Here is a 72,089-nt window from a genome sequence, read left to right on the forward strand (position 1 = left end):
AAGGTATTATGAGGGGATAACACAGGTCCTATGCCTCCCAAATACACAGGGTAATCTTTTATATTTTATAAAATAAGATTAAAATTCATTGTGACAAGTGAAATATGTGCAGTTTCTGTCAACCTCCAAAATATACAGGGTAATCTGGAGAGGGCTTGAAGTTACTGAGCTTCTACAGTACAAAGACAAGCACATCCTTCTTCCCCCTTCAGACTGATTCTTTCTGGCACCCAAAAGGTGAGGAGGGGAATCCAGCCGTATTCCCACCGCCGCTCCCTGCACGCGCGCGCACACACACCCCATGCCCCAAACTCAGCATCTCCTCCAGGGGCTGGCCGTCAGCCCGAGAACGGGACCCTCCGTGCCTGTGGGCGGGGCCCGCCTTGGCGGACTGGGCGGCGTCCGCGTCGCTCATCGCCCCAGGACTCGGGCTGGCGTGGAGACAGAGCTGCAGCGCTTCTTCACGGAGCGCCTGGAGCAGCTTTGAGGCAGAGCGGCGGGCGCTGCGAGAGTCCCAGCAGTTGAGGTGAGGCAGGGAGGGAGCGAAGGCGCGCAACACTGGACGAGGCTCGCGACGCCCCTAAGGTGCCTGTTCTCAGCTTGTCACCAGCCGCCTGCCTTACGGTTACTGCGCTACTGTTCAGGACTCCGGGAAGGCGGCGGCGGAGGGAGGGAGGAGGCGAGAGGCTCTGTCCCGCTTGGCGCTGTGCTCTTTCTCTCAACTTTCCTCGCCCAACTGCGCTGCTGACTAGTTCTGCTTCTTCCCTAGGAGATGGATCTCCTTCTTCTCGTGCTTTCGTTCCCTTTGGTGGCCGGGTTAGACTTCAGCTACCACCACACTGCGGAGCTGGAAGCTTTTCTGAGGGACGTGCGCAGGAATCACTCTTCCATCACTTACTTGTATAGCATCGGCAAGTCCGTGGAAGGTAGGGTTGGTCCTCGTGTGCTTTGCTGTGTGTAGACTTCCTCCGGGGAAGTCCTGTCGTAGGGGTAGGTGTGAATGTCCTGCAGCCAAAATAAAAAGTTGTCTTGTAGCACCTTGAAGATTAACATTTTATTCTGCCACGTGCTTTCGTGGACTAGAGTCCCTTCTTTGGATGCAGTGAGCGGTACCCCATTATGAGGACATTATATGTTTAACTTACCCCATTTTGTTAGTGTTTACAGACTCTTGTTTATTTTGGGGAACTATTGACAGCAAAAAATTGGTCCAAAGCACATAAAATGGAATTGCAACTGCAACCAATGGGATTTCCAGTGCAGTCCTGCACAGTTACTCCATCCCAAGCCAAGTGAAATGAATAAATTGGAATGATGCTGTACAGGATTGTCACCTTCAGGTAATGACCCCAGTTCAGAGGAATCTAATCATGCCACAACCTGGATGAAATCATTAACTTCAACAAAACTGAGGCACATGGTTTCTTCTGTTTCAAAGCTACCTGAGATGAGGAGAGGAGTGCAGACTTGTATCAACAGAGTATAATCCCATTTATTTAAATGAGCCTGATAACATCTAAAACATTTTGAGACAGGTTGGTGGTGCTTCATTTTTAATTGCTGTTTTTTAACGATTAACTAACATGAAAATGAGTTTTACAGTTGATTCGTAATACTCTGAAAAAGTCCTTTATATGAGTTTATTTCATTATAAAAAGTGACATAGAGTTCAGGGAGAGCCGAATATCTTTTCCTTAGGCTAGCACACAAGGGGAATAACATTTTCTGAATGCTCAAAATGCATCTTTAAAAATCAGGAATCCACATATTGTTATTGTATCTCTCCAGTTTAGAGGTCTGTTGAAGGTGATTTTGAGGGTGATGGCAACTGGTGACTGGTGCTTGTGATGTTATTGGTGGCATGTGGTGGCTTCCTTCCTTATGCCATCTTAATAATTCTGGAGGAGGAGAGCTTCCAATTTATTCAGAGATGTGGTAGAAGGAATTTACACACACACCACTCCCACCACCACACAAAATGAAACAGCATCTGGGGGGATGCAGTGTGTTGCCTTGATTAAGGAAAGAATAAACTGCTCCACCCCCCAGGTTCTCCAGTCTAACAGCTGTTAGCAGCTGTTTTTCAAAGAAAAAGAAATCAGCTGTAGTGTAACCTGAGATTTATTTAAATGTAGAAAACTATAAATTATAGTCAATGGGAGGTTTCCTTGCAATGTTCAAATTAGAATGAATTTTAAATACTTGAAGCATCCAGTTTGTTTATACCACAGCAAATAGTTAGAAGTTATGCCACCATTTCATGCTTCAAGGTAACTAATCTAATAGCTTCCTCATAAACTGAGTTTTGGTACAGCAAGCTGCTATAAACTGGAGCTGTTTGGGGACTGTATTAAGACCTGCAGGAGGGAAGGCGGCATCGAGTAGCCCAATCTTGTCAGATCTCACACTAAGCAGGGTTGATACTTGAATAGAAGACTGTGGAGGAAGGCAATGACAAACCACCTCTCTTCTCCCTTGCCTAACCCCTTCCTGGGTCCTCAGAAGTCTGTTGCAGCTTGCAGCATGTATGTACTCATATGTTAAGACCCGCACAGATTTATTCCCTGTTATGTTCTATCCAGTATGGAAATGAAATTAAGGCTAAACATCTTTTTCCTTGCTTAATAAATGATGCAGTTTTTCTAAGAAGACTGTGTAAAATTTCATTTTTGAGAACTGCATCATTTGTGTGTGCAATTCTGTTTAATCTGGTTCTGCTGAAGCACAGTTTAACTTCACATAAGAAGGCATGTCAAAGCAAAAAACTAACTACAAAGGCTTTCTCATTGAAACTAATTAACCTACAAATAATACTACATGATTTGGTGTCAAGAACTAATTCAGTATACATTTTTACCCTTGGGTCAGTTTGAAGACCTGCATCATGCCCAGGAAATCAAAAGTACCACTCTAATTCTGTGAAGTAAATTAACGGTAACAGCAATTTGCTTATGTATGGATGGAAATATTTGTTTATGCAAGTCAGCTGATGCATGTCAGCTATTACAAGTCAAGAGAGTAGACAAAACTGTAACAGGCAGTCCCAGGTGGTCGGCTGTGGTACTGCAGTTGCACCACCCCACCACTCCTACAGAGGATTCCAGATGGCATAGGGAGGGTTGCAAAGCGAGAAAGCCTCCCTGTTACCAAGAAGCCCCCATGGGGCTCAATAGATGTATGCCACTTTTTTGGTGGCTTAAGTCTCATGTCCCAGCTGCTGACATAAGGTGGCTAATGACCAGGATGCTCCCAGCCTGCCCCCGTCACACTGGTGGCGGCAGGGGCACTGGGACACTGGTGCCACATCCAAGCATTCAGGCATGGTAGAATCGCCCTTCCACCAAGTGTCCCGAGAAAGGCAAATCCACCGGCTCAGCCGTGCGCTGCTTCCACCAGTGGGTTCACACACACCCTCCCCTTCGAATGGAGCCAATAGTCTTGTATCATCAAACATTTCCAGAATGCTATTGTCAGTCACAACTGAAACTGAACAACAAGATGCAAAAATATGTTCTCTGTTTTTTTTTTCTCCCATACAATCTATCTACACCCTCTGGGTATGACTCTATAAAATTGTTCCAGTGCTGTTGAATTGACTACCTGATTCCTAGTTTGGCCCCACTGCCAGTCAACCAACAGTCTTGCTAAATGACAGGCAAACTGATGATAGCTTTCATCATCCTTACTTCTCCTACATTTTCTCCAACATCTCCTCCTCCTTCTTGAAAGTGATTAGATGCTGGAGCAACACTCTTAGGAGCTCATGTGACTGCCTGATTTCCTCTTCAGAGGCAGGACTGTCACATGATCTTTTTCAAAATCTCACTGACACAGGTGAGACCTTTTTCGGGTCTCTACCTTGTCAATGAGGCAAGCTTACAGTTTATTACATAACAGTAATTTTAACAGGCAATATAAATGGTTTACAGGAATAGAATAAGAAAATAGTTAATGGTAGGTGGATTCCGCACGGTAGAAATATAATGGGATGATGAAGGGAAATATCCCAGTTTGGGGAAATACTTCACACAGGTCCCTCTCCTAAAGTGGAATTGGCCGGTTAGATTTCCTTCAACCAAGGTTTTTCAAAAATCGCTAAACTAGCAATCTTTTTACCAGAACCCGGGTTGAACCTGCTCCTGAGCAAACAGCACGGGTGGCAAATGTTTTATTTTTCTCATCTGCCTCCTGTTTTTCCCACCTTATCACATTTCTGTTTCGCTTCTGCTAATTTCCCAAATGTTCCCCAAGCACACCTTCTGCCCATGGCAGTGGTTGTGAGTGCCATTTCACCCATATTTGTACAGGAACACATTCATAACAAATGTTTCCTTTAAAAAACCTGTTTGGTGCTCAAAATAAGTAACTACGCAGATGCATACTTTTGAATGTGGATGGGACATATTGCTTTGCTCTCATTTTGGACACATTTTATTATTTTGTATATCACAACATGGGGGGTGTGTGTGTGTGAGTTGCATTCTTCATGTTTACCCGTGTCATGGTTTCACTTTTTTCCCCCACTGGAGAAATGAGAGCAGGAGGTCCTGCTTGGGCTCCTGGGGTTGTTGTAGATTCTCCATCAATTGAAAGTGTTCCCTTAGCAGAGGGCGGGAACAGGTGGAAGGGGGACGGTGGTGATGGGACAGCCGATCAGAATGCAGGAAAAACATGATGTTTGAGCCTGTGTAGCTACGTCTGCATTGTAAAAATATATATAGCGGGTTCATGCGAAGGGGCAGAAAGAAAATGGATTAGTTCCCCGCCCCCCGACCTCAACTCAATTCCTTCATGGAAAACAGACACCACAGAAAACAGACATCTCCACACAAAAGGCCTTAGTTTCCCTAGAGTCCATACAATAGCCAAACACTCCTCCACAGCTGAAATATGTTGTTCCTTGTCTAGGAGCGTCCTGCTCAGTAATAACACTGGGTGTGTCAGTCCATGAGGGCTACACTGACTCAGTACTGTCCAGACTCACTTTAGAAGCATCTGTGGTTACAATGAATGGTTTTGAAAAGTCACGTGCCAGTACCACAATTTCAGTTGTTATTACCTCTTTTAACCTTTGGAATGCTGTTTGGGATTTTGCTGTCCTGTTCACACTATCTGACAGCCTGTTTTGTCATGCCAGACAATGGAGCTAAGGTGTCACTAAAATATTAACTACCTTTAGAAGGTGTCTCTGGCATTTCTGAGCCCAAACAGGAGGACCGTCAATTCAAACAAACTGGCCTTGGTGGTAAAGGCAGTTTTGGATAAGTCCTCTGGCATCATTTCCACCTGCCAGTAACCTTTGGTAAGGTCTAGGTAGAGTATTGTTCTGCTTCCAGGGCGTCTACCAATTCATCCACTCGGGGCATAGGATAGGTGTCTGCCCTTGTGACTTTGTATAACTTCCTATAGTCAATGCAGAATCTGATGGTAAGTCAGCCTTCTGAACTAGGACTACTGGGGCAGACATGGCTTGCTGATGATACTACAACCCCAAGTCCACCATTTCTATTATTTCTTTTTCAATACAGATGGGGAATTAGTCCCCGCTACCCTATATATGGGGTTGTGGTCATTGGGGCTGTGTTGCTTATATTGATCTTAAACTGAATTAACTGAGTCCTCCCAGGTTTGGAGGAAAACATGTCAGCAGTGGTGTAGTGCCAAGGGGACAGGGGGTGCACGACGCATCGGGCATGCGCCAGTGTGGGGGCGTGGCGGGGGCGCAGGTTGCATGCATGCTGTGGGCGCAGTTCCCCCTTGCTCCGGCCCTGCATGTCAGTGTTGTCAACCAAGGCAACTTCAGACGTAACAGCTGTTTATCAGTGAGATGTCTACATTCTCAACTCCATCCCTAAGTGAGGTTCCCCCCATTCCCTCCAGAGCATGTCCTGCTTTACTGTCTTTACAGGCCAGAAGCACCATTTGACATTTTTGAAGTAGGGTTTTAACATATCAACGTGGCAGTGACGTAAGTATAGATTTTTTTATGGGGGGTTCAGGGGCGAGGCCATGCCCCCCACCCCTGGGGACGTGGCCATGCCTCCCCAAGCCCTGCCCCTGGCCTCAGTGCTTATAAAAGCAGCTCTCTGAGGCCAGGGACAGCAGACTCCCCTGCCCCGCCTGCCCCCACCCCCACCAGCTGGGCTCCCAGATGGCAGCTGGCAGTCCCTTCTGCCCTTCCCTCCGGGCAGAGGCGTAGCTAGGGGAAGTGGAGCCCGGTGCAACATCTGGGTTTTTCAGGGGGCATGGGTGGCCGCTGTGATGCTGGAATCCACCCCCAAAACAGCATCACTTTCAATGGGGTTTAGACTAGGGAGCCCAGATTCTCCTTTTAAATCCCCCTTAAAATAAGAATCTGGGGTCCCCAGTTAAAACAACATTGAAAGTGATGCTGTTGTGGGGTGGATTATTCCCAACCCTGAAACAGCATCACTTTCCATGTTTAAACTGGGGACCTCAGATTCTCCCTTTAAATCCATGCCGAACGGAATGGATTTAAAAGGAGAATCTGGGGGAAATTTGGGGGGTGCCTGCTGTCAGGTTTGCAGTTTTTAACCTTTGGGAGTCCATGACTTTGGACCCCCTGAACCAAACCTCACCAAATCTGGGTCATATCATCAGGAGAGTCTCCCAACAAATCCCTGAAATTTTGGTGCTGCTAGCCTAAAAAGTGCACCCCCTGCAGGCCAAAAAACCCACTTAAAATATTTTAAAAAACACAAATGGGGGCCAGAGCTTCAGACATTTAATGCGGGGTTTGAACCTGAGGACCCCCCCCCCCACCTACGTCCTTGGGGAAAACTATACTGTCTTCATGTGGAAAACTCCAGAAAAGACAGGCTCTTTTCCTTTGCCAAACTACACCGAGAATTTTTAAACCCCTTGTTTCGTCAGTGCTAACACAATACTCTACATGCTTAAACTGCTAATTTTAAAACAGTTGAGATTGTGCCTACATTAGTCTTTTACACACATTTTCATAAGTGAATCCGCAAATGATATCTGAATTTCCTGAGAAGTCAAATGAAGGAAATCTACATTCAATAAAACATATATTTGATTTTAAAACCACTTCTCTTATGCCTCCTCTCTCATTTGCAATGTTCAGAATTTTCCCATTGAGGTTGGAAACATCCTAAGAATGAAAAGTTGTGAAAGTTCCTTTAGTTTATGTCAGGAACAGACCAGAGACAAAAGTGAACACATGTGAAGAACTAATTGGTTACAGGCACATCTTCTACGTACATTTTACCCCAGCATGAGTTGCCATGAAGAACATGAAGTAGACTGGAAATACTGTGCAGTACCATCTAATGTGCTCCATATGATAACACAGTCCATAGATTAGGTACTTCATTTTATATTTATTTAAAATATTTATATGTCTGCCTTTCTCCTGAGCATGTTGAGGATCAAGTTGGGTTACAGTTGTGCAGAACTAAAGATGTGTTCAAAGACAGCTTCTGCTTGCTCTGACTTTTACTCCTAGACAGAGTCAAAATCTTGCTCAAGAGTAAAAACAGTGCCAGGTCTAAATTGGTCTATTGAGATTTCACTGTAGCGGACAGTGTTCCATGAACAGAAGTGAGAATTCTCAAACCAATGGATCCTGCTTGCTTTCAAACAAAGTAGTAATTATAGGGATAGTATGACATGATTCTCCCGTGTTATTTTTTTAATACGAATATACTGTTTTTAGAATTACATAATTTTCACAGCCAGGTTTAAAGAAAAACCTGGTTTATTTTATAAGGAATCAATTTAATTTGTGGCACTTTAATGATGGTATATAAAAACATTCACAATTACTGTAAAGTGCCTATAAATTACTTTAGAGTGCCTATGAATAGATAATTTATAAATATTATTAAAGCATAACACAGATCTTTGTATAGTAAAGAGAAAGAAAAGTTGCACTGGAGTATGTTCGTTAACATAAATACAAAATTAAAAATTGTAGTATGCGTAATCTAGAATTAATTTGTCAGAAAAGCTTTGCACAGGACAACTTTGTAAGAAGCTGCCAGTACTTTAAAGAGAAAACAAGATCTCTTATTTCCCCTTTAAGAAGTTTTTTAAAAAGAGCAGCTTTTTACTATTTTGCAGTGGCGTACCCAGGCAAACTGGAGCCCTGGGCAAAATCTGTATCAATGTATAAGAGCAGCTGTCTGCATTTACTATTTTGCAGTGGCGTACCATGAACAGGAATGGGGGAGGGGGCGCCGCCACAGGAGGGGGGGCGAAAAAGCCAGAGTGCGCACCGGGCGCACTCTGGCCCAGCTGCGCCTCTGCCAAAATTAGATATCTAAATGCATATCCCAGCTAGATGTAGAATTGCATGTACAATCTGATGTTGCACATTATACTTTATGTGAATAGCCATTTTAAAAGAAACTAGAGTTCTGAATATGGACTATAGTGGGGCACAGAAATGGCGTTTGGAGATAGTGGAACCTTCAGTTTAGTATGCTCTTCCATTGCAGTGACTCAGGAGAGGAACCCACAAGAAGATTTAGTATGAGGAGAGCTGGAAACCTTCTGGCTCAGATCCTAGCTAGTGCCTTGGAGAGAGAATCCCAGCTTGTCTTTAGAACAGAAACTCAGAGATTTCACACACACTCTCTCTCTCTCTCTCTCACACACACACAGGCACACTACATTACTTTGTGACAGTGGTGGAAAGTGCTGTGAAGTAACAGCTGACTTATGGCAACCCTATAGTGTTTGAGGCAAGAGACGTTCAAAGATGAACGTCATTGCCTTCCTCCACATGGGTTGAGAGAGTTCTGAAAGAAATATGCCTATCCCAAGATCACCCAGCAAGCTTCATGTGGATTAATGGGGAACTGAACCCAGTTCTCCAGATTGGAGTCCACACTGGCTCTCACATTACTTGGTACTGGACAATATAGTGTCTGTACTTGTGCACTTGCACAAATCTGTCCTTAGGAATATCTGTCTATCTACATTGTGTGTTGCTGTGGATTACTGTACCAAATCGGGAAATACTAAGGCTGAAGTTCTCTGCATGAAAGTAATTCCTTTGCAACTCGGTAGGATAGTGAACATGCAGACAATCAAGCTGAAGTCTTAATTGCTCTCTAGAATAATTGTGCTAGAATAAAAGGGAAGGCTATTTGGAGATACATTTCAAGAAACAGCAATTTTTGCATTTCTCATTCCTTAAATGAACTGAAACAACAGGTTATAAATCATGGAAGTGTGTTTATCTGGAAAAATTACTATACAGTCCTCTTGGCTCTTATAACTACCTAGTATATGTACTTTTCGATAAACTGCCCATCAACTATGATGGCTCAGGAATAGGTTATTGTGGCCCCTTGTCCCCTGTTATCTTTATTTCTTTCACTGGAGGTGACAGCTTGTGCCTAGTTTGAACATATTAAGATTTCACTGGTTTAAGTAATGACAATAAACCCAAAACCAAGACAAATTAATAAAAGATAATCCACTACTCTTTCTTGGTAATGAATTATCAGTGTCCTTTCTGGTTTTCAAGGTAGTTTTACATATAAAAACAATTCAACCTTATCCCTACGGTCACCCTTACATGCCTGTTTCCTTAGCACAACAAGTTCCTGAGACATTTTGTTTGTTCTGGATAAATTTTACATAAATACTGAAACAAGTAACAACCTGAAAACTGCTATAAAGGGCTCTAGAGTCTCCAGCTTTGTAGACAGTTTTTGTAGACAGTTGTTTCCTTTGAGACTTAAATAGCTGAAAGTTAAGACGAATTCTATCTCTACCAGTACAGCAGTGAAACACTTGCTTTGGACAAACAACTATCTATAGTTATTTTCAGTTTAGAACTGTCTAGAACTGGATTAACATATTGCTGTATCTGTGCTTTCATTTCATCAGTAATGAAAGTAAAGTTTGTCCTGCTGTCTGAAAGGGCCTCGTGTTTCAAGTGTTCCATCCCTTGTAGCCTCTCCGTGAACTTCAGCAGCTGGACTTATAAATCGTGTGTGTGTGTGTGTGTGTGTGTGTGTGTGTGTGTGTGTGTGTGTGTGTGTGTGTGTGTAACTGGTAAAGCAACTACACAGTGGTGCATTCAAGAAGGTCCTGTATCCTAGCAGGATGCCGTCAATCATAAGCATTCAGATTTGAATAAGTGGCTGATATACGGTAATAGAAAAAGGTTTAAAATTATTTTGCTTCAATCACACAATTGGATTTTAAACCAGATTTTGGGAATCCAGCAGACGATTTTAAGTATGCCGATAGTGAAGAGAACAGAAAAGTGACATCTGCCACATAAGCACAAGAGGGATTTAAGGAACACAAAGTAGAGCTGGAAGTCGATGTGGGGGAGGCAACATCTCAGCCTCTGATTTCTCCTCTCCCTTTGCTGCTTCCTTTCCCTCTTCCACTGCTGCTGTTTGATCACTCCACCCATTGCTCCCAGCCCCTTGCTGCCACCTCGACTCAGCTGCTGGGGGTGTCTGAGGTGCTACAACCCACCTCTATCAGCTGGTTCATAGTGATCACTGGAGGATTGGATAAGAGTGTGCACAAGATGTGCTTTCTGTCCCAGTAGGCTGGGAGGGGAAAGTATGTCCTGCATACCCTGTGCTCTTAAGGTACTACAAATGAGCTGTTGGGGTATTTAAAACTTCTTTTGCATTCTTTTTGCATTCTTTTATAAGTTTTCTGATTTTTCTGTAGATTTGCGGGGTGGGGGGGGTGTTAGAAAATTTTCCCCAATTGTACATGGTCTCATTATGCAGATTTTTTAATTGAGGCTTTGGGACTTTGTTCAAAATTAGATATAAGTATAATATGTACTCCAAAAGTTTACACAGTAAGATGTTGAATCTATCTAAAAAAAATAAATTTCTGGATCCTAGTAACACAGAATTGGATGACTTTTCTGTTGGAAATGTTCCCCAAGTCTGGAAGGTCATGGATAACTTTAAAACTGTCTTTTGGCTGGTGGTTCAATGTTTTGTTTCGTTATGATTAAGTTTGAACATACAGTTGAAAGATCTAATCTTTTGCTTAATTGTTTTGCTGTATCACAAATACTTTTGTCTCTATCATGTACTACTTGCTAGGCTTGTATTATATTCTATCAGACCCATGCATGCTGCAATAAAGGATTCGATAAAGCTAGTTCTCTGTTGCAATTCAGTCCTAATGCAAGCAGATGGAGGGATTATTCTAATAACCTGTAGTCCCTTGGCATAGCAAATTTTTGTTCTTCTTAGCATAAGGAGGAGAAGAAAGGGTCATTTTTATCCACTCATTTTATCAAGCACAAGAACAAAATGTAATAACTTGATATGCTAGGCTAGGAAACAATGGATGCCCTGGTATTTGATCAGTTACATTTTTCCTGTTTAAATTCTTGAACCACAGCTGAATGTTTTAACCAGCCAAACCTTGTGAATATTAAATTATGCATTCCTCCACACTGTGAACTTTACTTCTTTTCCACTTGCTATTTATTTTCCACTTGCTTTTTCACTTGCTATTTATTTTCCACTTGCTACAAAGGGCATCTTCAGAAGAAGCTGCGTTTGGGGCCATTGCCTGCTGTGCCTGTCCCTGGTAGGAAAACCTTGATGCAACTTCAGTGATGGCTGCTGCTCTACTAGGGCTGAGTTAGGGCAAGGAATAGAAGTACCATGATGTTCCACCTGATCCTATGTACTGGCAAGCTCCTAGGACTGTGGCTCATAATTTGGCATATATTTTATTATAAGTGTTTAATATACATTTATATTCAGTAATAATTTTTGTTCGTGTTTAGATTGAAGATGAGCAAAATCATGATCTCCTGGTAGATCCCAGTTTGGAACACTGAAGACTTCCTAAAACTTGTACTGTTGGCTTTCACATCAGGAATCAACTGTGCATTCATGGTCTGGTAGTTTTTGCTTCTAACACATCTTACTGCGACATGCCTCTGAAGATGCCAGCTGCAGACACAAGCAAAATGTTGGGAGCAAAAACTACTGGACCACAGCCACTAAGCCCATAAAACCCACAACAGCCAATTTCCTGAAGCTTCTTGCTTAGAATCATCACAGAGATCTCATTGCCTAGAGTTTGGATACATCTCTCAACATGTTCTTATTTTTGCCACACCACTTGTGATCGGGCGCATGCCATTTCATTACATGGGTCGGTTTGTTCTTTGGAATCTGTGATGTGAATTTATGGTTGTACAGGTAGTCAGTCCTGCTAATGTGATGCAGCAGGCAACAGTGAGCAGCTCCCCCTACCGCAGGACCCACAGCTCTTCCCACAGCGTTGTCCTGGGGAGGAGCCTGTTTGTAACTGGTTTTTCCTGTTGGACCCCAGAACTCTGGCAAATTTGATCTCTCAGACATGAAGCCTGCCACGTTCCAGTGTACAGCTGATGGTTATTAGGCACTACCATTGTGCTGCCATGTTTGGACATAAGCTATTTAGAATTTTTAAAAATTCTATTTTTATTTGTTGAACATTTGGAAAAAGCCATGCTTGATCATTTTTGCCTTGGGTATTAGCTGATATGAATTGTTTTACTTGATATGGATTGTTGCAAAACAAATACTAAATTAAAACATAGTTGACCTCAGGCTGAGTTAAGGTGAGGCAGCTGCCTCAAGAGGGGAATTTGTGGAGGCATAATGGGAATGAGGCTGTGGTGTAATTCACCAAGAAGTTTCCTTTGCATCTGCCCCACTGAAATAAAAGAGAACCTCTTTCTAGAGAGTTAAACAACTTTTAGTTGAAAAATGTACCCAATTTTATATATGTGCGTGTATAAAGAGTTCCATTTGAACTGAAGTTTCCATTTCGGTCAGCAAACATATTAGACTGGCTCTAACGAAGTCACCATTACGTTTTCTGTTGTTTTTCAGGTTAAATGTTTATCCCAGCTGGTGTTAAATAAATTTGATTTTACAGTTATTCTTAGTGACTCCAAATGTCTGACCAACGATTCTTGTCTTGCCTTATGCATAGATACTTGTACCATATGAAGTACTTTGCTGTTCTTTAGTAAGACCCTATTTGTCTCCTTTATCTGTTAGTATGTAGCCAGTTTCCCATTAACATATGCTCTTCAAATTGTCTGCCGTAGGAGGAGTGAAATGAATTTAGCTTTAACACTGGGTACATTTTTAAAATGTTTTGTTCTTTTTTTTAAAAAAAAAAGATTATACTGTGAATTTTTATTTTTAGTAACTTTGGAAAAAAGTTAGTCTGTCATCCTATACACATTTACCCATGTTTAACCCTAATGGATTTCAGAGGGACTTGCTTGTAGCATAACTGCAAGGTAGTTTGCAGCCCTGTTGCTTATTGCTGAGGAAATGTGATTGATCCACTGTCTGGTTGGCTGTTATAACTGAAACCTGGATATGGTTGCAAAAGTATCTCAGGCATGGGAATTAATTAAACCAAATAAGAACTAGAGTTTGATCCAATCCTTCATTGTTTATTTTGTATTATTTCACCAATGTATATCAAAATTTCTTTTCCACTTAAAGGTAGACACCTGTGGGTCCTTGCTCTGGGAAGGTTCCCAACCCAACATAAGATTGGCATACCAGAGTTCAAGTATGTTGCTAATATGCATGGGGATGAGGTACGTCTACTACTTCAATTGTTGTGGTTTCCTTTACAGCTTTATTTACCAATCACCTTGGAAGCGACCCAGTTTATGTTATCTATGGAATATGTCACTCAAACAACACTAAGGCTTACCAAATATAGAAGTGGCTTAATATATATTTTTAAATCTCAATAGGCATGCATAATTGTCATCTCTTCAGGGTTGTTATGGGGCAAAAGAATTGTACTAAGGTTGTGATCAAAAAATCTTCTACATTATATTCCTAGAATATAACTTTTAGGATTATTTAACATACATTAGGCCTTTTTATTTCAGTTGCTATCAGCTAAAGAGGGCAATAATAAAGTTGTGCATTATCACCTGAAGAATGCCCTAGGGTTTCTATCATACTGGGAATTAATCACAGCAAATTGCATGCTTCAAGAACTCTAAAGTGAGAGAGCAACAAATTGTCCAGACTAGTGTGCCAGAGCACCTTCATCTTGGTTGCCATAACTGAAACATGGGTATGGTTGCAACAGGCTTCAGTTCCTTATAATGAGAATAATTTATTTGTGTAGCCAGTATGTGGTAGGACTGTAGTAATACCAATTCTTTTTCTCTGTGCTTACAGGTATGTCTAAACTGGAGTGGCGTGGGACTTTTCTTTTCTTTTCTCACTCTTATTGCTTCTCTTTTATTTTCAGATGTATTACTATTTTTAAATTTTTCAAATTTTCTTTAGAAACAAATGTATCAACACATTTTAGGTAGATGTTTAGTGTATTCAATTGTATATATTATGTTGTGTTATGTTATATTATATTATGTTATTATTCAGACTAGCTACATGAATGCAGATTCCCAGCATAAGACAAACATATTTTCTACCTTTTGTCAAGTTTTTTTTTAAAAATTAAGTTGTTTCTTATATGATACAGAGATTTTACAGGTGAAAAAATTTCCTCATTGAACCTGTTTTTGGCTTTCTGGCCCCGAATAGATTTTGGGTGACAGGGAGGGTTTTTTTGCAGGCATCTTTTGGGAAGAGGGGAAGAGTTTTTAAGTGTGAGAAAGAAAATACCTGCTCCCATCATCTGGTTTGGCAGTTGGTCCAGCTTTCCAAGAAAGCCATTTTATTTATGACACCCACTGGACTTCATCAGAATTTTAGAAGTGCTCACATGCTCAACAAATTTGCTATAATATCAGTGCAGATTTATTCACTCATCTGAATGCCATCTAATTGGGTTTTTCCTGCCTTCACAAAGGCAGCAGAAATAATCTAATAATAACATGTCTGAATAATATTATGCATATAGATTTTTAGAAGTCTTTCATAGCAAATTCATTTGCAAAGGTAAGCATAAATATCCTAACAAAATGTAGCTGTCTGGAATAGTATTACCAGGAAGATTTCTTATTGCAAAGACTTGCAAAAAATAGGAAAGAAGGAGGAGTAGCATTATACGTAAAATTTTATTACAGCTGTGAGCAGGTCCATGACTTAAATCCTGCAAGCCAAGTGAGAGCATTTCGGTAAAAATTAAGAGGGAGAGAGAAACAGCACTGATCTCATTGTGGGGGTCTATTATAGACCCCCATGCCAGTCTGAAGAGATGGATGAGCCATTCTTGGAACAGATGACCAAACTTGCACAAAGAAGAGAAATAGTAATAATGGGAGATTTCAATTATCCGGATATTTGTTGGGAGTCAAAGTCTTCCATGACAATCAGATCCAACAAATTTCTCACTTGCCTTGCAGACAATTTCATGGTCAAGAAGGTGGAAGAAGCAACAACGGGAATGGCTATTTTAGATCTGCTCCTAACTAATAATGATGACCTGCTAAGTGGACTGGAAGTAGTAGGATCCTTAGGTGGGAGTGATCATGTTCTCCTGGAGTTTCTTATACAGTGAAAGGGGATGCTAAACATAGTCATACATTCATTCTAGATTTTAAGAAAGCAGATTTCAGTAAGCTTAAGAATCTGCTGGGTGTGATTCTGTGGTCAAAAATACTAAAAGAGAAAGGAGTGCATGATGGCTGGGAGTTTCTTAAAAGTGAGATCTTGAGGGCACTATTTCAAACAGTTCCAACGAGGAGGAAAAATGGGAGATGTCCAAGGAAACCAGGATGGCTGTCTAAAGAACTTTCAACTGAGATTTAAAGATTTAAGATTTTAAAAGGACATGTACAAGGAATGGAAAAGGGTAGAAATCACAAAAGAAAAATTCAAATAAATAGCCAAGATATATAGGGAGAAAGTCAGAAAAGCTAAAGCTCACAATGAGCTCAGGCTTGCAAAAGATGTTAAAAACAATAAAAAGGGCTTTTTTGGTAATGTCCATAGCAAAAGGGAAAAATATAAGGTCACTGCGTGAAGAAGATGGTGAAATTCTAACAGGGAACAGAGAAAAGACAGAACTACTCAACACCTTCTTTGCTGCAGTCTTTTCACAAAAAGGAAACAGTGCTCATCCAGGGGAAAAAGAAACAGAAATTAATCTGCTTTATTCCAAAGCTATACACATTTGGAATTATTCTGACATTTTAATTTTGAAGAGAAATATCACTTTGGTCACTAATAGCATTGGCTATAATGCGAGTGGGGGAAGGGGGGCAACGCGGGGGGGGGGCGCTGCAGGGAGGCATGGGGGGCAGAAAATTGGAATGCGCACCAGGCGCAGTTTGGCCCAGCTACGCCTTTGGTTTGTTGGAATGCCACCAGTCTCTTCATTCAGGGACTGTATCCAAGGTTAGTTGGAAGAATATGAGCTATCAGTGTGAGCAGCTAGAGATGCTTCCTGTCACGCTAGCTGGAAACGATATGCTGAGATTTCTAAAAAATATAAATTGTAAATGGTGATGCTGCATATTAGCTGGTACAAGGTAACATTCTAGGAATCATTACAAATGTCAAAAATGCTTGTGTAATTTTGGTCTTAGTTTTTAAAAGCTTTTTTTAGTACTGAGTCCAGAATTTCATGTTCATTTGCAGGATTTTAAATTATTTATTTCTCTTTTTTATTATTCCAGTCTTAGGAGAAGGGCAGATAAATATGTATAGATAGTATTTTGAGAGAAGTCTCACAGTGTTCTGAAATCAACTGTTCAGATTCTGGGCAACTGAGAAATAGCAGTCATACCTGTCATTAACTTTAATATACTGTTTCAATATAATTTCTTCTAGATTCCCTGTAGGAGTGTGTTGTTTGGGTTGTATTTGCATGGATGTCACAATCACGTGTTCACCAGACTGCATTATGTTCAGCATATGTGAACTAACTGGCCCATGGGATCCCTTTTCATTCTGCAATTCTGCCTCTAAGTTGTTTCTTGTCTCTTCCTTTGCCATGAATGCTAAAGTTTCCAGTTCCACCCCTATCAATAGGAACACCAGAAAAAGAGAGCTGTCCTTTGTTCCCCTTCATGTCCCTACCAGATCAGTGTATGTGCATGCAAGTGTGCACGTAGCAGGGAAGTCTAACCTTGGAGTATCCTCTCTTCTACGTCTTTACTCTTAGTTGCTTGAATACAGACCTGACATTAGTTTGGTTAAACATATTCACTTGATTTCTTAATTATATTATTTTACTTCTAGCTTGTTTTTCAAAACTCAGTTTAATTGAGCACATGGGTGATGAATATATTATGGAGAGAGGGAAAATGGATTAGCTGTGTATGCATCACATACTTTGTAAGCAACATTTCTTTTAGAGAGGTAAATCAGCTAGTTAAATTATTTTTTTTTCCTCTGGATTTTCCTATGCTATGACACCATTATGTAATCATTTGTTTATATGGTGTCATATTTACTCTGTAAAAGGGATACTTGAACTAAGGTACCACATCTGTTCTCCTGATCAGTGGAAAACTCTCTTTTAGCATCACAGTAATCAGAATCATCTGGATACCAGAAGTAAACATAATTTGGCTAATTTTTCCACCATTCTAAAGAATGCTTTTTGGAGAGAGAAAACCTGCAGTGTTTATATAATTGGCAGTGGGATGGAGGATGAATGTGCAAAAATGTTTTTTGCTTATACAATGAGCTCTTTATCCATCCTAGAGTTGTTCTCAAGTTTCAACCTAAATTCAAATTACTTGGCTAAAGTCAAGCATTTTGTAGGTGAAAACAGAAAATTAATAGCGCAATAGTGATGCTGAAACAAATAGGCAGAACACTTTACACACAGAGTTCATTCACACACAGTTATGGACAGAAATGCTTTTCATACCTTGGGGCATTGGGTCCCTTTGGTACTGTGACAAGTACAGAGAAATGGAAGGGAATGGAGATTAATTAGATGCCCATTAGGGAAAAAAGAGAGAATTTTGAAAGGTGAACCAGCACTAATGAATTCACTAAATATGGAGTTCCTTCCAGATGATGGGCCTCTATCCAGTATTAGCCATGATCTTGCAAGTGACTACAGCAAGCACAGACTAAGCTGCCCCAATGTCTACTATGCACAGATTGCTCTTGTATTTTTTAAAAAAGCTTTCCATACCAAGCAATAGAACTTTGTGTACACGTGTGTACTGCAACTGTTTTCTGCAAATTCCTAAATCTGTGCAGCTGCATTTTTGCAATGAGCTTCCTTCACTGTAGGGAGAGATGCTACCCACTTGTATGTTCTTTGGCACACTTAAGGATTATCTTCTTTTAAATGGACCCTCACAACAGTAGGAGTTCCACCTGCCAACAAATGTACATGGAACTCTGAGTGTTGACATGGCTTCGAGATACTCTCTAGCTAAGGTTAGAAAAAGGAATTAAAAATTTTGGAAATGCAGAATACTAGATTGTGAAGCAGAAGTGACAATTTGATACCGTTATCTGGGAAAAGCTATTATAGGATTCTAGCAGTTTGAGGATTACTGAAATAAGGGACATTAGAAGTGATGCAAATGCTAGCAGCTATAGCAACCCAGCATGGGGACAGGGTGGAAGCTCCTGAGTATGGAATATAGACTGCAGGGGACTCTAGAATATTTTCAGTGGCTGGCCCAGGAAAAGGGGAGCATTTACACAGACAGGTGGCATAATCAACAAGGTACTGCTACAGTGGAACAGGAGGACTGGATTGTAAAGAAAAGACTGTAAAAGAAAGACCAAATGTGTAAATATTATACACACTGACCAGCAAACTCTAGTCTACTGAAACACATCTTAGTACTCTGTCTCTTGAGAGTAGCAAGGCTATACCACTGCACTGAGCTATGGTTGACTGGCAGGCTCTACCTTGCTGACCAAGGAGCATTCTTGACAGCACCTAACAGGGACAAAGTGATCGCAGCTTTTTTAATGTACTGTGACACATTCCAGGAAAACAAATTGCAAACCAATTTGGATATATTTGCCTTTCAGCTGTGAGGGAGGCAATTAAGACCATTATTAAATTTGTAATGCTTAAATAAATATAATTAAAGTATTTTCAAACGTCTAGAATGATCCATCATATTATTTTTGACTTTGCTGTTGTGATGCCTGTGTAAATCTAAAATCTAGCCCTAAGTAAATTGAAGTAGATCCATATAAGTAGTTAATTCTGTTCTGCATATTTTCAATTTTAAAAGGAAAGGAGAGGAAGATATATTGGTATGCATCTATAAAACTAGCAGAGTAGGATTTTCCCACTTCTTCCTCTGCTGAAGCCCCCTAAAAACTCTGCAGATTTGTTCCTGTGGATCAGCAGGAATAGCATAGCTGGCAAAATGAGGCTCTGCAGCGGGAGGGACAAATCAGCAGAAGTCACCACCCTGTTCTGCAACAGAAATGTTGTTCTGTCCAAAGGACTACTTGGTTCTTTTGAACATGCCATTTCAGTTAGGACTTGAGAATGTTTCTGTCCCAAGCTAGACACCTACTCCATGGCAGAGCAATACCCACTGCCAGAGCATTCCATGCTATCTACATAGCATTGCCAGGAACAAAGAGAAGAAACAATACAGAGCCTATAGCAATACAGTGGCACCTCGGAAATCGGTGCCTTCGACAGTAGTCAATTTCAGAAATCGACGATTGCCAGGCACCGATTTCCACCCTTGAAAATTGTCGGCAGCCTCAATTTTTGGCGGCCCCCGAGGGTACGCAAACGGCGTTGTGCGTGCGCAAATGGCGTACCTCGAAATACGCAATTTTTGAAAATCGCTGATAATCTCCGGACGGATTATCGGTGATTTTCGAGGTACCACTGTAGATGACTGACACAGTTTTATTGCCATACAATATACAGCATGTTTTGTACATTTACTTTCATGTTGATTGCAGTGTACCACACACAGTATAATGCTAATGATACCCAGGCTTATCTTTCTGTTCCTGCCTTCTTTTTCTTTGGTTCTTAATATTTTTTCCAGCACTCTTGCTGGTACTTAAGCTTGGAATTCAGATCGTTAACTCACTGTACAGAAGAGAATTTACCAATTTTTCCCCCAAACATTCACTTTAACCTTTTTGTTTCTCAGTCGGCAGCATCACTCTAGGGTTTCCAGCAAGTTGAGACCTTGGCATTGTCTTTGACCTTGTCCATGGTACACACTCCTGCTGTCCTGCACTCTCTGTTATCTGTTGACCACTAAAATCCATATTCAGAATCTCATTATTTCCCATTTTTATTACTGTGAAGTTCTGATCAACAGTCTTCTTGTCTCTTTGCTTAAATATTGCTCTAGTCTCAGTCCTTTTGCATATTTTTTCTATATAGTTTAATTATGTTACACTCTTGTCACTTGCTCCCTTTATTGTTCCATATTAAGTTTAAATGCTTTTCCTCTAACTGTTTATGCCTCTTAATGGTTTTATCCTTTCCTTGGACCACATTAGAAATCTGTGTTTGAAATTCCTACTTTTTGAAACTTTTAAAAGTAACAGTTCTGAGGCCCCCAATTTGGAATATGTCTGAAAGACTAGGTGAGAGATTCTTTATTACCAACAGACACACCAGTTCCTGATGTGAATTGGCCCCTATGGGTGTCATTTGGCCCTCAAGAGCTATGCCATATCGTTTATGTCTAAATAGGAATATTACCTGTTCTTCAGCTGAAGTGGAATGTGGCAGTGACAGTGATACAAAACAAATTAACTTAGCATTATTGTGAAGGAAATAATAACCTCCAACAATTATGTGACTAGACCCAAGCTGTAGGGCAATGCTGACATTTATAAGTGGGTAAGGCAGCTTGATGTCAATCTCCACCCTAAGGTGGAGAATTTACAAGATCAGTTTATGACATGGCTTGGACATCAATAAAATATAAGTAAGCATATCCTGAAGTATATGTAGTTTTATGCTCCTTCTGAGAACCTTTATTAGTTTGGCTGACATGTTCAGTGGACACCATATCACAGCACAATCACCAGTGGCGGAAGTAAAAAGAAAAACATTGCAGTGGTAGTTAGAGATGGTTTCAGCTGCACCCTGAAACAGGCCTTTTCTACATGTTCCTTTCCTTTATCTTGAACTGCTTGGTTCTCTGGTGTGTATTTTTAAAACTTCCATACATGTTTTATTTCCTATAGTGGTCCATTCAATATAGCAGAAGATTAAATCCAGATTATTTCCCTGCTGATTTAAGCAGTAGTTTTTTTTACTCTTGATCAAATCAGGTGTGATATCAAATTGACATTAGAGGGAGCAAAACACATGAGGAACTTTTAAAAATCCATCAAGGAAACAGGAACTTTCCACAAGCCACCAAACGAATTCCACTACTCTAGTGCATTAATGATTTTGGTGGCTTCATCACACTTTCACCACAGTTTTTCCCCCTTTCCTGATAGGGTTTTACAGCTTTGCTGATAGGCAAACCATTCAAATTTTTACTCCCTATCTTGAATATGCCACCAGAAAGTGGGAAGAAACCATGGCTCTGTAGTGGAAATCTGATTGGCATGCAGAAGGTTTCAGGTTCAATCCTCAGCATCTGCAGCTAAAGGGTCAGATAGCAGTGCTTTGAAAAACCCGAAACTCTGGAGAGCTACTGCCACTCTGAATAGACAATATGGACCAAGAGTCCGATTCAGTAGAAGACAGGTTCATGTGTCCATGTATATTCAAATGATGTCTGATCAGCAAGAAGGTCCATGAACTACTGTAAGATCAGTCCCACCTTAATTTCAGATTTCATGAGGATAAGGTGATCCTGTGCCATTCAGTAATTTTCTGCCTTATGTCATGTCTGACTTTCATAGTCAGAATTTGGTTCTTCTTCCCAACTCCAGCTTCTGAAACAAAGAGGGCCTTAAATTCTTCAGCTGTTAAAAGAGTCTTTTTGTATTTGGGCAGAACTTCTCCTTTCAAACTTCACACTAGCCTCTTTCTGTGTAACTCAAAACCAAAGAAGGGTCAGAGAGCGTTCTCACAATAAGCACTGGATTATAGACACTATCAAGCTCTATTATAAACTGGCTCACAAGTGTCTTTCTGGGACACTCTGAGCTCATTTCACCAGAGCTATTGCAATGTATCATCTTTTTCACCCTTTAGGGACAGTGTGCCCTAGATATCAGAACCAGAATGGGTGTATCCTTTGAGAGCTATGTTCAAGTCTCTTTTCTCCTAAAAGCACCTTTATTCCATCTCCAGATAGATCAGCTAGCTGCTATCGATGTGCTGCACAGAAATGATGAAGTAGGATGGGTTACATAACCTGTGACTGTTGTTCTTTGAGTACTCATCTAAGTATGCATACAACCAACCTTTCACACAACAGGTGCCTGCTGTGGCATGCTCTTATATTTTGAAGGAACTGTGTGGAAAGGCACAATTCCTTCCTTATGGGCATGCACAGCCAAGGCTTCATTGCACCTAAACATTTCTGGGAGTCAACTAAATGCTGTCATTGTTTTAAACTTATTTTAAAATGCTCATAGTGTGGAGCTGTTCCCCTATCCCTGAATCCCATGCCTTTTCAAATGCCAAGAGAGCCTCCTGCAGGTGTTTTGGCTCTTGAAAAGGTATTGGGGAGCAGGAGGGGGGGGGAAGGGAGATCTCTGCTCTGCAGGCCACAGCAGGATTGGTACCTTGAGGAATTTAAATAGTATCAGTGATGGCCATGAGTTCTCCTTATGATAGGCTCGAAGTTGTGGCTCTTTAAAGGTGCAAAGCCAATCAATTGTGTGAATGCACAAGTGATAATTCAGAAAACAAAAGTTATAGGTAAGCAATCTGTTTTAACTGTGTCTAATTTTGTATTTAGAAGAACAATATACTTTTCCAGTCCTCTCAGTAAATCTCCTTTGATTGTTATTCTGAAACCCAAATCATGTCTGGTGGCAGCTGAAGGCAGAATTGGTAGAATGCCTGCAGAATTCCAGTCACACAGATTTTGGTTCTGAATGGTACAAAGTCCAGACAGCTGTGTGGAGCACAGTGCAGCAAAATAGTAGATGCAATATACAACTACCATTATACAACATGTCTACTTTAGAGAAAAACTCAGATATTTTAAGAATTCATTGTGAAGTGATCACTAACATTTTTACCTCATAAGTAGACAAAGCAATATTCTTACTGATAGTTGCAAAAATCTCATGCATTGACACAGAACTCCTGTTGAAAGTTACTGCTAACTAAAACAGCTAGTTCACGCTGTGAATGCTGTGTCTGCACAATGTATTTAGGTCATCTGCTATAGTTGTGCACACCCATTATCATGTGAATGTAATATAAACCAATATGACCACGAATATATGGAGTATTAATGGCACACACTCCGTCCCCCGCAGCACAGCATTTTTTTCCAAAAAGAACAACAAAAAACACTGCTTTGTATTTGTGTTTACAGACAGAGCTGTTAACTTTCCTTGTCATTGGTACATTTATGACAGTGAACACTTTGACTGGAGCTGACTTTCACTGTGAATCAACCCTGCCAAATACCCACACAAGTTTAGCTTGAAGCCTGGTCTTTGACCAGGATGGTTTTAAGTGATTCTAAGCCAGTGGTTCTCAACCATCCTAATGCTGTGACCCTTTAATACAATTCCTCATGTTGTGGTGACCCCCAACCATAAAATTGGTATATATAAAATATTAAAAGACTGTTTTTCAATGGTCTTAGGCAGGGGTAGGGAACCTGCGGCTCTCCAGATGTTCAGGAACTACAATTCCCATCAGCCCCTACCAGAATGGCCAATTGGCCATGCTGATAGAGGCTGATGGGAATTGTAGTTCCTGAACATCTGGAGAGCCGCAGGTTCCCTACCCCTGGTCTTAGGCGACCCCTGTGAAAAGGTCATTCAACCCCAAAGGGGTCACGACCCACATGTTGAGAACCGCTGTTCTAAGCCATTGGACAAAAGTCCAAGATGGAGCTCCAAAATCAGTGCCACACCATTGCTGGACCCCCACAGTAAGGACCACCTGAGAGATGGGTGGGAGCCACTACTACAACCAGAAGCCAGGTGCCTGAGCCCCAGAGTCATGGCAAGTGCTGCAGGAGACTGCTCTTCTTCTTTTCCCCCTTCTCTGGGGCAAATGGGGTGGGCTGTGTACAGTTGGACCTCAAAGAGAGGAACCGGGATAGCTGCCCTTATTGCCAATTAATTAAGACTGCCCATGTCTCTGTCCATCATATTTTTTTCTCAACCAGATTAGTAACAGAGTTCATATTTGCTCACTTTTTGTTTTGAGAGCATAAAACTTTGTAGTATATGTGTAATGCATAATCTCTGCACCTCAGGTCAGCTGCAATCTATACTCCTTATTGTCAGCTGCATTTAAAAACACAACTCTTTGCCTCTTAATATAGGCAGTCGGGAGGGAGATTCTGCTTCATTTGATAGAATTCCTGGTGACCAGTTATCAGCATGACCCAGTCATTACAAAACTGATTGACAGCACTCGGATACACATCATGCCTTCAATGAACCCTGATGGATTTGAAGAGGCAAGTCCTAGCTGTTACCCCTTAAAAGGCAGGTAAGAATGGTTAAGGTCAAATGAAAAATTTGGAAAAGTGTCTTATGAGTGCTTTTAATAGACTTTTGAGCCCTGTTATATCACATGCATACAGATGAACTAGTATTTAGTTATGCTGGTTCCTTCTGTTCCTGGAACCTCAGAAAAATCTTGAAATGTCACCTTTTCACAAATGTTATGTATAGTTAATAATCAAGCTTCAGTTTTAAATCAATTTAATTGAATGTAAATGTCTCAGAGAAGTTAATATCTCAATCCAAGGAGAGTAGAACAGTGGCTGGGGATGGTGCTGCTGCACTGCCTCCAAAGAAGCAATTGGTGGTGCGGGCAGAGGTGGGATGCAGCCTATGTGCACCTATTCGGTAGAACTGGTTACTGAAATTTTCTCAGTTCAGAGAACCGGTTATTAATGATTAACTCCACTAGGGACAAGGAGGTAATCTCTGTCCCTGGGTACAACAAATCTAGTCAAGCGGGGGATGCAAAATCGCCCCCCAGGGCCCCCCTGCCCCCCATGTTACCCCCATGTGTGTATGAACTGTATGAAATAATACAATATATAGTAATTCTATTTTTGTTGTTGTTCATTGGTATAAAGGTTGGGAAAGTATTATAGGTAAAGATTTTTCATTGTCTTTTTTCCCTTTGAAATTTATATTGGAAAGACAGGAGTTTAAACTACTCTTTTAGATTAAGGATGTTGGATCTCTCCCTCTGTTAGTTTTCTTTCAAGTGGAATAGAAAAAAGAAGTTATTGGAATCTGAAGGGGAAGTAGAAAGTAGGGAGGGAGGGAAATATGGGAAGGAGGGAGGCAATATAGGATGTTTTAGGTGGGGGGGGTTGAGAGAGATAGACAATTAGATATGTTTGTAATATGTTAACAATTGTAAACAGTTTTTGGTTTCTCTCCTTACTTATATTATTATTTAAAATCAATCAATATAATTATATAAAAAAGAAATAATACACTACCATATGGTATATTGCTTTTTTAATACTTTAAACAGTCATTATTTGAATCTAGAGGTGGGGTGAAGGGGAACTGCACCTGGGGTGCGCATGCCCTGCGTCCTTGCCACAGCACCACCCAGGAATGCCCAGCCCCTGGAATGCCTAGCCACCCCCCCCCTCGTGCCCCGCCCATCCCCATTGGTGCTATGCCACTGTTTGAATCCCACCACCATCGGAACCTGTTACTAAAATTTTTGAATCCCACCACTGGGTGTGGGCCGAGTTGGTGCGGAGGGCGCAAGTACCTTTCCTCCCCCGCATGGTTAAATTGGGCCTCCATCCTTATGTGATAGTGAATATATATCTACCTTCCTACCAACAAAAAACAACCTTGGACAAAAACTGGGGTAGATTGATTGACTATTTACAGAATCTTGAAAGAAACTTCCCAGATACTAATATAATTATTGCAGGGGATGCAAATGCAAGAGTGGGCATCAATTTTCCCCAACAGTTATTAATGGAAGGATTCGATCAAGAACTTATCCAAACGTTACTTACTCCCCATCTGAGAAACCTGAGGGATAAGATTACAAACCTAGCTGGTATCCATCTAGCAAAAATGGTCCTTGTAACAAATAAAATATGGTTAAATGGACTAAACAAATTTAAAAATGCCACGGACTTTACATTTGTCTCTAAACAAGGGTGCAGTGTAATTGATTATTTTTTGATCCCCCCAGGATTTGAGCTATGCTAGGTAGTTCGGGATTGACGGCTTTCCTTTTACACCATCTAGTGAAGCTCTTCCACGAAGAGTTGTAGATTTTGTTGGTGGAATTTCGACGTGAAGCTAAGAGGGTGGTGGTCACCTGATCCGAGTAGCCCTTCCCTTTTAAGAGTCTCCGTTCAATAGCCAGGCGGTTAGTTTGAACCACTGCGGTTTGGGATGACAGATGGGGCCCTGGATCAGCATGTCTCGCGGAGTTGGAAGTGTCAGCGCCAGTTTCCACAGATAGTGGTCGAGAATGGACGAAGTTTCACGGACGACGCGGGCCAAAGGTTAACCACTAGATCACCAGGGCTTTTTTTCCGATATGATCTTCCTCGGCGAACCTTGGGGAGGATCGGGTATGGGGAAAGGTTGAAGCTGGTGCGTGAGGGCTAAGCACCTTTCCTCAGCATTGGCATACCTTTCCTCCCCCATGCCAACCCAGGAAGCTGGTCATGCATAGGGGAGGAGGGGTGTGGGGATTTTGTGGCCCCCCACATGACAGGATGGCGTGCGCCTGAGGACACGGGACTCCACATGTTACCCCACACATCCCCATGGGTAGTCTGCTCCTGTGGTAGCCAGCTGCTGAGATAAGCCCAGCTGCTGAGATAAACACTGCTGGCGTGAACACTGGTGCAACCTTTCTATCATTTCCAATGTGACTTCACCCCCCCCCCCCCCGGATTGCACTGTTAAACAAACAAACAAACAATTTTATGTCTTTAAGGTACAATAAGAATGGGGCAGATTTAAACAGGAATTTTCCTGATGGCTTCGTCAGTAATCATCGCATGATCCAACCAGAGACTCAAGCAGTGATGGACTGGATAAAAACTGAGACATTTGTCCTCTCTGCCAATCTACACGGTGGATCATTAGTTGCTAGTTATCCTTTTGATAATGGCAATTCTGGTAAGCTAAAATTGTAGAACAGAAATAAATTTTTCAGAGGTTCATGGGTGATGTTTCATGAAATGCATGCAGGTTCAGTTAGGGGGTCTTCCACAAAGGTTATATTCCCTGAGTTCAGTGCTTTTGGAAATGCATTTTTGCTTCTCCATGGCATTGTGGTATGTTCATGCACCTCTGAGGATTTTCCCAGCTTTCCCCCCCGATCATTCTCAAATCTGTTTTGTTTCAAAGGTTTGGGAACTACTACCATAAAGCCTGGCTGGCTGCTGTGGGTGCATAAATTCAGTCCCTGCAGCAGCCATTTTCTCCCCTTGCCACTGAGAGGTTTTTTAATTTTTTAAAAAATTGGCACTAGAATTTTCTCTCTCTATCCTTATACCATTGTTACAGTAAGTATAACGGGTTCTCTTAATTCTCTGCTTTCATTCTTCAAAAAATCTCTAGCCCTTTTGCTTGAGGAGATGTAAGGTGAAAGGCCTATCTTTGCAAGGGAAGTAGCCAGAGAGGTTCTTTTTTCAATGACAACAAAATTCAAAGAACATGCCACACCTATTGTTACAATTATATAGTGACATAACAATTCTAGTGCTGATTTAAAAAAAAAAGAAAAGATGCAAAAGCGGCTCAGGGGGCACTTTTCGGGGACTGGGCAGAGAAGCTTCTAGAAAACCTGCCATGTGACAGCCCCATTGCTGCTATGGTTTGTCTGCAGCTGAACCACCAACATTGTTAATAGGAAAAGCAAACATCCCCTTCGGCCCCAGTAAAAATGAAATTCCAGTCTATATAGTATATCAAGGCTTTATGAATTTATTACTCACACACCATCTACATATTGATTTCTGCTTTACAATACAATTTCTGCTTTAATGATTTATTGTATCACATATTAATTGACATGAATATTAAGATACTTCTATGAGATAGAAAGCATGTGTATTTATACATATATAGTCCCAGACATGCTAGTGACTAAAGAAGTACAAGACTTTGTATACCTCTGCTGCATTTTACAGTAAGAAGTCTACCTTGTGTCAGCAACCAGCACACCAACAGTCAACAAGCTATGTTACTATATGAATAGATTTCAGCATAGTGAGACTATTTTCCTTCTTGCATCTCAGTGGGCTTTGGATAGTGAGGGAGAGTTTGCAGTGGCAGCCAGGAATGTAAATGTGACAATTCAAGGAAATACACATTCAAGGAAATGGAGAAGTTTTCTTTTACATGCTAACATTCTAGTGATAGCTGGGAACTTATTTATTCTTGCATAATGCAAATGATATTTACTACTGTTTAAATATGCAAGCACACAATGTTTAAATGTTAACAAGATGTCTAATGCTAACATCTTTTTTCTCCAGTTACTATTACTTCAGATGACATTAGCAAAACACTGGATAATGATGTTTTTGTCCACCTTGCAAAAACATACTCTAACAGCCATGCTACAATGCATAATGGGAAAGTATGTGGTACTGCAGATACTGTAGATTACTTTCCAGGTGGCATTACAAATGGCTATGCATGGTACCAGCTGGAAGGTAAGAGTTTCCTTCTTCTGCATCTATTAAATGCTATCAGCTTGGTTGTTTATGTTTGTTTATTGGTTTTACATGATCTGAGAAATACCGTATATACGCACATATACAGTGTCGCACTTTTTTCTAGCACATTTTTGTGCTGAAAAACCCTCAACTCTTGTAATACCACGAAAGTGAGGTGTATTTAAAAAAATATTTTAGGGTTTTTATTTTGTTGGCCTCCAGGGGGGCGCAGTTTTAGGCTGGGGCGGCACCCGCTTTCAGGATATCATCAGTGACACTCCTGGATGATACCAGCCAGGTTTGTAAAGTTTGGTTCAGGGGGTTTAAAGTTATGGACCCTCAAAGGGGATGTCCCCTATCATCCCCATTGCGTTTCCAATGGGGAGCCATTAGTAGAGATGGGGTTGACATTTGAGGGTCCATAACTTTGATTCCCTTGAACCAAACTTCTCACTTCAAACCTAGTATCATCAGGATAATCTTCTGCTTGATACCAACCAGGTTTGGTGATGTTTGGTTCTAGGGGTCCAAAAGTTATGGATCTGCAGAAGTGGGTGCTCCCCATCCCCCCCTTGTTTCCAGTGGAAGCTAATAGGTAGTAGATGGGCTATCTCTTTGAGGGTCCATAACTTTGGGACCCCTGAACCAACCTTCCTTCACCAAAACCTGGCTAGTATCATCAGGGGGGTTTCCTAAAGATACTCTGAATGTTGGTATTGCTAACATGAACATTCTTCCCCTGACAGGCACCCTCAAATTTTCCCCAGATTCTCCCTTAAAATCACACCTCCCTTCTGAGTGGATTTAAAGGGAGATTCAGGGCTTACCCCAGTACAAGCTGCTGCATTTCCCACCCTCGACTTATACACGAGTCAATAAGTTTCCCAGTTTTTTGTGGTAAAAATAGGTGCCTCGATTTATATGCGGGTTGACTTATGTATAAGTATAAGTATGTATGAGTATATATGGTATTTGACATATTTGCTTTTTTAAAATACTGGTTTTCAAATTCATTTGCATTTGAAAACCCCTACTGTGGTATCCATCTGTCTTAAGATACCTTTGTTAAATATGAACCCCTTAATTTAACTTCAAAGAAAAAAAATCTAAATCTCTTTGTTTACACAACAGAGTATTATTTTGATGTCATCTAAATGTCTAAAAACCTTTAAAATGCCACAATATCAAACACTTAGATTACTGGAGGTAAAATAACCTTATACTTTAGAACCGCCTTCTTACCCCATTGACTGCCATTTCAATGAATAGGGCTTGGTGGAAGCACACACATGTGGCATGTGATCAGCTCCCATATATATTAATAGGGGCTCAGGGAGTCTCAGCTTCCCGCAGCTGTGGAGTAACACGCTGGGCCTGTAAAAAAGCTCTTGTCATTGCCGCCTTCCTTATCTACTGTTTTAATGGATGACACATTTTAATGGGAGACAAATTAGAAGAGAGATATATATTTCTTTCTTACTTTTTTTAAACTCTCTATTTTAAAGGACTTTGAGGGATTTAAGAAGGAAGTTAAAATAAATTTTATTACTTTTATTACTCCAACTTTTTAATCCACAGAAGTTTTCAAGTTACAAACTTCCTCCTCTCATTTGGTAATGTTTTAACAACCCTTACAACTCCAAACTACAGATATTTATTCATCTTGACCTTGAAAATTGAAAAACATAGTGATAGCAAATGGGAATTAAAAGACACAGGCAATCCGCCTCCAACCTATCTCTTTCAATCGAAATAAAAAAAAGCTTCTAAAACAAACCAAGTTGGATCATTGCCATTGGGCTGACAAATCACATGAAAACAGCCTCCTAGACAATATACCTTTTAGTAAATAGATATGAGGTTCTCGCCTGGGACTGGAATCTAAACGGTAGATGTGTTCATACAGCTCGAGCTCCTCATGGAGCAACAAACTAGCCATATTTGGTTGTAAACACACACGCCAAGTGCGTGGCTCTCTGTAATCTCAGTCATGTCAGGAAAGGAAACCTCCAGATGAAAGTGAATTATTCCAGCTGGCTCAGATGGGAGAAACCGCACAAACTTTTCTTCCTGTTAAGAAACTTATGGCAGAAGAGGCTCTTTCTTTCTAAGTCCTTAAACCTCATTATTGGGTAAAATCTTGGCAACGCTATCACAGACTACTATAACTCTGTTTAGCCTCCTCTGGAATGATAAACGAAGTTTTAAAGCAAAACCACCCCTTCAAAAGAGATATGTCTTTAGTGGTACTTCCTCAAAAGACCCAAATAGCAATCCCTGATAGGGAAAAAAACACAGACACATAATTACAATAAATGGTCAAATTCTATGGCAAATAAAGACTGCTTATTAGCAGGTCTGCTGCATATTCCTAAGCAAGTCGTACAGTTGCCTTTGGAATACACTCTTCTCCCCTGACTGCAAACACTATCGTCGCTTTAGGGTAGTAAAGTTCACAACACAGGAGATACCTCAACTCTATTAAGCTGCAGAAATCAGGCATCTTCAGTCGGGGAAAATATGATCTTTGTTTTGCCGCTAGAGTTTTAAGGTGACACTCATAGGAATGTAATTGATTTTGAAGGCGGCAAGTACTAATGTCAACCTGTTCTCAAAACAAGAAACAAACGCTCATGCTAAAAGAAATTCAAAAATTAATCATAAATTGGAAGCAGATGGAGGAAGGAGTAATAGAATTTTTAGAGTCACTCAAGTATAAAACTTAGGATTGAAGCTAATAGAACCAGTAACAACTCACATGGAAAACATAAAGTCTAACAGGCTAACAGATCAAAATGTCCAACATCATATGGGGAAATGATGGGGAGAAAGGCAAAGGCATCACTAAAGAGAGTTTGGATTATTAAAACATACTCAAGACACCTTTGGTAAGTGCTATAACTGTAGGCTTCTTTACCTGCTAACCGGGATGAGGACTGTAGGCACACTCTGACTCATCGAGGAAACTAACCTTGATATCATTATTGAAACACAATTCAAGTACAGGTGAGGTTGAGATGGATCTGGATGATAACAAAGGTATTAGAGGGGCTCAATGCCCCCATTGACACCCTGGCAAATCTTGGGCATATAAAGAATTGAAGAAGCGGTCCTCAAGTTTCATCTACAGCTCCCTGCTAAAAAATTCCAATGTTTCAGAAGTACCAAATCCATGATACAATCCAATCTCATCTCTCTTTAAGAAATGATTTATTAGAGGGTTCTAATTCTTTTCATGATGAATGATCATACAAAAGTGGTTAAAAAAAGACCTGAAGAGTTCACTATAAAACCATCTAAACCTCCATGGATCTACAAGGCACCCAACGGACTATTACTACGCAGGCAATGTAGACTTTATTCCTGTTGCCAGCATTCCATCCATTATCCTTCATTCGCTGACAATGCCAACAAATCCTCATGGTGAAGAATTGTTTCATCATTATCACCCCAGAACTCCGTCTCCCCAATGTTCAGATTTAGGACTTGGTTGGAAACAATACTAAAGACCTTTATCTGTGGAACTACTTAGGGAAGCAAGAAAGTAAATGGATGCGTTGAAAATCTTGAAAAATGAATATTGAAAACAATGCCGGGTAGAGATCGACTGACATAATTCTCCAACCCGCAAAAGATGATTTCCTTTTGGAATATTGCTGGGTGGGATAAGAAGTTGAACACGCTGCCAGTTTTAAAGATTACTCTGAGAAAGCGATTTGCAGTTAGTTTTTTAATTCAGGAGTCTTGGTGTTCACAGATGATTCATTATTTTCCAGGGATACAAGGCTCTTCGGCTTTTGCCTTCCAGCCACACAAGGGACAAAAAATCCTTGGGTCCGCTTTGCAGGAGGCATTTACTTCATCCGTTGGATCTCCCCAAATCTGTTGCTAAATCTAAAGCTCTTTCCAATAGCTGTCCCCCATTAAAGCTCAGGCAGCATCCTGGGTTAAATTAACTCCATCCTTATGTGTGATAGTGAATAATATATATCTACCTTCCTACCAACAAAAAAAAAACAACCTTGGACAATAAAAACTGGGGTAGATTGATTGATTCATTTACAGAATCTTGAAAGAAACTCTCCCAGATACTTAATATAATTATTGCAGGGGATGCAAAATGCAAGAGTGGGCATCAATTTTTTCCCCGCAACAGGTTATTAATGGAAGGATTCGGATCAAGAACTTATCCAAACGCTATTTCTACTTGCATCTCCCCATCTGGAGAAAACTCCTGAGGGATAAGATTATCACAAACCTAGCTGGTATCCATCTAGCAAAAAAATGGTCCCTTTGTAACAAATAAAATATGGTTAAATGGACTAAACAAATTTTAAAAAATGCCAATGGATTTTACATTTGTCTCTAAACAAGGGTGCAAGTGTAATTGATTATTTTTTTTGATCCCCCCCAGGTTTACTTCCAGCATATTGAGGATTTTGAAGTTGGGAATTATTTCTCTTGCTTTAAGTGACCATCTCCCTATTATCTCTTATTTCCTTAACTATTCCCTCCCTTACCGAGATAAATTTGAATACAAGTCAAGGATTCCATAGGAAAATAACTTGGTCAAGCATTATTGATCATGAAATGACAACTCTGCACTCCCCTACAATGCTAAATAAACAGATGATTATGAATGCTAAATCACCCTCTGAGGGGTAAAACTTATATAACCAAATACAACAGAGGAAATTACTAATCATTTTGCACATTTATCAGTAGTAGTAACATCTCCCTCAAACAGACTAAGAACCTTGGTTTGATAAAGAATCTATAGAAATAAATAAACAAATATATTACTTTTATAACCTATTCACAGAATAGGGACCCCAGGTTATACAATCATTTAACATCCTGAAAACAATCTAAATAACTTGATAGCAAAGATAAAATCACAACAAAATCTAGAGTATGAATGGGAACGCCTATTTCCTGGCCTTGAATTCCAAAGACCCTAAACAATTTTGGAGATGTGTTAATAAATCCCTCTTGTTGAAACAGGCCCTCAATATTGTATCTCCTCCTCGAAACATGGTTTGCCTACTTTAACCAAGTATTTAATGATAGCAGCATACCAACGAGTGCAGACATCAATCCAGAAAACATCCCACACTGGCAGCCTGTATCTCCTCAAGAGATAAATTTCCTAATAAAAGATCTGAAATATGGCAAATCTCCAGGTCCTGATTTAATTACTTCTGAACTGATTAAATCCAACATAAGCTGGTGGTCACAACTCCTGTCTTCTGTTTTTACCCAGTTAAATTCAACAGGAAAAATACCAAAAACATGGCCTCGCTGATAATAGTTCCAATCTATAAACAAGGTGACTATCAGGACCCTGTTAACTATCTGCCCCATCAGCCTGCTGTCTGTAGTGGGCAAATTATATGCCAGGTTTCTCCAATCTTTAAACTAAACAGGTGGATTCAAGAGCAAGAGGTCATAGGACACCTAACAAATGGTTTTTCCAAAGGAAAATCTACTTAAGACCACGAATAGTCCTGGCCCACCTTGCCTAAAACAGTTAAACAACCATCAGGCAAGCTCTCTATGTTGCTTTTTTAGACTTTAAAAAAGCCTTGATTCACTATCTAGAGACTTGTTATGGAAGAAAAATGGAGGATTTGAACATCGACCCCAGACTGCTTTAATCAGGCAATTACACACCAACACCTCTTGTCGGGTAAAATGCACTAGGAGGGGGGGCATTGACCAATAATATCTTAAGCAACAAAGGGGGTGAAACAGGGTGTATAATTGTCTCGACCTTTACTAACATATACTAAGGGACTTACCACCACTGGAACTTGGGGATATTGATGGACACAGCCCCAAACTGGGAAACACACGTTTGCCGGCGCTTCTTTATGCAGATGATACTATTATAATGTCATACACTAGGGTAGGCCTGTTACTGCTCAATGAACAGATGCTACAGTTACTGTAAATTAAACAAGTTGGAACTTAACTTTGATAAATCAAAAGTTATGGTGTTGGTTAGATCATGGAAAAACAACCCTGGAAAGTAGCTTACAAAAGAAATTGAACAAGTCAAGAAATACAAATACTTAGGTATTTTGTTCACTTATAATCTTTCTTGGACAGCCCATGTCAAAGCGGCATCAGTAAAAGCCACTCCAACTGTAAACGCTTTAGTGAATTTCTTTTACACCAAAGGACACCAATACATTCCAGCAGTAATCAAGGCATTCAATGCAAAAGTAGTTCCCAAGAGCTACTTCTATGGCTTTCCAGTCCTTTCTTAGCCCAAAACACCTCAGTCTAAACACTCTACACTCTAAATTTCTGTGACATAGGATTATGGGTTTCCCCAACTGGTCTTTATGCAGCCCACGATTGAACTAGGCCTATGTTCCTTAACTACCTTGGCTTGGATTAGAGCAACTATATACTGGTTAAAAATCCACACCATCATTCCAAGCCAGGCAGTTCACATGCTTACTGCTCTCTGAACTTAACACTTCAAACTGGCATGATAAAATAGTTGATAAGATTACAGAAATTGGCATATCTATGGATGAAATATCAATGTTATCTTATTTAGAGGCAAAAAAATTGTTAAAAGAAAAATTCCTTGAATGGGATTATCAAAGATCTTTAATAGCAGCAAATTCAACTTGATCACCTCTAAATCAATCACTAGTTGCAGCAAAGGGTTGTATGTCTCATTATTTACTTTATATGATTAATTTTAGATTGAGACGCATTCTCTTTAGCAAGATTCAATATTTTGCCATCTGCTCTACTCGAGGGTCGATCTCCAAAATACCAAAGATCGAAAGATTATGCCCTCCTTGGTAACAACAGCATACAAGTAGAAACACTAGAGCATATCATGTTTCACTGTCCAAATAGGGAATGCTTAAGGTATAAGTATCGACCATTGTTTACATCTTTTAATGTAGATATGACAGATGATCAAAGGATAAAGTATTTCCTGGATGGATCAAATCAGGATTTTTCTGAATTAGTTGCCAAGTTTCTGTTGGATATTATTGGCACATCTGCTAAGGGAGATTTTTATATTAAATGATGGTTATTTGAGTTGTAACTATGTTATTCTGGTTGTAAAACGTTTTTGGTTACAAATTGTTTTACTGTATGATGCCAATAAAGGCTTTGTGTGTGTGAATAGGGGCTCAGAAGAAATTCTGTGTGCCTTAATAGGCTGACGTGTAGCCAGATCATTAAGGAGAGTAATGAATTGTGGTTGCTAATCACAATTGAAATGACCCGACCATAGACAGAAGTTTTGTGGTGATCCTGTGTATGTTTGGGTGTGGGGCAAAGATTAAGGATATGCTCTGTGTGTGTGTGTGTGTGTGTGTGTGTGTGTGTGTGTGTGTGTGTGTGAGAGAGAGAGAGAGAGAGAGAGAGAGAGAGAGAGAGAGACAGAGACAGAGACAGAGACAGAGACAGAGACAGAGACAGAGAGACAGAAAGCCCCTGGAAGCTCCTCTTGCAACTCAAGTTGCAATTCTGAGGAAGACTTCTACCAGGGCCCTGGGATCCTGCATGCAGTCAGACCTGACGAATAAGTAAATGGCCCAGTGTTCTGACTTTGTATGCTAAATGAAGAGCAGCCTGAACTGAAACACTTGTAGTAACTTAAATTGTTGAAACTTGTGTAATTATATTACATACCTTTATACTCTGAAAACTGGAAGGTGACGGACAATTTCTCCTTACTGAAAAACTAGGTAGAATACCTTGGCTGCATATTTTTTCTTTATAACTTTACGAATAAAAGAGGTCAGTACTCTTAATAAGAAAAAAGCGTAATATTCAAGAAATTCCTGAAGGGCCTAATCTTCACAGCCCCCTCTTCTCTATGACGAGTATATTAGTTGCTCATTCTTGTTAAAGAATCTCCCCACACCTGAAAGTCGCCACCATCACAATCTCTAGCCCAGTGGTTGGAAGCAGAGTGGCAGCTGGGGTGAAGAGTGATCTGCAGGCCATAGTGGCTGTAGTGGGGAGGACTTTTCTGCAGGTTCAACTCTCAGCTTCCCGTTAGCGCCTGGTGCAAAACTTAGGAACTTCTGGGCTCAGTATAGGTGAATCAAGCAGCTAGGGAAGAACTTTAGGAAATACATTTAAAGTGTTAATTCTTACTAGCATTTTAACTACCTAATGAAACAATTCACTTTAGGTGGAATGCAAGATTACAATTACATTTGGAGTCAATGTTTTGAAATTACATTGGAACTATCATGTTGTAAATATCCACCAAAAGAAGAACTTCCATCATTTTGGAATGACAACAAAATGGCTTTGATTGAATACATTAAACAAGTTCATCTGGGTAAGTGGTCTTTGGTGACTTACACTTGTCCTTAGATGTTATCTTGATCATTCTTATAGAACTGCTTTAATGATGTGAATAGAACTTTCTGTCCTGCTGAATTTATGGACTTCATCTACTCATCACTAGACAGTGTGCTATCATTGCATTGCAGTAATTATTTACAACTAGAGTGGCTTCTCTACACAGAATGGTCCGGTAGCAAATCATTGTTTGTGTAAGAATAGTGCAATATCCTGTGATATGTGGATGCAGCCCAAGTCTGAAAATATCAAACCTACAGGTGAATTCCATCAGTTTACAACCAGTTTATGTACTCTGTTCTTTTTTTCACCAATCCATTGTTGTGAATTGGCTGCCCACATGTAATCTGATTGGCTTGTTTACTCTGCTGGCTCTTGTTTTCACTTGTTTTTTGAAATAGCATAACTATATCTTGGGGTACTCATTTCTGATAATTCCCCAGTCCTCCTTGGTTTTTGCACTTTGGTGCATGTATACTTCTATTGTTTGAACTCAAGGGACACAAACTTGTGCCCCAGTAAATTTGTCAAGTCTTTGAGGTTCCACAAGACTGCTGTTTGATAAATCTATGAGATGCCACCAGACATCTGTTGAGGTGTCTGAAGACAGCAGCTAATACGGCTACCCCTCTAGAGACTGCTGTTTAAAAGTATCTGGAAATCTTACAGTACATTTTTGGAGATGAAAATAAGTTTGCCCGCTAAGATATTTATTTATTTATTTATTTATTTATTTATTTATTCATTCATTCATTCATTCATTCATTCATTCATTCATTCATTCATTCATTCATTCATTCATCTTTTTATCCCACCCTTTCCTGGAGGGAAAGTGCAGTGCAAAACAAGCTCCAGGATTTCTGTACCATAATATGATTAAAGTTATTCAAAGAAAAAAATCAGGATTGGAAACACTCCTTTTGCCGACAGAGATTTTAACTTAGAATTGTCAGCTTCCTAAATTAGCACTTGATTCAGTTCTTATCTCTTTCATCCTAAAGAATCACTAGAATTCTTAATTCTTAGATGTTTTTCTAGGTGTATATCTTGTGGCTATTAAACCTGAATAAAGTGAAAGCAAAAAAGCTGCTATAGTAGGGCTTCAGCAGCAGCACTGGCTCTCCTTCCCCAACAGAACACTTGCTCCTTTCACATCAGGGTCCCTCTATATTAATAGGGCCCACCGTTCTCCCCCTCTGGGGGAGGGTTTTTTAATATGGGTCTTGCCAGACATCTTTTATTGTATCAACCGCTGTTTTTAAGGGATTTAGTAGTTATGTTTTAAAATTGATGGAGCCGTATAATTTGTAATTTATCTATGTGGTTAAGCTTTGCTCCTTTTATTTGGTTATGCTGTGATAGAATTTTATGTTGTACAGAGACCCCCAGGGATAGGGCGGTATAGAAGACCAAATAATATATATATATATATTTTGGATAAGGATGGAGAACCTATATATATATTTTAACCAGCAGGTATACTGTCTCTTGGCTGTGCCATTTGGCTGGGAAGGGAGGACAGGCAAAGCAATGAAGTTTTTTCTCCCCTTTGATTCCCAGTAAACTATGAAAATATACAGAAAAACTGTCAAGTCTAAAATTCTATGCTCTGGAGGCACTGGTCCAATTAAACTGACAGTTGAGCTGCTACAAAACATTATACTGAACATAAGCAAAGAGCTGCAGAAGAAACCCATCTGTGATCCTTTCCATATCACGGACTGCTATGCTGAAACCTTGCTTGTCCACAATCCCTCCTCAGTGGAATTACTGCTATGCTTCTACGCAGCTTCTATGCAATATATTCCCCACTATAATCCAGCAATCTTTCTTTATTTTTAATTTTCTTTGAAGTTAAATTGTGGTTTTGTAACACATCACTTCTGTCAGCCCCACTGTTTAGAAAAACTCAATTTCCTCTTTCCACAAAAAATAAATTTCTACATATTCACTGAATTAAAATTAGCTTTGGTAGGGCATATACATTCCCTCACTCTTCCAGGTTCTCTCCATAGGCAAGAAATGTAACTTACCTGTCGTTCTTTTACAAAGTTACAGATATTAGTTTATATCTCACTGTATATTTTTCATCAACAAATAAAACTTTGTTCTTCAATCACTATAAGCACATATCTATTTACTTCAGTGCCTTGCACAAATGTGATTTCTGTGCCATGGCTTCTGTGCAATGCTACATTGGAATTGCATAGCTACAAGCTACAGTACAGAGAATGCTACAGCTCTCAGATAGAATAAGTTTCAGCATTCACTGCAGTCTTGGATTAGGAGCCAAATACCATTTGTTGGATCTGGGTAGAAAAGATGTACAAAAGGAACCCACCTATGAGACAATGTCCTTAGCCAAAAGTATCACTTTATTGTATACATAAGCTGAAAAGTGAAGAAAATGGGTCTCTCTTTCTCCCTTGCCTCCATCTTGCCTATAGGTATAAAAGGGCGTGTTTTGGATAAGGATGGAGAACCTATTGCAGATGTAATAGTAGAGGCTAGAGGAAGAAGGCATGTATGCCCTTACAAGACTACAAAAGATGGAGAATACTATCTTCTGCTCCTGCCTGGGGTCTATGAACTTAATGTAAGTATGCTTCCCTGACCCTGGGAACTGCTGTCCTAGTAAATATTACCATCGTGCATACAGACTTGTGTGCGCACACTAAAGCACTTTTGCACATACATGGGAATGGGTTGCTATCTTCCTGTTGCAGCCCACTGCAGCCCCTTGTAAGGCCCAATGCTTTTCAAGGACCTGTTTGAAAGATGTGCATATTTAGGATGGGATGCAACTGCTGTGTTGATCAAACAACCTCTTCTGAGTTTTAATCACTTCAAAACAGTTTCTTTAAGGAGTGAACAATAAAATCCTGGATTATTTTTTTTAATGATGTCCAAACTTAAACTTCATTTAAGAATGAAGATTTTTCCATGTTTCCAAATTTACTCTAATGTTTGAGAGAGTCTGTGTCTTGCCTCCTCAGTTATTACAGCAGTGTTCCAAATCAGTTAACATAATGCTTTTACAGCACTGATTATGTCTTCTATTGGCAACAAGTGGACTGGAGAGAACAAGGGTGAGGGAAGCACTGTGGAGCAGTGGACGGCTGGCTGGCATGCATGTGGTATTCAGGGTGTGAGGGAAACTATGAAGAGTGGGCAGGTGTTAGGTGCATGTATGAGTGGCATGGGGGGGGGGGCAGAAGCGGCAGCAGGTGGCCTGTGAGTGGGTGCCCGGTGAGTAGCTGCTCCTTGCTTCTGGGGGGAAAGCAGGAGGAATGACCTAGTGACCCCCTACGTGACTGAGATGCATGGCGCCTCAGTTGTGAGATCCCTTGCACCCCACTCCTGCCAAGACATACCTGATTGGGCAGTGGGGAAACAGAGGGAATCTTTGTCAGGGGGGCTATGGTAACTCATAGAAGCACCAATCATTAGCGCAGGTGACACCCTCCCCCATCAGAATGTCACATGTTTATCAAATGACACGATGCAATAATGCCAAAATCTGTTTTATGGGATAAACCACGAAATGTAATTATGTGGGAGAGTAGGAACTCTGCTTATAATTGTACAAATCTTTATAGCTCTACCTCCCTTCTGCAGTGGGATTTACTGGAATTATTGTTAATCAAAGGTACAAGTGAGACTAACCTTAGAAAAATCTATTTTCATCCCTCTCCCTTCTGCAAATACATTCTACAGTTTGCATGGCTATAGAGAAAATTTCCTCAGCTTTCTAGTGTGTGCACTATGAGTTAGGCAAGGTGAAAAAGCCTTGATAATAATTTTGAAGCAGTTTGTGGTCAAGAAATGTACAGAGAGTACATCGTGTGCATACTGTACATCCTGTTCAGCGTATCTTGGGAAGACCCCTGTCAGAGATATGGGGAACTATTGTCTGTTAAAGCAGTTGGTGCTGTCCTTTTGTGGACTGAAGGTTTAACTTGGCAGAAGGTAGCTTTGTTTTTATGATGTCCATTATGAAACTCTTCTGTAACCACCCCCACCCCCCTTATTGTTGGTTTTTAGGCAACAGCACCTGGATACAATTCAGTGCTTCAAAGAATGAATGTCCCAGATGGTACAGAAGATTTTGCTGCCCTGGTTTATGATTTCGTTTTGTCTGATGTATCTGCTGCACCAAAGATTGCATCATGCCCAACAACACCTCGTTACATTGAAAATACATCAACAGCACTAAAGTCCACTATTAACGTATTGCTTTTAATTAATACTTTGTATGAAAATTTTTTTTTTTTTTTTTTTTTTTTTTTTTTTTTTTTTTTTTTTTTTTTTTTTTTTTTTTTTTTTTTTTTTTTTTTTTTTTTTTTTTTTTTTTTTTTTTTTTTTAAAGTACTGGGAAAATTCGTTCCTTTTCCAGTGTATATAAAGAAACTTAAAATGAGCAATATTGCTTAAACAATCAATAAAATTCAACTGTTTCAATGTAGTCTTACATAGTTTACCTCATTATCTATATATATAAAAAGCAAACAGTGACTTTGTTAGTCACTCCCTAACGCCGAAACGGCTGGGCGGATCGCCCCCAAATTTTCTCATGACATTCCTCCCTGTTGCGGGCAGGTAATCGGACCTTCAAATTGCCAAAAGTCCATACCTGAGCCAGGTAAAACGTCTCTTTCCAGGCGCACCAGGCCATGAAGCTGTTTGTGTTTAATCCGTCATCCCGAATGTTCGCGGCAGACTGTCTTCGTCTGTGGCCTGAGGGCTTTGGGATGAGGGCTTAGGAACAGTGGTGGCAAACTATTGGCACTCCAGATGTTGGCGGACTACAATTCCCATCAGCCTCTGCCAGGCTGGTCACCTCTTGTCATGACATGATAATTGGCTTAGAATCGTCTCGGCGCAGATGGGCAGAGAAGATGAGCAGTTAAAACAGTTAATAGGTAACACTGTTGGAGTAATACTGACTGGCGGAAGTGAAACACATACACACGTTGCAGTGTGAGACACCAGGTGGGGTAACCCCCCCCCCTGTACGCGAGAGTACCCTCTTCACTCTCTGTGCCCTCACCCAGTGCTACCACAAAACACACATACTTTCATACACATCCAGCTCATCCTCGCTACACACCTCACTGCCCCTCCCTCACATCCAACCACCACTTCACTCCACTTCCCTCACCCATATTATTTTGGCTCTCTTTTACCTAAAAAGTGAGCTGGAGTTTGCCTTTTTCTTCTAAGAAAATCTGCGGGGTGGGGGCGAACCATCACTACTGGCTCCGCTTCTTTTGCACATGGCCCTTTAAGAACCCAGGGAGCTGGCCTCGATCTGAATGCCTCACCACCCTGCCTCTGCTGCCTGACTGGGATAGCCTCCTTGCCCCAGTTCTGCCTTCCCCAAGCCAGGACTGTGCATGTCAACCAGCGTCATGAACAGCGGGATTCGCACTCTGGACAGTTCTGTTGTAGAAAGGAAAGGGTTACCTTATACTAAAAAACCAAGACACCACCATGTAACAATGTGAATTGAAAAGGGAAAGAGGATTCCGTTTGACCACCCCAAAAGGCTATGCTGCGGATCATTGGACCTCCATGGACATCTGTGTGGGTTGCGGACTGTGATGAGAAGGACAATTGCCACAGCAATGCGTGGCTGGGCCCTGCTAGTTTGAAATAAATTGTGAAATGTATATTGTATTCTGAGCAAAGCAGCTGTTATATATTGTATAGAACACTTAACCTCGGGCTGTTGGCTTTTCACTAGCTGTCATGTAAATCTCTAACAATGAAATATAATCTTTTTACCACAAAAGCTATATAGTAACTGGCAAGAAGAATGTTACAAATGCTAGTGAAAAGCCTTGATTATACAACTTTTTGCTAGTTCCCTTGGAATTTTTTCTGAATCCGAAGAGTGGCAATTACAAGATCACATGTATACCAACCTTGGTTTGGAATAAGAGTATTAATATATGAAGCTCGCTCTGCTAAGAAGCAGGAGACTTTGTGATTACCACAACAGCTGGTTAATCAGTGCTGGCAAACAATCACAACAGGATTGCCAGTGTAGGTTTTTGCTGTAAATTAGGAGAGCAGGTTTCCCAGAGTAGGAAGGGGTGTGTGTCTGTTCAGAATACAGTGAATCTAAATTCACATTGGGCAAATTCACTATATGTCTATAGGTGCTCATAAAACTGATTATTTTGCCAAGTGCTGCTGTTCAAACATATATGCATAGCTGCATGTGTGTTAAGTCCATCAAGTCACTTCTAAGCTATGGTGGCACCATGCTCAGGTCTGCATTAAAAGAGGGGAAGTCAAATGTGAGAGCAATTATGGTAACTTGATGAAACTTCTCAGTTGAACAAGGGACAGGCACAACTCAGACAGTTAAGCTTTGGCTGAACATGAATGGATATCCATAGAAAACAAAGAAAATTGGCAGAATCAGCTGTAAATATAGAAAGGACATAGAAAGCAGCTTTTATCATTAATCATCTCCATACTGATTTCTATGACACATTGGTATGCTGCTTTTTGTTGATCGAAACAAAGACCATGGTTGCTCCTGTAAGGGGTACATGCGTTTATTGCATATATAATGCAATCTACCAACAATTTTTACTCTATTATGTCAGGCAGTACTTGTCAGTTTTTCATAGAAAATTCTACTGAACATGCTCATGTGCAACAGTGCATATTTAGAAGAAGTCAATGGAGCTCTTAGCCTTTTGATAACCTACACTGAGTCTCACAGTGTAATCCTGACGGAGGGGCCCCAAAACCACTCCGGACCCTGCTGCTGACATAAATGCCATTTGTGCTGGTGTGAGGGTCACTTATACTGGCACAGAGCCACTGATGCTGGTACTGGGGAGCCGTGCAGCAACATGGTGCCTGGGCACCGTTGCTGCCATGGTGCCAACACTCCTCTGGTGCAGGAGCCTGTGCCAGCACTGAAGGGGGTGCTCTTGTGAACAGGAATAGTTTTAGCTGGCTTCCTGAGCCCTTTCAGCCCAGGAACACCCTACTGACACTGGCAAAATCAGTGGGGCAGCCTATTGAGCTGCATAGGCCCCTTTCACAGGGAAAGGACTAGCATCGCTTTAGGCTTGCTGTCCACACAGAGCAAACCTCTTTGGAGGTGGTGTAGCTGTGCCATGGCTTGGCTTTACTGTATTTTGATCTTTATTCCAGCCAAAGGCCAGGCTCAGCGCAGCTCAAAACATAAAAACAATATTCACAATTCAATAAAATTCAATAAAATACAGAGTACCATAATAAACCACTAAAAGATTCATTTCAATCAATGAAAAGTTATCTTAGAAAATACAAAAATTGCTCCTCCTCATTCCTTATTCTCTGTTCCAAAGGGGGTTTCATCCAATATGTCTAACTACATTGCTGTAGTTCATCCACCCTCAGTTTCAACTTGTTCCATAAAAAAGGGAAGGAGTGAAGAAAAGTAAATGGAAGAAGGAGGGAAAGAAAATAAAAGAGAAGAAAGGAATGGAATGGAATGGAAGAGGGCACACCTCCCCCTCCCCCTCAGGATTTGCTGCCAGTATGACAACTACAAATTCAATTATCAGCAAATACTTTGACACCCACATTTGTGTTGATCACCTGAATCTGTTCAACCACAATTCAAAAAGGTCTAACCCAAGTTCTAATCAATCTCGCTCTGTGACTAGAAGAGACCCCAAGGGCCATCAAGTCCACCCCTGCAATGCAGGAACACATAATCAAAGCACTCCTGACAGATGGCCATCCAGCCTCTCTTTAAAAACCTCCAAAGGAGACTCTGCCATACTCCGAGGTAGTGCATTCCACTGTCGAACAGCCCTTACTGTCAGGTTTTTCCTGATGTTTAGGTGAAATCTCTTTTCCTTCACCTTGAACCCATTACTCCTGGTCCTAGTCTCTGGAGCTGCAGAAAACAAGCTTGCTCCCTCACCACCATGACATCCCTTCAAATATCTAAACATGGCTATCATGTCACCTCTTAACCGCACGTAGTGTTGTCAAGTCAGGTGGCACCCATTGTATATCTGTGCATTTCATTTTTTTCTGCCTAAGTGTAGTATCTTACATTTATCTCTGTTGAAATTCATTTTGTTTTGGTCCAGCTCTCTAATCTGTCCAGGTCATTTTGAATTCTGACTCTGTTTTCTGGGGTATTAGCTACCCCTCTTATTTTGGTGTCATCTGCAAATTTGATCAGCATGCCCTCTATTCCATCATCCAAGTCGTTGATAAAAATATTGAACAGCACTGGGCCCAGGTCAAAACCCTGTGGCACCCCACTAGTCACTTCTTTCCAGGATGAAGATGAGCCATTGATCAGCACCCTTTGTGTTTGGGACTTTTGTGCTTGAGTCAGCAAGCATTTTATTTATGGTTGATAAATTATAGTTAGAGGCTGGAAAAGGGCCTGAAAAAATCTTCAAAGGTGTCCACAAGAATAGAAAAAGGCCTCTGGTATTTAGGAAAAACCTTCTGTTGGTTCTTATATTTGAGTGGCATCTATCTACATGGTAAATCATGGAGAAACAGCGCAGATCACTACTGATGTCTGTTCGATGGAGCCTGAAGACCTTCCACCATGACAGCTGATCTCTAGACTAGAAAGACCACTCCGCCTGGAAAAAATGGCTGCTGTGGAGAATGGATTCTATGGCTTTTTTGAAGCCACTCCCTTTCACAGTCTCCACTCCAAACTCTCCAGGAATGTCCCAACCCAGAGAGGGCAGTCCTATTTGAGGTGAATTATTGGTTGATCTCAGGCAGACTATCAATGTTTAAGAATGTAGTAAAGGGATGGACATTGTTCATCTTAACATACGCAAACACCAGTGACTAAGACTAAAGAACTGCCTTCAAACATGGTTGCTTAAGGCAATTTAAACAGACCTCACCGACATGTTTTTGTGTAACTTTTTGTAAATCTCATAATTTCCTTGATTTCATCTCACTGACAGTGCAGTCCCATGGAGTTCTTCTAAAGCTGCTCCCCTTAGGTTTGCACTGCAAGTGTAAATTTCTTGAACCACTCACTTTCCAACCCCATTACCAGTCAGTTTCAATAAATGACCTCTACGTTTCTGTAGTTCTCCTGTATTCTCCAGGAGAAAAAAAATCATTATCTTCTTACCTCTCCTCATGTTACAAAATGGCATCCCTCTGAAGACAGTCTTTAAAGTTTAGACATCACTTTTCTGTACATTCTCAAGCTTCATGAGATAGTTGCATGATCTGAACTGTATTTCACATGCAAATGCTTTGTAGAGTATATGAAAATGTTACTCTCTGATATGGATACATAAAAGTACTATAAAGCTAGAGATTTCATTCCAGTTTCTTTCATAACAGTTCTTGACATGTTTTCCCTTTATTCTGTTTTTGTATGTTTTAAGTGACCTTTCTGTGTGCTTTCCATTATGACCCCAAGACCTCATTCTTGAGAGGTAATGACTAATTCAGACATCATTTGTGAAAACTGATTAATTTGTTGTACATTTCTGTAGCAAGTGTAACTCTTGTACAGACAAGAACAGAAGACCAACACTTAAAAGGTGCCAGGTTTGACTACAAAGTCAACATTGGCTGGGTCATCTTATGCACAACCTATGCCAAGCAAGCAACACGTGGCAAAGTTTATTTTCACATGGGCCAGAGAGGGATTTTCCACATCTATTGCTGCAAGGACAGCTGGCCTGTTTTCACTTGCCTTGTGGGGATGGAAAAGGGCCAAGGATAGAAATTAATGTTTCAGATCTGAGCAGTTTATATTTCAGCAGTTGAGCTGATACGGCTGAAACCTGGCTGCGTCTCACCATTTGGTCACAGACTAACTTTTTAAAATTGGCTTTATTTGATTGGCTCTAGCAACTCAGCCTCCAGTGACCCAATTTTTTCTTGTATCTTTTCTTGAAACCATACTTTTCATATTGGTCACAACTTTATTTAACTCAAGTGAATGTGTTCAATTTCCTCATTGCCAGCCTTATAAGCAGGGAATTACATTCTAGGCAATACAAGCAAGCAATTCAGATTTTCAAGTTGGCTGTCAGGCTGTTGCATATGCCATCCAAGTTTGGTTCCTGTGAACTGAAGCACTTGACTGTATAACAGTTTTCTGCAAAATATTTGAAGGCAAAGTGAGCAATAATTTTCAGTTTAATAATTCCATATAATTTTACCAGAAAAATGCAGAGTGGGTATAATTCAAAATTAAATTCAAAGTTATCCATACCAGGTCATGTTCTTTCTTCTCATGATATCAGAACAATTCTGAATTGCCTCAGGCTGGGGGGATCTGTAAAAGGGCCTATGCTTTTCAAAGAAGGCCAAGTGTAGATGTAGCAAGGAAAATCTATCATTTAACAGGCTGTGATTAGCTAGAAACCCTACCTCTTCCCACAGCAAATTTCCCCTTCAAGTCTTAGCCATAGGATCTGGGCAGTTTACCAGGGAGAAACTGCAGCTTGCCGTTGTAGTTAACCAGCCAACCAAAAGGTGGCTGAAGCTAAGACCCACCTCTTTCATTATACATCAATTAAACAAATTTGCATGTACACTAAACCACCTGCCTGGACAGCCTGCAATTGGCAGCAGCCGCAACACATAAGGCGGAAGATTAGTCTTTTGCACCCGGGATTGGAGGAAAGGGCAGAGACCTTCCCTTTCCAGACAGCATTGAGTTCCTTCCCTCCATTCCTTCTCAGGCCTTTCTGCGGAGTTATTTTTTAATTAGGACTAGAAAACCATATGTAATTAGATTTAGATTAGATATTTAATTTATATACCGCCCTCCCCCGAAGGAAGCAAATACAACTTTTGTTAGAAAAAGGTTGTAGTCTAGAGTTTGTGAGTTCTTGAAATATATATAATTTACAGAAAACATCTGATCTGCAATTTTGATCTACACTGAACTAAGAACTGTTAATGAGGGATCTCTTGACGAGCACTCTTTTGTTAACAAGTTCTTAAGTATAGATATATAGAATTGCAGAGGATAATGGTCCCAATCCACGAAAAGTTTAGGTTTTCAAGAGACCATCAATTTCAGTGCAAATACTGTTAATTTTACAAAGGAGAAAAAATTAAGATATAAAAACTCTTCTGTAAACATTCAAAATAATCTTTTCTTTTAAATAAATTTCCTCTTAATTACCAGTCTTCAGATATCTTTTACAAGGTTACAGAGTTATTCCTGCACATCAACTAACAGAAGTAAGTCCGCACAATCATCTCTATTGGCTGCCTGCAGACTGGACAGGGTTTACTGCGTTTCTTCAGTTTTTTCGCACATGAATAACATGACATGAGATGTCCTGTCCTTCCATGTACGATGCAACCATTTTTAGGTTGACTTTGGCATATGACACAAGGATCTATGCTGGATAGAGGAAGGTTTGAATCTGTGCCACTATCCTTATCTTCATTCTCTTCTTTCTCAGGCTCTTTCAAGTCTTCTTGACTGCTGCAAAGCATACTGCTAGATGTCGATGGCTGTGAGTATTCTTCACTTTCCTGAGATTCAGAGGTCTGTTCTGCTTCATCCACTTCTTTACCTTCATCTATTTTTCCTTTCCTGCAGTCTGGAACATCAACACCCTCTTCAGGATCTAGCAGTGCAGCATCTTCATACTTATTCTCTTGAGGCTTCTTACTTTTCTTATCAGGGAGCCAGTTCTCCCGAAGAGCCCAGCATCTGGGGCAATGGCGAGGAAGGGGTGGGTTCATTTCATTGCAGTTTGAGCATTTCCAATAATCCTTATAAGTAGAAGAGAAACAGTTATAATTCAGCATTTATGAAGCTGTTGCTTGTACAGTACATAAAGAGAAAACACCACAGGGAATAATCCTAACTGTTGCACCGAGACCAGATGATAGATGTGAAGAGGGATACACTTCATTGTTGGGGAAGATAGGTATTAAGAGCTGCCGGATTTATCCCAAGTTTTCTCTTGTCACCATGTTTGTCAAGAGAGAAGCCACCTTAGAGGAAAATTATAGGTAAACTCTCATTTCACAGTACTCTGACTTCTCTGCAGCTGTTAGCTACCACCCCACCCCCGACGGTTACTGGCAAAGGTCATCTCCCTGGCCTGTTAATTAGCTCACACTGTTCAGCCATTAATCTGGTAAGGAATGGGGAGAGAGATTGCTCCTGTATGGAATATTCCTTGGAGACAGCCTTGTGATTGGTTGGGGAAGATCAGGGAGTTATGGCTGTGTTTTGTGTAAAATATAACCTATGAGGGATGGCCCAGGCTAGCCTGATCTCGACAGATCTCAGATGCTAGGCAGGGTTGCTTCTGGCTAGAACTTGGATGTGAGACCACCAAGGAATACCAGGGTCATTATGCAGAGCAGGCCAATGGCAAAAGTATCTTTGTTAAGTCTCTTGCCTTGAAAACCTCACTGGGTTGCCATAGGTCAGCTGCAACTTGACAGCACTTTACACACACACGCACACTGCTAGCCAATGTAAAAGAACCAGAAAATGCTTCAGATGCCTCTACTGCATGACCTATAGAAAAACAGTAACTGCAGCAGATCTGAGAAACTCTAACACATAAAGAACCATGCAAAAATGTCCCTCTAATGGTGAAATCACATAATCAAATGTTCAATTACGCAAAATGATAATGGATGCCACTCAGCCTATAAGATCACAGCAGAAAATACTTTGCATTCTTTGTCATTGCCACCACATAAGCTTTCAAATGCACCCTCATGTGCATTTACCAGAAATAGTAAGATTTTTCCTCCAACCAATCAAAACATCACCCAACGCTTTTTCTTGGTATACCACAGAGCTGGACTTGCATTCCTGGGAAAGCAGCAACCTTGTATACCACGACCAACAGTACAGCCTTCCCACCAGAGCTTCAGCAGAGTCACCTTATGCCCCCCACCCCCCCATCCCACAGCATTCTGGAATCATAAATGGATCCACCAGCCTTCAAATGGGAGACTATTCTGATTGGTCCATCAAAGGGGAGGAGGAGAAATACTCAACTGCACCTTCAGCAGAAAATGGCTGACCATTGCATGGTTATATAACTAGGAACATTGGAACTTGTTCTTTAACTGAATGTTTGAAATCAGCATAGCCCAAAATAGCCTGCAATGCTTCTTATACCCCAAAGTATCAAGTGTATTTCACAGCCAAGAATTTACTTACAGCTAGTGAAATTTCAGGATCATCATCAAATGAATCCATATCACTGTCTTCAGTCTGATATATGGTTACTTGATATATCTGATGGAAGAAAATGTTTAGCATCTTTTTAAAAATTAATTTTAAAAATTGACACAAAATTAAAAGTTCTATAGAAAAGCAAAATGTATTAGTTCACATGTTTTAAGCCTCTCTCACCAATTATTAAATATAACACTGCAGCTGCAATTCCACAACCTTCTCACTCAACTTTCAAGCAGGATTCAGGGTTTCAAGAATAAATATGGAATATGCCAATAAAATTATTTTATTTATTTATTTTATTATTTTATTTTATTATTTCGGCTTTTATACCGCCCGATCCCCGGAGGGCTCCTTCTATGCACACTTCCAATAAAAAACTATTATCCCAATTGTCAGAGTTGTATTCTGTGTGATGCATCCTGGTTTAAAATTAGGCCACTGTTTTTGATAGAAATTTGCGGGGGAGGAGAATAGTTTCTACAGATGAAGTTGAACAAGAATCAGGGAGCAAGAAACAGCATCAGCAACAGATGACACAAAGGAATCTGAACAGGACATGTTAAGTCAGCCATCCCAACTTCTGACCCTTTCTCTGATAACTGTTTTCATGTTTCCAGAGCAACTTCAGAAACTTATGATTAGGTTTGGTTTTTTTTACCAAGAATTTAAAGTACCACAGTTCTCTACTGACACACTAAAGTCACTGGCTACACATTAAGTTTAATTTTACCCCATCTGTACTCCACCCTTCTTCCAAGAACCTCAGGCTGTTACGTACATGGAGTCAGACAAAATGCTGGAGAGGGACAAACAGGGCACCCCAAATGATACACCAAAAAACAACAACACAGGATGACAAATTAGATCAACTGAAAACAGTTTCAAAAGGTAGCTGTGTGGGTCTGCCACAGAACAGCTAGATTTGCGTTCAGTAGCTTTGACACTTGAAAGCTTATACCCTGTGGTCTACAAGGTACAGCAGACTTGAATTTAGATCAATTGATTTTGCATAAAAATGACAACTAACCACAGAAATTCAAAAAAAATGTTCCACAGATATATTGTTCCACAATATGATTGTTCTCACAAGGCTCTATCCATCAGGCTGTTGTAGATAAATTAATTAGAGTCTCACACAGTTTTCAGAGAGTCAGTAAGCTTAATTTGGGGTTATAATATTTTATTATCACAAGAAGTCTATAAAAAGCAAGATGAGTTTTCAACTAATGTAAGACCACCCAGAGCACTTGAATGCCAAACAAAACACACTATCCAAATGACTCTCATAATTTAATCACATTTGGGGGAGAACACATGCTTTGCATGCCGAAGATCTCAGGATGAACCCCTCGCATTTCAGGTAGCAACAGCACTGGAAAAGAGCACTAACCGGCCAATGCGCTATGGGGGACTCATGGCCTGATTCCACTTAAGGCAGCTTCTTAAAGTATGTGTACATATGGGAATTTTAATACAAGGCCATATTTTCCCTAGCAATAGTCCAATGAACCTTGTTTTATTTGCACCTACCTCATCATCCTCATCAGTAAGTTCTTGTACATCTTCATTAGGGCTGTAGTCTTCTGAACAGATTGATTCAACTTCAAATTCAACACTAAACTGATCTGAAATGGATTCCTGGTCTAACCAATCAGAATTTCCACTTAATGAATTGGCATTATTATCATCCTAAAAGAGACAAAAATGCATGTGTCTTTTTAACTAGCTTGTAACTAGAATAAATGAAGTTAACCACTTTAGAGGCCTATGGAGATAAGCATTAGTTTCTTTCTTTAAGGTCTATCACCAATAATAACAGGAATAAACCAGCCCTAAAATAGAGAGCAACTGAATCTATTATAATTTATGTCCCTGTCCAGAACTAATATTTGAAGACATACCAACATACAAAAATATGCTAATACCCCATATTAAAAGCTCTGCTGCAATGGCAATAGTTCTTTATAATGTGTGTGCACGTGTTGTCATGTCACAGCTGCTTTATGACAACCCCACAGGGTTTTCAAAGCAAAAAAATGTTCAGAGGTGGTTTGCACTGCCTGCCTTTGCATGGGCTGAGAGTTCTGAGAGAACTGGCTCAAAGTCACCCTGCAGACTTCATTTGGAGGAGTGGGGAATCAAATGCAGTTCTCCAGATAAGAGTCCACCGCTCTTAACCACTTCACCACATTAGCTATTCTTTACAATGTAGGAAAATCCTTTTCATGGGGTTTAGAAGAAACCCACTTCTATGTGGATAGAATAAAATACTTCTCTCTTGATTTAAAAGTAGAAGGCTCATTCCGCACACGCAGAATAATGCACTTTCAAGCTGCTTTCAGGGCTCTTTGAAGCTGTGCGGAATGGCAAAAACAGTTGTGAAAGCAGCTTGAAAGTGCATTATTTTGCATGTGCGGAATGAGCCGAAGAGTTGGATTTATATCCCCCCTTTCTCTCCTGCAAGGAAACTCAAAGGGCCTTACAAACTCCTTTCCCTTCCCCCCTCACAACAAAACCCTATTAGGTAGGTGGGGCTGAGAGAGCTCAGGAGAACTGTGTCTAGCCCAAGGTCTCCCAGCTGGCGTGTGTGGAGTGTACAGGCTAATCTGAATTCCCCAGATAAGCCTTCACAGCTCAGGTGGCAGAGTGGGGAATCAAACCCAGTTCCTTCAGATTATAGGACACCTGCTCTTAACCACTATGCCATAGCTGCTCCTTGTGCAGTCAGGGTTGATTTAGTGTTCCTTGTGCAATCAGGGTTGATTTAGGGGGATGGGGTTCACTTTTGTTATTCCCCATTCAAAGGGGGACAATGTTAAACGCACAAGCTGTTTATTTAGAGGACCTCTACAGTATGGGAGATTTCCAGAAAAAGAAAAAAAGCCAATAAAGCCCATTGCTACTTACTGGAATTGATACAGAGCCCGAGGAACTGCCACTGTTGCTTCTATCACGGTATAACCCACTCACTACACACCATGAGAGGCTTTCATCAAATGTAAGAGAAATGCTGTCTGATTTGTGCCGTTTTCTTTGTCTTTCATCACTAGGGTCTTCTAAAACATTTCCTTCTGCAGGGTAAAAAATATTTTAAGTAACAGAAGCCATAAGACCTTTTCGCAACCACTCAGTATTTGAAAACATCCTGTACAGACTCACTCAATGTAGATTGGGCTATTCATAAATAGCAACAAATAAATAGCATAAATAGCAGTAATTAGCATGTAGAAGGGAGACCTACAAGTTAGAAGGTCTCTTTCTAGAAAAAAAGTGGATGGATCCAAGTGGGTATGGAAGAAGTACTGAGAGTTTAAGGAACAAGCAACTCCTGACACACTAGCGCACCACAAACCAAGAAGGGTATGGAGTGAGGCCTCACTGAAGCCAGGCCTCTTATCACACACAGTGAAGCAGCAGTGTCTTCCCTCTCAAATAGACACTTTCTATGATCTGTCAGTGACTTGGGCTCTTCTCTAACAGTATTGAGACAAAGGCGAAGAAGCCCTCACTTACCAGTTTCACTACGTACCCTCCTTCTAGAAGTCGATGCTTCACATGACTCTTGCATTGATTCCTGTTTTTTAAAAAATAAATAAATAAATAAGCAAAACTACTCATAAAGATTAATGAGAACTGTGCCAGATATTATATTTGAAAGAGTATTAATATAGGAATACCATATGCTTGAAATTACCTTTATAGCATTTCCGTTTTCTAGCAGGGACCTGGACTGATTCGAAGATGTGTTAACATTACTAGAGTCTTTAAAAAAAATACATATTGGAAATCACTATAGAGGAACAGGAGGGAACTCAAGCATAAATTTCTGAGTAAGCATATTAATACATTGGTATTCTATAAATATCAGTTCCTCAGAGTTCTAATTTAGTAATACAGCATTGCGGCAAATGTACAGATAACTGAAAAGTTAAAATAAGGTAACATCTAAAACAGAATAATCTCCAAGCTTATATTAATATATTGTCTTTTGTACTGCACACTGGAATGGGTCCTAAAGTTCAGAATGAATCAACTTCCACGACTGAAACACAAAGAACTAAGATAATGAGGTCATTTAGCAAATAGTTGTTTGGGATGGGAAACATTAAAAATACCAAATCAATCAGGAAAACATCTGCATATGTAGGTTTTTGAGATAATTTGCCTATATACATTCTAGAGGCTTAGTTCCACTCCCCATTACAAATATTTCCCCAGTGGGCTTACTGCACAATCTTAAACTCCACTGAATGCACAGAGACTTACTTTAAAGAAACTGCGTAGGGTTGCACCAAATTAGAGTATCGCATTCACAGTTTTACTGAACAGAATACTAATTTGGTCTCTTGTCTACATTTGAACATGTCATTTTTCAGTTGCCACATACCAAGAATTCATTTTTTACTAACAAAATTTTGGAATAAACCAGTAGATAGCTAATAATCTACTTTAATAATCTACTTTACGTAAGGCAACATAAATCATAACTATTCAGTCATCAGTTACAAATAACAAGGTAATTAACACTAGCTGCAATAAGAAAAAGATAGATGACTATCTCTAATTTCAGTGTTTGGAATCATAGCTCCTGCATACCTCCAATATCGATAGTTGTAAATTAAATAAATAATAAATAAATAAAATTTAAAAATAGATAAAAAAGTAAATAAATAAAATAATTAAAAATTATATAATTAAAAATAGATATAATTAAAATTCAAATTAGTAAATTAAATAAAAATTAGATAATTTAATTAAATAAAAATTGAATAAGTAAATAAAAACCAGTGATTCAAATTCATATGACATATTGGTGTCTGCTATGAAGTTGATGTCAACGACACTACTAAACAGAATAGATTCAACAGGACTTTAAAAAAAAGACTTTAAAAACTTAGGATAAACAGTAACAATGTCCTTTTAAAATATTATAGCAAATTTATTTACCTTGCTGATTGGCTGTTAGGTTTTTGGAAATCATCAAATATAATTGCCTGGGGAAATATAATACTTTTTTTGGTTTCAACAGTATAAATTCAGTATTGCAATTATAAATTGACTCTAAAGATAAAAATATTTTCATAAGATGAAGACTGGATGATAGGGTTGCCCACTTTAAAAAAATTCTGGCCTTGCTTCTAATAATCACATTTAATACAGACTATTGCTATTATTGTTAAATTGATTTGTACCCCGCCATTCTTGGCTCAGAGTGGCTAACAACTTAAAAACAAATTTAAAAATGTAATTGAAACTATAAAACCTAACGTAACATACTATTTACAGACAATTCTTTGAGCATATTCTAAATGATTTTTCCCCACTTACCTCAACCCCTCATCTTACTTTGCATAATTTCTAGGCATTTGTCATAGGTAAAAATTGTCATTAGTAAATACAGAATCAGGCAGCCCACATCACAGGGGAATGGGTAAAATTCACTAAATCAGTATTAGGTCTAAACATGCACACCTGACTTTTTGGTCTTTGCAATCAACAATTATGAATGAGCAAGCATCAAACCAAGATGCTAATATGCAACAATGAAACTCTTGGCCAAGAGGCCCACAAGTCTTTCAAAAGCTGCGGGAGTTCCAGCTGGTCAGGAATGTGTTACACTGTTCAAGTTAAATACAAACCCCTATTTAACACGGGGTTAAATGGTTTAACCTGCCTCTATCACTAAAGGGTCTGGTGGGACATAACTAGGTATTTTCTGCCCTAAACTACGATTCCCTGGCAAGCATCTTAAAGTCCTTGTAAGTCATCCAGAATTAGTTTTGGCTAGAATAAAACTAGACAAAATATTTGGAATAGAAAAGATTTCAATCTTTGAGTACATTTTAAGTTTATGATGAGCCATCTTTTCTTTGTTATAAGATGGATTATTTTATTGAAAGTTTCTGTCTTGAATGGGGCAAATAAAAAAACTAATTTTTGTTTATTATCAAGTAAATCTGATGTGTTCTGATGTGGGAGAGGGCAACAGTTAAAGCATTAAGATGAAGACAGTGAAGAATGCTGGAATTATGTTGTTAAGACTATTAAGAATATGTACTTTCAGAAGTTATGCAGTCAGACTGGCCATCTCAAAGTAACTTTGTCTAACAATCACCCTTTAATATATGGTTGTGGCACTAATAGTATTTAGCCTACCAGTAAAGGTGGAACAACCAAACTTCTTATTCTAAGCTGCCTCATCAGTGGCCGGGAGATACTAAGTTCAGTGAGTGGAGTATCCAGTGAGCTTCTGATATGTGATAACTAGGCTCTCTCTTAATGCAAAGCAGGAGATCATTCATTAAGTGCAACAGAAATGCTAGTACAAAGCTCACCCCCAATACAGCAGTGAATAGGAAAATTACTGGATGTGTCAGAATTTTACGAGTGATTAGGCTTACGCTTACATATACTCAGAAGCCATCAATGCACCAAGTTTAATAAAAAACTAAATCCTGTAGCCCATCCTCAATGTTCTCTTAATGATATAGGCATCAGTTGTATGCACAGTATCAATATGCTATTTCTAATTAATAAAGGCAAAGAGTAGTTTTCTTAGTAGATAATAGCTGTATAATCTACTTCATAGATATTCTGAGATCAGGCAACTGAAGAAGCCAAAAGCAGACTAAGATGGAGTTCACTAACAAAAACATACAGCTGAATTTTCTGCCACACACCTCTCCAGCATTTAAGAATATGCCAGGAAAGCTTTAACATGTGCACTAAGCATTCACTAAAAGTTAAAAGAAATACTGGTACCTGTGCTCTTTTACAGAAAAACTCTGGACTCCAAAAAGATCACCCAGAAGATCATTTGCACAATGGACAATATGTTGTTGCTTTTCATCATAGAGATGTTTAGACATAATATACTGACCAATGTAGAATATTACCTGTGACAGAAGTCAAACATCAGACATTTCAGTTTGTACAGTATGGAATCAATACAGAAGCATTTCTAGCACATTTTATTAATAACTGCTCTCAATATCACTATGTTTAAACTGAAAATCCATTTATAAAGTTCCATTACAATGCAACAACAAAACTCAAGATGAGACTATGCAGATGAAGGGCAGAGCAATGCAGGCAGGAAGAGACTTGATTCTCAAGGACACAAAAGCATAGAGCATGTTTAGTTATCACTCTCGTAATACCTTACTATCTCTCATCATTTATCTATATAAATAAATGGCTGCCATTTTTACTTATGGAGGGAAATAAGACATTTGCAGCACTATCCAAAGTGGACTGGAAGGCTCAAATGGCTCTGCTCCAATGCTGCTGTGCCCCCTCCAAAGGGCTTTCCCATAAGGCAGGAAGCCAAGACAAGTGGAAAAAAGAAAAGAAAACTGGGCCAAAAATCCCAGCGATACGCCATGAAAATTGTGGCGTATTTCAACTGACGTCTACTTTGGCGCATGAGGCCCGGTGGAACAGTGGAGACCAACTGTCAGCCTCACTGACACAGCATTTTGTGCTGGCAGGCCTGGGTGACAGTAGTGGCTTCTAGGTCAGGTGCCATGGAGCTGACTGACCCCCCACACACACATCTGCCCCTTGCACTGCTGCCAGAGGGGGATTCCTTCCCCCCACCCCGGATTGGGCTGTTGGGGTGATGGTTGCAGCGATGGCAAAACCTTTATGCAAAGCTAAATAATCACCAATTACAGCCCCCTTGAGCAATTTAGACAGCCACATACTCCATACATCCATCAGTCATAATCCTGTTAACTTTCATAGTCTTACCTGTTTTATTACATGTTTATTATTATGACCATTTTGAAGTTACGAGAAGCCAATCATTTAATTGTTGCTAAATAATCTGCTCTCGTTATATAGAAAGACAAAAGCACATAACTCACAACCCATTGTTCCAGCTTTACACTTTTAATCACTTGTACCATATGACAGCAATACAGAAATATGATCCCGTGGCCAAAATAGAAGTGTAGCACCTACTCCTATACTTATTACAATTAACATCTTACCTCCTTCATAGTAAAGGTATCTTTTTGTGCGCCAGCAAACTTTAAAAGTTTTAACAACAGTGGTTTGGGTTTCACCTGAAAACAGAGATGCAGATACAAGTCATTTAAATAGCCACACTTTTGTTTAAGAAGCCGAAAAGCTTAGGATCAAGTACTGCAAAGTTTTTAACATGTCTAATTCTACTGAATACTCATCCTGCAAAGGCTTTATGTTTAGTTTTAAAAACTAAGTGTTCTCAGAATTCATAGCTACCAGTACTATCTAAACACCAATTTTAAAATGTAGTTTCAGAACTGTATGCCTGTACTTAGGAAAATTGGGGCAGGAATCCTGTGTAGGCAGCAGATAACTGGATATATTTGCATGTGACCCTACAAAGTACTGAGCAGGTATTCTACATACTTAGGTATATACACACAATACATGCAACATTCTGGCCTTTAAAGGGGAAGGACGGTGTATGTAAATACAACAACTGCAGCATATTACGATATACATGCAGAAGGCAGATTTATAGTCACTGATGATGGCTATTTCTTGTCTAGAACTAATGTACTATGAACAGTCTTAAGCCCTTTCCAGATGTCATATCCAGGGAATATGAAAGCAGATTGGGGGAAGCAGGGAATCTACACACATTCAGAGGAACACTAATGTGATGCCTAAAAGTCTCTTGCCTCGAAAACTCTACCAGATTGCCATGAGCCAGCTGTGACTCAACAGCACACATATAAATGTACCAACTGAAAAAGGGCTTTCTCCATGCATTTAGGATTACATACATGTGAATTCATATAGAATGTAGCCTCTACTGAGGTATTTAACTGAGCCTTCTTAGATATCAATAGTCACTAAAACCCACCACAACCAATAGTCACTAAAGTTGTGCAAGGAAAATTGAGACAGGGGGCAGGATCTGGGCATTCAGGTTAGGACCTGAACAACATTTGGTCAGTTTCCAATCTTGTCACTATGGACAGAAGCTCTACTGGTGTCTTCAGCTGAAGACAGAAGGTGAGAGCAGGTAGAGTGGGTGTAACACTAATTCTCCGCACCACACATGCTATTAAATGCCTTCCTTAGCCTTCAAAAGTAAGAAGGCACATCAGTCTAAAACAAATCGTCTGCATGATCACAACGGGGAAACACATGTTAACATGCGAGCCACGTTATCTCAAAAGCAACATCCCTCCCAATACTGACCAGCGCTTCTTGATCCGTCTGGCCGATGCCGGATGTACCCGCAGCGGGCTCATCGACGGAGGAGGCCATCTTAGTATTACACATTTGTCTGCGAGGAAAGAAAAATAAATTGACATTTAAAAAGATTAGTCGGCTACAGCATTTATCCACTTCGTATTAGGCCGCAGAGAGGGAAAGCCAATGCGGCCAACCTGGACGGCTGAATTCCGCTGCCCCGCAGCTTCATTCTCTCTGGTGGCTCACCCGAGATACACGCCGAGGCCGAGAAGGCAGAAACTACTCCACAAGCCCCTTCAAAATGGAGTATGGGCTGGTTTAAATAGCGCCGCCTGTTTACTTCTCCAAGGACAAGTCCGGGCTTAACGCCTCTGCCGCCTACGGCCCGACATGTCCGGGCATGATCCCGAGAGATTCGGGAGCTGACCCAGTGAGTCATGGGGAGGGGACAGGGACACAGAGAAGGATCGCCCAGGCAGCCGCTCGTGATTACGGTCGCCGTCCCGCCATCCGTCTTTGCCTTTCCCTCCATGCCTCTCCGTCCGCACTTAGGCGGGTTCCCCCGCGGGCCCCAGAGGAAAGCGAAACGGCCCCCTCCCTCCCTTCCCCCCTCGGGAGCCGCTTTAACAACTTGTCCTGTTCTATAAGCTTCCTCACGCACCATCATAGGCTCCGTTTAGGGAGTAACTCCGTGCTTCGTCATGAACGGGGCCACATCTACGCCACCTCCTGCCGCCGCCATTTCAGGCCCACCAAACAGCCTCGGGCAGGCCGGCCTCTTGATACTAGCAGTTGCGTCCTCGCGCCTCTTGAGCGCCTCACAGCGACGTCCTCGGGCCGGGCTTGGCGTCCCTGTGGCAGCGGGCGATCTCCGTCACAAGCACAGGCTTTACTCGGAAGTAACAGGCAATGGGTGGACTAGCACTAGCATTCCCCAAGTCACGGTGTAAAACGTGTTGATCCGAGGTGTATGGGTCGCTCTCTTCCAGGCGTGTGAGCCTGAATGTGATCATGAAGCTTTAAAACATGTTCATGCACTGTGCTTTCTTATTTGTATGTCACTAAATTTATTCATATTATTAGTGAAATACTGTCTTCATAGCATGTGTGTAAGACGGAGAATCTGGATATTGCAGGGATCCCTGAGTGTGCGGTAGGAGTCAAGATACGTTAAACTGCCCCAGTTACATGCAGACTGGATAAGGTAGAATCATATTTTGGTCAGATGAGAAGGTAAGAGTTACTGGAAAACACGGTAATGCTAGGAAAAGTTAAAGGTCGCTGGAAAAGAGGAAGACTCAACATTAGATGGACTGAGTCAATCAAGGAAACCAGTTCTCAGTTTGCAAGACCCCTGGCAAGGCTGTTAGCAAAGAGATGTTTTGGAGGTCATTCATAGGGCTGCCATAAGTCAGAAGCAACTTGAAAGTGCTTAACACACAAGGTAGAGGCATTTCACTCACCCGCCTTCCATCTGTAATACTAAATTTTTCTAATTTGAATGAATGGCAGCCATTCATGAAAGTACTGGCATCAAATTCTGGAGCTGTCCCCCTCCCCAAATGTACATATTTATATGTATGGTCATATATACAACCATGTGCAAACTGTATGTCTTATCAAAAGCCCTGAGGCTAAATTAGTTGGGATAACACAGAGCATTGCATATACATGCAAAAACATTACCACACCAGGTTGATAATAATCCTACATGTATTCATTTATCCACACACACAGTGACTACTATAACTGTATCTTGTGGATCCCTACTGGCAACTTGGGAGTCTCTTTTCTCTGTCAATGGACATATTTAAATAGAAGTGTGGGGGCACTCCTGTGTGGAATATGGATTGTCAGGGGAGGTAGTTTTCTGTTGAATGCCATGACAAGCTGTGTGTGTGAGCATGGGAAGAAACAGGAAAAGAGAATCTTTTTGTCCATACTCAGGATATCTGTGTAAACAGAAAAATAGTATGTAGACAACTGCAGAGGAAAATACATGCAAGACTGATGAATGCATAATGTTCATTACAGCACAACAATTCCTGAAGAGCATTTCATGTGCATATGAGACTTTTCTATTGCTTCTGGCATCAGTTGTTAATCAAGGGGCTGGTTGCTGTCTAGGCTTGTCTTCTGTCTCAAGAGCAAAAGGAAACCTTCCACAGATAATGTCATCAAGGTACAATCATCCTGAATGAATTGATCAGACAAGCCTATTAAGTATAAAACAAAGTTCAAGCACATACAAAAAACATTTACGTGCCAGAATGTTCAAACAATGTTTGCACATTTATCTCCAGAATGTCTAAATGCTGAAATGCTTCCTAGCCTGGAGATGGCAGAACAAGATTCTCCACCACAATCTTTGCTCCTCTCCTACAGAAACATTTCTAGATACTGCCTTCAAAGCACTTAATGATTAAAATGGTAGAAACTCCATTGGCCTTCTGTGTTCTAGGGTTAAGTTGGATCAAGTTGGAAAAACCTCTTGTGTTGTGAACTTTGGCAGGCAACTTCAGATGTATGAAATTGGCTACTTGTTAAGAATTATTAGTATAGCTGTTCACCATTGAAAGCATTTGTAGCTGGTTAAGCTGAATACATTAAACAATTTGCATATTATTAAGTCTGTTTTTTTTACATAAGTGTGAGGACTTTTTAATGTAAGAAGTGTGAACCACAGGCTACCTCATTGTTAGACAAAGGGTTATCTGTAATGTTTTCTTTTATTACCCACAGTAATGCTTCACAAGCGAAACAGATTAAAATAAATAAAATGAATGGCTCTTTCAGGCTCATTTGTAGCTGCTCTGGCTTTAGGACAGTTATTTCAGCATCTTTAAATTCATAATATTTCCATGAGTAATTAAAAAAAACTAGTGATGGCTTGCACATTTTAACTTTTTTCCCTACTTAACCAACAAGTGTTTTCCCAACAAAATACTGCTAACTTTGATGGTTGAGAACAAGTTTTTTCCCAATACAAACTGGATTCACAAGATTGCCTGCCTGTGTGAGCAATGCCTTTCTGCTATTAATAGTGCCAAACTGACAGCCTCTGGATAAGGAAACAAATGGATACAAATCCTACTTTAAACATGCAAACTCTCAGAAGTTGAGCCGGGCATTTCAGCCTCACTGGATATTCATTATTAAACTGGAAGGCTGCAATGAGAAGTTGCTGCACTGGAATTCAGCTGAACAGAGACTTAGCACGGATAGTGTTGGTTCTAAAACTGAACCAGAGTGGACTCATTTTATCACTAAAAAGTACAGCCAAAAAGACCAGCAAATACAGCAGAAACAAGCTGAGATGCACTTTAAGTCTATCAAAAGAAGCTGATAGACTATTAAGTGGCAGTATTGCTGGGATGATTATGGTATGGAAAAGAGCAGAAGGATGAGATGAAGGTGCATCTGACAATGAATTCCCTATGCCATGAAGTATGCTTTTACTTGGACTTTTAAAGTATGAAGGAATACCAAGATTAGCCTGGCAGAGCCCCAAGTACATTAAGGGGAAAAACAGTACTTTAGAAGGCAGAGTGGGAGAGATCTCTTATGGGTCCAACATAAAAAAAAAGCAATATAACAAGGGTAATAAAGTGTGGGCAGAGCATGGAAAAAGAAACCGTGTAGGTTTATGAGCAATTGCCACAGAATAACTATAACATAGTTTGCCTAGCAGGATACTGAGTCAGGCCTGGACATGTTGCTGAGAGTTAATATGCTTGAATAGCCCTGATGTGGATGACCCAAACAAGCCCAATCTTGTCAGATCTCAGCAGTTAAGAAAGGCCAGTCTTGGTTAATATCTGGATGGGAAGTACCAAGGAAGTACAATATGACATCAGCTTAGCCAAATATATTATATTTTTCTAGAGTTTTTTTCCTGTTGAGTGTTCCCTCCCAAAGACATGTGGAACCTGGCAAGAACTCTTTGCCTGATCATTTTGACATTAAGAGACAACACACACATTCCATGTGGATTACTCTCAATCAGTCATGTAACCCTTTTTGGTTTTCTGTCACCCTTTAAAATACTAATAATTCAGTCCCTAAATTAGTTCTGGGTCACCTTCCCCAAGGCTCATCCAGAACATTAGGAAGCTGTCTAACTACTGCACCTAACGCCAGTGATATCATATTTTTAATCAAAAGTGACATAACTGGGAATGTGGGATTTTGAACTGGGTCCAAACCTGAGCCTGGCCCAAACCTATCCAAGTAGTCACTGTCAGAAAATTCTCTTCCTTCTTGAGAACAAGCTTTAGTGAGAGCTATCCCTACGGGTACACACAGCTCCCGAACGTGTCTTTTAGACAGATAACATGAAGACTCCACAGATTTATAGGGAATATATTTACTGTAAACTAGACGTGTCTCTATAGGTAGTGTGAACATACAGCAAGAGAATTTAACTGCATAAGGAGAGAGTAGTGTTATACTTTAGGAAATTAGGTTAATCCACACAGTTTGTAACAGCCTTTTGGACTCATTTGACTATTTAAAACCCTGGGTGGCAAATCCTTTAGCAATCTCCTCTATGTTTCTTAATTCCCTAACTCCCCAACTTGACTTGGGGAGTAATCATTAAATCATCAGACCAATATTAATACAAGTGAGAGGTTTTCACTTTGGAAAGCAGCCATGCTTCATTTTTCTCTGGAAAATCATAACCAAATGCTTCATGTGTCTCATCCATGCTGTCTTCCTCTATTAAACCTGCTACATTTGTCTTTTGTCCTCAGCTGTTCTGACCTTCTTCAGGAACAACAATATTCCTGGAATTGTTGCCCAAACTGTTACAAGCTGTGTGATCCTTTGAAAATGCCAGCCACAGATGCAGGCGAAATGTCAGGAGAAAATGCTACTACTACATGGCCATACAGCCCGGTAACCCCACAACACCCCAGTTTGTTTGCATGTGTGTGAGGGGAGCGGGGGCATCTTAAGCCCCCTCTTCTTGTGCACTGTGGTGCCAGTCTGAATCAAAGCCACATCTGGGATTTGAGTTTCTAACAGAACTTCCAACCCTCATCTGCTGATGGGATGAGTCTATATAAAGCATATAATACATAGTTTACTTACTTATTTGTAATCTGTCTTTCTTGCTGAGACTCAAGGTGGATTACATATTCAAAACAATATAACAGTACAATACTGTTAAAAACAATGCACAAAACAATCCACATAAGCACAATACATTCAACAATATAACGAAACCAGGCTGAACAAATGAAAATAATGCATCCCAAACAATATAGAATGTACAAGGAATAATGTGACAAACTGCCTAAAATTTCACAGGCACTACTGTAGCCCTATTATTTCCAAAAATGCCTCCTGAACAATTCTGTGTTGCAAATTCTGGTCTCAGGATGATATTTTATGATATATACTGCGTATGAAGGCATGATAAATTGCAAGAGGGATTAGATGCAGAGTTTCAGCATATTTTTTGCTCTGCATATTGCAAACATTTTCTCCAGTAATGAGATGAGTGTAATTCTTAACACAAAGTGAGGCCTGTTCAGCTTGAAGACTGAGATTTGTTTCAACAGGCATATGTAGCGGCACTGCACTATATATGATAAGTACACAACTTGATGCAAAAAGCCAAACTGAAGAGTCTCTGTTAATTTTTATGAAGGCTTGGAAGTCAGGTATTTTGTCTTTTCAAGGCTATGGAAACTTTAGCCCAGAATTGCTACTGATCCTCTTCCAGCAAGGAATGTAGGCCTTTATTCTGTTCTTACTTTTCTGCATCTCTCCAGTGCTATAAATGTTAGTAACTACCTTATATTATCTTTCTTGGGTCTTTCATTTTATTTTATGCCTCCACTTTAAATGCAAGAAATTGCCTTCTGGTCCAACATATGCACATCCTGTTGCCCACAGCGATCAGGATGCCCAGAATACAGTGGCACAGAGACAAAGCCTTGTTCCGTTGCTGCCACCACAGAAACAAGGAAGTTCTTTTTAGCCATTATGGGTAGTAGCCATCAATGGACTTGAACTCCATTGATTTGTCTAGTTTTTTGTACATCACTGGAAAGGCAAGATGCTCTGGTGAAAAGCGTGTGCCAGTTGTGCTCCTGTGGGTCTATTTAGTTATTTAGGGGAATTTTCATTCCTCCTCTCTGAAGGAAGCTTACAAAATAATATCTTAAAGGACAAACATTAAAAATTATACATTAAAACCCAGCCAAAGAATAACAAGTAACCACTGAGCAGTAGTACAACCAGTTTACTGAATAAAATGGCCTTTTCTGATCCAGCAAAGTAATTTGACAAGTGTTACCCCCTGCAAACAGAGGTCTGAATTACAGCATTAAATATCCACTATACAGCTGAAGGCCAGTTATAGAAGTATGGAACGGCACGCAGCATTCATCTTGTTCTGAAATGTCTTCCAAACATTAACACATTCTTAAATGGAAGAATAAAGTAGCAGCACCTTTATACCTTTTCGAACTGAAACATTTTTCATCTTACCAGTGATATAAATAACTGTGATGCCTCAGAGACAAAAGTTATAGGAAAGGCATTGGAAACAGTTTATTCACAGTAAGCAAACACAAAAAAGGCTTTCCACAAGGGGGAAAAAAACCCATCTCCATTCTGTCTGCATATATTTTTAGCATACTGTTAAATAGTTTGTGCATTTCATTTTCATTTTTGCCACCAGATACAAACTCCAGACCAGCCATTTTGTACCCTGTACATTCTTATTCTACACTGTATTTACAGTAATGCCATCTTACAATTGCAAACAATGATATAGTGTAATGAGATGAAGAAGTACAAATCGTTCCTGTTTCTGAAAACATTTTTTGGGGAACACAGACACATATGATTACACTGGAGAAAAGACTATTGGTATAGTTACCATTTTTATTACATCTGTGGAGACAGGATTGACTAGCAATAATATTATAGCTCTTTAAACCACACTGTGGCTAGAGGCTATTTTGTGTCCTTGGGTAGGTACCTGTTTTTGACCAAACAGATCTTCACAGTGTACGTACATTTCAGAAAAGCCTGTGCACAGCACAAACTAAGTGCAAATTATGTATCAGTGCATACATTAAACCATTTTTGCACTTGAAGATCATACTCTGCAGCCTATTACTAATGCTAATTACAGGTTCATGAGAATGAATTTTTAAAAATCATTTTGTTTGTTTTGGTATGAAATGGTTTGTCTATCATAATACTGAAAAGTTCTATCCAAAATGGTATACATTACTTCAGAAATTATGCCCTAAATACAAACAAAACACTTGACAATTAAACAGTCAACAACCTGAAAACAGGCCATGTTGCACTTTTGCAAGATTACATTTTCAATACTGTACTATCAGCACTGAAACATCATGTCACTTGGAACATGATCTTTTTGTTTGTTTGTTTTGCAAAAGGATACCTTATGTGATATCATAATCATCTGGTCACTCATAATAGGATGCTGTAGAATTCAGTCATTTGTTCCGGCTCATATCCTGCTTCCTTTTAAAACGGCAGGAATCAATACAATCTTCTTCAATACAGGCAAGTACACCAAGTTATCGCTCTTTTTAAACACATAAGTTATTAAAAATCCCAATGAAAATTTAATATAATTGTTCTTTAGGTTTGAATGTCAAATGAACTTTGAAATGTCTGAGGAAAAAGCTATTCTTCAGAGTTAGTTTTATTATAAAAGGCTCCATTTTAAACATGTGGCTGCGGCCAATTTAAGGCATAGTACTTCATCTTATTAGATATCCCACCTTCTGATTCAAGCTTCTGCACTTAAATTACAAGGCCTAGGTGCATAGCAACTGTTCTAATACTTTACTGATGATAAGGTGTAGACTGTAGGAACACATACTTCCTTCCCCTCCCCAGCTATTCTACATTCAAATGCAGATCTGCCAATCAGCCAGGTTAGCCATAGTTGAGTTATGCTAACAGGAAAAGTTCACGTTTAACCAGAATCTGATACAAAAGACTGAAAAATCCCTTTTAAAATCCTGATTAACAGCAAACCCTGTTGAATATTAAGCACCACAGATCCAACACTTAAACAGGGCTAAGGTCAAGGGGAAGTTCCACACAAAGTAAGATGATATTAATAATTTTTTTAAGGAGCCAGAAGCACTACCTCTGCACTTGCCCAAGATAGTGGGCTTTGCCCTCTTATGTAAGCCAATATTGAGCTAAAAAATTCCAGATGACAGGAATGCCATTCCAGATGACAGGAATGCCCAGCCAATCATGCTATAAAGGATTAGACACTTAATATCTTAACAATGGAATACTGGAATTTGGTTTAATTACTAGTAAGCAGACTCCAAATATCCAGAATTATTGCTTCTACTGGATCTTCAAAATGGAAAAGTTAAAAGTACCCATGTATGTTAGAAACAAAATTACATTCACTAATCCTTTCAAAAAAACATAAAAATTGATTTCGCTATCAGGACAGGAAGAAACAATGTTCATTTGACTTCACAATATCAGCATATATACTCTTCTCTAAACTTTCTAACAGATGTAACATTGACATGATTAGAAGGAAAAAATGAATTCCTTTGGCATTTAATCTCCCATCTGTCCTAGTAACTTCATTTGGTATAAACAAGAGAGTTTTTTAAGAACTGCCACTGTAAATTCAACATGAACAATAGTCTGTTACACAAATCATTTACATGTAAATAAAAAACAAACCATGGATCATGATTACAAAAGCTGAGTTTTATGTAATCACAAACACATAAAAACCGTGTACACACTGGCAATAACAACAATGTACATATTATTTCTATTAATCAATTGTACAGTTTATAAAATATGTACGTATAAATATACGGTTCTGTGACGGTGTAGTAAACAACTCTATACACTGTACAACTGATTAGTAGAAATAATATTGACATTGTTATTGTTGCCAGTGTGCACACGGTTTTTATGCGTGGTGCCCTTTTCTTGTTACAAGTTTTATATGATGCCTGATCCCCCCCCCAAAAAAAACTACAATTCTCTCAATAATAGGAGGCAGCTATTGTCTAATGCAGCTATTTTGCTTGTTTTAAAATCAGTGCATGTTCCAAACAATTATTTCCAAACTGGTCCTTGATCTACGGACGCTGAACCAATCTGCTCTTATTCCCATCTTGCTCACTGAGTTTAAAGTGGGTGTAAGCTAGAATGCCCAACAATGTGCACACAATCCCAAGACCTTGATTGATGGACAAAGGGTCCTTAAATAAGAGGTATCCTCCCAGGAGGGTAATGCAGAATTTGAAGTGTCCAAACATATTGTACCTACACATTTCTGTTAAAGAGCATCTTTATAAAAACAATGGAGAAACAAAGAACAACATGCCATATTCATTTATTCATAAAGGCTGCAAAGAGTCATGGTAGCAAAACGCGGCTCAATATGCTAATATTCTTTCAACACCCTAATAAAGTTTAAATACTAAAAGATGTAATAAAATTACCATTAAATTATTACACATAATTCTAATTTAAACTAAGATTTAGACACTACAATATACCAAGATTACTGCCCAGATGGGTGGTGGAGAGCGGTACATTGGTACTTACCCTGAAGGGACCTTCTCCTGGTAGGCGATGAGGGCATCTTGGATTGGGTGATTTCCAACCTATACTCAGGGAGGCAGGACTAAATGATGTCACTTCCTGTAGAGGCTGGAATCCATCTTAGATCCCCAGTATTCCGTTGACTCAGCAGTGAGAGAAAAAACTCTATTATCTTAAGAAGTAGAACAGGAAGTAACGAGAACAACATAATAACGAAGAATAACATTGAAAACAAACATCAAAACATGAGGAACTCCAAGTATTTTATAACTAACTACCCCGATCCATAGATCATAATAATAAACGAAGGAATGATTAATTTTGGAAACTTCATAGAAAGTCTGGGGAGGGCCAAGATGCCCTCATCGCCTACCAGGAGAAGGTCCCTTCAGGTTAAGTACCAATGTACTGTTCTCCTGGAGGCGATCTCGGGCATCTTGGATTGGGACCTCCCAGAGCAGTGTCCCGAAATGGGTGGGAATGTTAGTCTCCAAATATATGTTCGAGCACTCTAGTTCCAAAAGCGGTTTTAGATTAGCCGCCATGGAACGCAACCTGTAATGTCTGATAAAGGAGGATGAAGAGGACCAGGTGGCCGCCCTACACACATCCTCCAGAGGAACCTGTCGTCTGAATGCCGCGTTAGTTGTGGCACTCCGAGTGGAATGAGCCGTGATGCCGCTAGGCACAGGTATGTGAGATGCTTTATATGCCTCAGTAATGCACATTCTGAGAGTGTAACTGAGTGCAGCCTTGGACATCTGAGCTCCCAGATTAGGCATGGTAACATTTATGAATAGGGATTCAGTCCGTCTGATATTCTCTGTTCTGATGATAAATGTCTTGAGCGCCCTACGGACATCTAAGGTGTGCCAAAGGATTTCTTTGGGATGTGAAGGACTTGGACAAAAGGTGGGGATGATCACCTCCTGCTTCATGTGGAACCTGGAAGCAACTTTTGGAACAAAGGTGGGATCCAGCCTCATGACTACTCTGTCCTTGTGAAAGATGCAGAGCTGGGAGTTGACGGATAGGGCCTGCAACTCTGAAATTCTTCTGGCTGTAGTGATGGCAATCAGAAAGAGAAGTTTCATGCGAACCCATTTCAGATGCACGGAACGGATGGGCTCGAAGGGCGGTTTGGTGAGAGCTGAGAGCACGATGTTAAGTCTCCATGAAGGGAACCGATGGACTATCGGAGGTTGTTTTTGTGAGACCCCTTTGAGGAATCTAAGTATATCTGGGTGCCTGGACAGTGGTAGTCCATGAACCTTGGGCCAAACAGTCGTGAGCGCTGCCAGCTGTCTGCGAAGAGTAGCACTTCTAAGGCCCTTCTCGAATCCGACCTGGTAGGCGATCTCGGGCATCTTGGAATCCATCTTAGATCCCCAGTATTACTTCCTGCCTAGCAGGGAGCGCAGTGCTTGTGAGAGGGCTACTTGTATTTCTCTACCTTATTTCTACCTTATTTCTACCTTATTTCTCTCAGCTTACTTCTATTCTCACGTGTGTTCTGTGTGTCTGTTTCTGTCGGCTCCTGTCCTCTTGTGAATCAGCCTGTCAGTTTGTGAATCAGCCTGTCAGTTTTTTCCAACTGTTAGTTTTTCCCACCTTAACGGGCCGCCTTAAAATGGCCGCCCATGGAATCTACGCTCGCTCCTTCTCACCCCCGCCCGAGTCTTTTGGCAAGACCGTGGCAGAGGGCACTCGGGCAGCAACCCGAAGGGGGCATCAGAAGGGCAACAGTCAGGAGTCCTCGGCTGAGGCTCCGTCCACTTCTTCTTCTGCCGCATCAAAGGCGGCGGCGGCCGCGGCTTCGGCGCCCCTGCAGGAGATGGCGCAGGCCGGAAAGAACAAAGCCCCTGCCGCCAAGAAATCGCGCCTAGAGCCCTCCCGGGCTATGCCAAGGCGCAGGAGCACCAGCGTCCCAGTCCGGGCCGCGGAAGGTGTAGCTCCGCACTCCCCCCCACGCTCCCAATTTTTAAGTGTTAGCCACGCCAGCGGCGGTGGCCGAGAGGGCGTCGCGGGACCCAGGAGCGAGCGGATGATCAAACGGCCTCCCGGTAGTCTCCTCATAGATCTTCGCGACTCAGGCAAGATCAGAGGGGCCCGGTGGGGGAGGGAAGTCCCCAGCGCGAACCTGCTCCAACCCTTTCAGACCCTGTATCCTGGGCTAGCATGCCTGCTCCCGAGCTAATGAGTATGTTCAGGGCTGCAATGAGGGAAGAGATCTCCCTCCATGACAAGAAAAAAGAAAGTAGACGCAGAGGGAGACGCAGGTCCCGTTCTAGGAGGGGTGGTAGACGCAGACGTTCATCTAGCTCTTCTTCCAATTCCCCCACCATCCCACAGCCCTCCACCTCCACTTATAGAGATCCCCTTAATGAATATGGGGAGGAGGAATTCAGTGAGGTGGAAGTGGGACATTCCTCAGAGCATTTCTCTGAAGGGGAGGAGGACATCGCTGAGCCAAAAGAAAAACTTATCAGATTTTTTAGAAAGGAGGATTTAGCCTTGATTATGTCAAAAACTTTTTCCACTTTAGAACTCCAGGATTCAGCAGACGCTGAGGACCCTGAGGGTCTCCCATCCTCCAAGAGAACAGTTAAAGGTGTCCCTAAAGGGGCCACAAAAATTTTCCCCCAGACGGAGGATGTCCCAGAAGCTTTTCCACTACCCGAGGACTTTGAGAAGAATTTAAAAAAAAGCAATGGGTGAATCTGGAGGCTAGTAAGAGTTGCCCGTCACATCTCAAGAGTCTATATATACTGCCCGAACACATACATAACATCATTAAAACTCCCCTAATTGATGCACCTGTGGTTGCCCTCCAATCTGGTGGATTAGTCACCAAGAGCGGGAGGGTTCCTAAGGGATGCACCGCCAGACCGCCCAGGGCCGGCGTTTTCCTGAAAGGATTCATGACAGACTTGCCCTTACCATTAGGGCTCCTAGCCCCTCTTCCCACCATGGCCCGAGCCTCCATCCCTTTGGCTTTGGAGGCTTCTTACGATGATCCCTCCCGAAGCCAAGGCCTCAGAGAGAGGTTTA

General features: G+C 40.5%; 3 protein-coding genes across 6 annotated transcripts in view; 1 reads left to right on the top strand and 2 right to left on the bottom strand.

Annotated features, from left to right (window-relative positions):
* Nucleotides 1-400: 400 nt before the first annotated feature.
* On the top strand, nt 401-41,513 carry CPM (carboxypeptidase M). Of its 2 annotated transcripts, none has more exons than XM_048499392.1 (10): nt 401-526; nt 770-926; nt 13,509-13,606; nt 24,338-24,507; nt 26,962-27,146; nt 28,511-28,690; nt 36,873-37,025; nt 39,496-39,644; nt 41,093-41,308; nt 41,394-41,513. In XM_048499392.1, the coding sequence occupies exons 2-10, from the start codon at nt 773-775 to the stop codon at nt 41,451-41,453; spliced, it is 1,365 nt and encodes a 454-aa protein (XP_048355349.1). In that variant the 5' UTR covers nt 401-526; nt 770-772; the 3' UTR covers nt 41,454-41,513. The 2 variants fall into 2 exon arrangements, with proteins under 2 accessions (XP_048355349.1, XP_048355348.1); XM_048499391.1 differs by having other exon boundaries at nt 422-585.
* A 5,678-nt stretch (nt 41,514-47,191) lies between these two features.
* MDM2 (MDM2 proto-oncogene) lies at nt 47,192-60,317 on the bottom strand. Of its 3 annotated transcripts, none has more exons than XM_048500584.1 (11): nt 60,103-60,317; nt 59,445-59,532; nt 58,241-58,315; nt 57,009-57,142; nt 55,194-55,240; nt 53,941-54,008; nt 53,760-53,820; nt 53,154-53,317; nt 51,777-51,935; nt 50,226-50,303; nt 47,192-48,808 (listed from the first exon to the last, which is right to left on the bottom strand). In XM_048500584.1, the coding sequence occupies exons 2-11, from the start codon at nt 59,526-59,528 to the stop codon at nt 48,257-48,259; spliced, it is 1,422 nt and encodes a 473-aa protein (XP_048356541.1). In that variant the 5' UTR covers nt 59,529-59,532; nt 60,103-60,317; the 3' UTR covers nt 47,192-48,256. The 3 variants fall into 3 exon arrangements, with proteins under 3 accessions (XP_048356541.1, XP_048356540.1, XP_048356542.1); XM_048500583.1 differs by lacking the exon at nt 60,103-60,317 and adding an exon at nt 59,636-59,955; XM_048500585.1 differs by lacking the exon at nt 60,103-60,317 and adding an exon at nt 59,688-59,952.
* Nucleotides 60,318-65,679: 5,362 nt separating this feature from the next.
* Nucleotides 65,680-72,089, bottom strand: part of SLC35E3 (solute carrier family 35 member E3) — a 15,669-nt gene continuing 9,259 nt past the window's right edge. The window contains exon 5 of the mRNA XM_048501158.1: nt 65,680-68,756. Coding sequence (XP_048357115.1) covers nt 68,570-68,756 — 187 coding nt within the window. The 3' untranslated portion in view covers nt 65,680-68,569. The remainder of the gene's footprint in view (nt 68,757-72,089) is intronic.

Source organism: Sphaerodactylus townsendi, linkage group LG06 (genome assembly GCF_021028975.2).
Source record: "Sphaerodactylus townsendi isolate TG3544 linkage group LG06, MPM_Stown_v2.3, whole genome shotgun sequence".
In the NCBI taxonomy this organism is placed as follows: domain Eukaryota; kingdom Metazoa; phylum Chordata; class Lepidosauria; order Squamata; family Sphaerodactylidae; genus Sphaerodactylus; species Sphaerodactylus townsendi.

Bases quoted from the DNA above. Each gene is read 5' to 3' on its own strand.
- CPM (XM_048499392.1), top strand. From the start codon at position 773: ATGGATCTCCTTCTTCTCGTGCTTTCGTTCCCTTTGGTGGCCGGGTTA. The intron at 927-13,508 runs GTAGGGTTGGTC...TTCCACTTAAAG, and splicing joins CATCGGCAAGTCCGTGGAAG to GTAGACACCTGTGGGTCCTT. The intron at 27,147-28,510 runs GTAAGCTAAAAT...TTTTTTCTCCAG, and splicing joins TTTTGATAATGGCAATTCTG to TTACTATTACTTCAGATGAC.
- MDM2 (XM_048500583.1), bottom strand. From the start codon at position 59,880: ATGACTCACTGGGTCAGCTCCCGAATCTCTCGGGATCATGCCCGGACA. The intron at 59,533-59,635 runs GTTGGCCGCATT...CTTTCCTCGCAG, and splicing joins AGCGGAATTCAGCCGTCCAG to ACAAATGTGTAATACTAAGA. The intron at 58,316-59,444 runs GTCAGTATTGGG...CTCTGTTTTCAG, and splicing joins AGACGGATCAAGAAGCGCTG to GTGAAACCCAAACCACTGTT.